This window comes from Papaver somniferum, chromosome 2 (genome assembly GCF_003573695.1).
Source record: "Papaver somniferum cultivar HN1 chromosome 2, ASM357369v1, whole genome shotgun sequence".
Taxonomy (NCBI): domain Eukaryota; kingdom Viridiplantae; phylum Streptophyta; class Magnoliopsida; order Ranunculales; family Papaveraceae; genus Papaver; species Papaver somniferum.
This window is the reverse complement of record NC_039359.1, coordinates 81,952,684-82,024,772: the sequence shown is the minus strand read 5'-3', so window position 1 is coordinate 82,024,772 and position 72,089 is coordinate 81,952,684. Positions and strand designations below refer to the sequence as shown.

The 72,089-nt window shown below is 37.4% G+C and overlaps 2 pseudogenes; both read right to left on the bottom strand.

The window, feature by feature from the left end:
- Window positions 1–16,020: 16,020 nt before the first annotated feature.
- On the bottom strand, window positions 16,021–16,120 carry LOC113354683 (annotated as a pseudogene).
- Window positions 16,121–31,681: 15,561 nt separating this feature from the next.
- On the bottom strand, window positions 31,682–34,439 carry LOC113353633 (annotated as a pseudogene).
- Window positions 34,440–72,089: the final 37,650 nt, after the last annotated feature.

Genomic DNA, 72,089 nt, shown 5'->3' with positions numbered 1-72,089 from the left:
AGAACTTCGCAGGAAGATGATCTCTCCATGGCTCATATTCTTTCCATTCATGTGCAACAGTGTCAGGAGAAGTGGAAAAGTTTTTCGGTTGAATCACAGAATAATGGACCGGTCCCCACAGGTGGAAGTCTATGGCGTATACGTTATCGAGAAAATCAACAAGCCTCAACCCAGGTCTTGGACGTCTTTTTTGCCAACGGAGTATCCTCGAACCGCCGTACAAAATAGAAAACGAAGTTGCAGGGACGGGGGAATAATCTTTAAAATGTTCCCATAAGCACGTCTGGAGGAAAGCAATGTGGATGTACGATTCCACTTTGTTATACCCGTTGGAAGCATGCATGTCTGCTGCCAAAGCATCAAGATGAGAGTACAACGATCCAAGGAATAAGCTGCCTAAGGGAGAACCACTCCTTTCGTCAACTTTATGACAAACATGACAAGATCGTGTCTTATAGTCTTCTTCCCAGATCTGTCATTAAAGATGTCCCTAAAAAGCCACAAAGACAGAAATGCGACTACACTGAGTTCATCATCCAGTGCTAGACCCGGTTTTGGTATTGTAGGGACCACACAGACACCCACCAAGTATAAAAGCATTTATCCTTCTTGTCATACTCTCCTGCCTTCTGAAATATAGCGTCGAGGATGGCGGTTTCGGCGGTGGTCAGCTTATAGGCGAAACTTCCCGCGATAGGAAGATTGAGCAACATGGCTACGCTTTCCAGAGTGATAGTCATTTCTCCCCATATACATATATCCGTGTGTGTGGAAGGGCGCCGTCGAGAAATGAAAGTAATCAAACCAGCAGCGTCTTTCCTGATGTGAAGAGTTACAGACGCCATGATAGATTCAACGATCTGCACCTTGGCCAAGTTATCTCTGATGCGCTCATTACTCAACATATGCCTCATACATCCTTTATAAGAGTTCAGTGGAGTGTGACAAACCTTTAAATCAATAGGAGAAGGCGGATATTCATTTTTCCGAAGACAGAACCTCATCACATGTATTGGAGGAGCGTATGGAGCAGTGTCTTCATTTTCTGAGCCTGTGAGCAGGACCCACTTATGGCCAGGATGAGTTCTAACGTTTGGAAAAGGCACGGTAAACAGCTCATCATCTATATTCGGCATGTCTTTGGAGTTTTTAACACCTCCCGATTTGGCAGCAACATTATCCCCAAGTAACATCTTGACGAGAGATTGTTTGTTCATATTCAAACAACTACAATGAAGCGCAAGTACTAAGGGAGAAATCACGCATGCGATACAATATGGGTGCCAATGGTCGGAGAAGTATAAAAAAAAAGAGGAAAAATTTTATCCGCGGGATATACACCCACGGCTAGTTCGAGCAAAGTTGTTGCATGCTCGATCATATGCCGCATGCTTGGATATCCCGTCAGCCTTGTGAGGAGCATATATAACAGGGCCAGTATATCAGGATCCGTACAAAGGTCGTGCATGGGACGAATGGTCGTGGCCGGTTTAGTGGGACGGACGAGCATGCTTGCCATGGAAATTGTGTCCACCACCAAAACCTAAACTAGGTTTTGCATCATTCTCAACCTAAAGCTAGGTTTTGCATGCAAGGAGGAAAAGGAGCAAAAACAGTATGTCCATGTAAGATTCACTGCTCGTTTTACTATGATCCTAGCAATGTAAACCACTTTGCTATTGATTTTACTGGTGGAGTTAATCATCATATGTTTCGCAAAGAAGTTTTGTCTACAACGGATGGTTTTCCCAAGTTCAAAGAGGTTTACCTAAGAGTTAGGGTTTGCATCCACAAAAAAAATATATGGCAAAACAACATGAAGATAGGGAAGAACGGACGAAGTACCTATCTTGTTGTTGATGAACGTGTGACGGCAGCATCAGCAAAGTCCGGCGACGTCAACGGAAAAGTCTGGCGGCAGCATCAGCAAGGTCCGGCAATGGAAGCAGCAAAAGTCGAGCTACCGAGGGAGGAGCTAAGAGAGCGAAAAAAAAATAATAATAATAAAAAGGAAAGATAAATATAGGGGTCGACACCCTTTTATACAAGAAAAATTAAACAATCCCAGTGGAAGAAGAATTCCTTATTTGGCTCGAACACCTGAAGAGGAAGTCGGTCCCGCCAAGGCTCCATGGTCGCGCACGCTTGCACGGGTGATTAAGGCAGTCGATTGGAGCTTCTCCGGGTAAGTTTCCTTAACCTCGTCCCTCTTACATTGTACATGTCACCATCTAATGCCTACCCCGCAATATTGCAAGCATTACGTGCTAGCCAGGAGACTTAATGTTGTTGGTGGATTTTTGTTCAGGGATAAAATTGTAAAACCAATATTTAATGCGCTGTCATCCTGCAAAGGGAAAAGTCGTTTAAGAAGTGATGAGTGCAGAAAACCTCTTCGCTTTATTTGAAGCAATTCAATATACACATGAATAAACCCAAAATGGTGCGTGCAACGGCAATCCCAAATATTCTGTGAATTTTGTTAGCATTATCAATTAATGCATGATTTGCCTAGTATTTTCCATCCTATATTCTCAGCCTAACTCTCATTATTGACATGACATGACGATTAAGTGTTCACTCTCAGCAGAGTAGCATGAATCTCCCGAAGTACCAATATTGAGATGTGCATGAAATACCCACACAGGCTACACCACTCTCTAATAAAGAGAATCTCGTATCGACGTGCTTTTGGTTAGCTCGATCGAGCATGCTTAATTTCCTTAAGGGAAATCTAGACTGTCCATATCAGTCTCAGAAACGATCACGTCCACACAAGTTGTCCGCGTAATTTAACAAGCCTAGCCAAACCCTGGCAGGAATAGGCAATCATCGTGATGGCACAAGCGGGCCCACTAATGCCCTAACCTTCCGAACATCACCATGCATCTCCCAGCGCTATCAAATCGCTAACCCTAAGTAGGGTAGTCGCACTGATTAAGGAGAAGCTCGAACGAATTTGAACTGTACAAGACAGTCTTACAATCGTCGCAACCGTCCAACTTCGCCATCTTGGTTGGACGGGTTAGATTATCACATGAGCAATTAGGGGAATGCTAACATGCACACCGGAGGCCCCACTTTATCCTCGCTCGAACGACTTTCCCATGGTGGGTCCATTGAGCAATGAAACGCTCTCCCAAACCATGGCAGGCTTGATACTTCCAAGCCCTAAATTGGGTCGCGGAAATACACTAGCGTCTTAAATCGATCACGACCATCCAACTTAGCCAGCCTATTTGGATGGCTTAGATCGTATTATGGACCATCAGAAAGGTGCACATAAGTTCACCGTCAGCCCAACATTGTCCCCACGAGATCGATCTCACCAAAGGAGGTCAACAGCATGCCAAACCGTTTGGTCAAAATCACGTGGACATGGCTGTTTCAAAACCCTAATTAGGGTTTGCGGCAACATGCATCTGTCGTAAATTGATCACGACCATCCATCTTCACCATCTTAAACGCACGCACAAAGGTGGTAGGTCACACGGCCTTTAAACCCTAACTAATACTTTGCGGCAATAAATTTCTGTCGCAAATTGATCACGACCACTCATCTTTGCCGGTAAAATCGAGTGGCCTAGATCGACTCTTTGAGGGACCGAGAGGTGTAGGCATGCACACCAGCGGGCCATCTCCACGCATGCCTGGTTGATCCATTCAAAATTGGCACCAGTGCTTGGATTCAATCATCCAATGAGGGGATGTTTGCGCACCTCTAAAAAACCCTAAATTCCTTCAACGGCAGCAAACATGTGTCGTAAATCATCTCGTCCGTCCAACTTTGCCAGCTTGGTCGGACGGCTTGGATTAAAAATTAGGCGATCAATGAAGTGCCTCAATAATCACCGTCCGCCACTCTTTCACAGGGAGTGATCACCCAGATGATGGCTCGCTCGTGCGGCCTCCAAACGATCACTTGAAGATGGTTGGACGTGTTGCTATTTTAAGACGCTTAATCTGCGACTTACTCAATCAAGCTTTAAAACAGCGATGATTCATGCATATCGATTGTTTTGAGTTGCTTGCTTAAAAGCGATGCATTACATGCATCGAGCATGCACAATATTTCATGAATATCAATAACTTAGTTATTTCACCTAATAGCACCGTATGCTATTTCTCTCGGAAGGTCCCACGACTTGAGCCTCTCATTCGAGACATCAAACATGTCACAAACTGGGGATACTTACTGGGGTATTGGTCTGGCGGTCTACTGCGTGCGGCATGCAACGCGCCTATTTTGAGAACGTTTTAGGAAAGATGGACGGTTAACAATGATGAGGGAAGTAGGAAAAGGTGTGATCGTGTGACAATGACCTACACGACCCCACTACTCCATCACTCAACTTCCTCCACTTCCTACGAGATGAGGATTGCGCTCAAATGACTTGTATAAATAGGTTCCTCGATCTATTTTAACACAACACGAGAAACCAAGTTGTTGTTAACACCGTATTCAGAAAACACCCAGAACTGATAGCTTACATTGTCAAGCCAGTTCAACATTCTAATACAAGTCATAAACAGCCAACACCTTCACAATATCAACACCTTTTTCGCTTCCCTCCCTAAGATCAACCCCATCTCCTTCACTTCGTGACCGAAGCAAGTCTGTAATGCCCATTTCTTGGTTTAGGCCAGAATTGTACAGATTGATCTCTCGAATCTAAAGTACTCTCGTGCAGTGCATTTGTTGATGGTTTAGATTCTTTCTCATCCACACACACCAAAATTTACCAAAAACAGCAGAAACAGTTTTCACCCATAAACACTATGCAAAATTTGTTTTTGGCTGTGAAATTTCTAAAAAAGGTGTGGAATATGTGTGACAGTAGTCTTTCCTCAGTTGTGAGCAATACTAGTTTTGATGTTTGGATTGTGAATACTTTTGCAACTCCTATTAATATTCATGTTCAGTACAATACAATGTTGGAAGGAAAAGCTGGAGTAATTTTATGGCACTTATGGAAAGCTAGATGCAATCTAGTTTTTGAAAATGTGCAGCCTCATGCAGGAAGTATCTTTAACTTAATAAATAGATACTACAATGATTGGAAAACCACTTGTATCCCTCATTCTGTCAGTAATGGAAATGGTATTAGCAGACATCCAATTAGTTGGAAACCTCCATCTCCTGATGTATTAAAAGTTAATTTTGATGCTGCATTTGTTAAGGAATCTGGTTATGCAGGATAGGGTTTAATCATTAGGGATTTTGCAGGTGCACAACATGGACTTAGATCCTGGTTTACAACAACAGTAACACCGGAAGGAGATGAAGCTGCGGCAGCTCTAATGGCAGTAAGATGGGCAAAAGAAAAAGGAATAAGAAGACTACATTTAGAAGGAGATTGTAGCTGTGTGGTAAATGCTATTAATGGTACAAGAAATGCATTCAAGTGGAAAACTAACTCTTGGATTGAAGATATACGAGAAGTTAAGTATCCCACATGGATATCTAATGTCATAGTACCTAAGGGAAGCTCCTATAGCTATGAACAAAAATAAAAATTTGTTGAGACACGTGGATGAACAAACTGCATTCTCCACTATGGGAAACAAGGCAAAGTGAACAAATCTGATATTTTAGGGTCCCACTATTGATTTTATTAACATAAACTAATAAGAGTTGGTTCTCACTAATGATTTTATTTATATAAACTAATAAGAGTTTGGTTCCGCAGATTATTTAACTAATAAAATAAATAGTAAAAAATAAACGTAATTATAATAATCAGGTTTTGGAGAGAGAATATGTGAGGGGAGACATTCCTTCTGACTCCAGCGATATTATCTCCAACTCCAACGATTTTCCCTCCAACTCCAGCGATCTTCCTTCCAACTCCGCGTCTATGGCACGATCGCCCGACTTCACCATAGACGCGCGCTGGATGTCCCGATTCAATGTTCAAAGCAACAGATTTGATGATTTGAACATCCATTTTCATGTTTGTTCATGCCATATTGGGAGCAAAATGAACAAACTCTGAGTTTGTTCATCCCATAGGAACAGCTCTAAGAAGAACGGAGGCGTGCGTATCTTCATCGACTTTAGCAATCTTAACAAAGCATACCCCAAGGATATCTACCCGCGACCCATTATTGAGCAACTGGTCAATGCAACCGAAGGCCACCATAGGCTGTTCTTTATGGATGGTTACTCCGGTTACAACCAAATCGCCCTCGCAAAAGAAGATCAGGAGCATACTGCGTTCTTTACCCCACGAATCTTGTATTGTTATACAAGGATGCCTTTTGGACTAAAGAACGCGGGGGCAATATACCAGCGATTGGTGGACAAAATCTTTAAACCATGGATATGCAAAATACTGGAGGTCTACGTCGACGACATGCTCGTCAAAAGCAAGGAGGCGAAAAATCACTTATCACACCTAAGGGAGATATTCGAAGCCATGAGAAGCTTTCACATGAAAGTAAACTCGGAGAAGTGTGCGTTTGGGGTTACCTCAGGAAAATTCCTAGGGTACTTGGTGACGAAGCGAGGAATATAAGTAGACCCCGAAAGGGTCAGAGCAATAATGGAAATGCCATCTCCACAAACACTAAAAGGAGTACAAAAGCTAAACGGAACCTTAGCCTCCATGGGAAGGTTCATAGCAAGATCATCAGATAAATGCAAAGCATTCTACGACACACTAAGGAAAGGAAACAGGTTCATATGGACCGAGGAATGCGACCGAGATTTTCAAAAAATCAAAGAATACTTGGCTTCAGTACACATCCTACAGAAGTCGGATCCAGGTGAGATACTCACCTTATACTTAGCAGCAACAAGCTACGCTGTGAGCGCAGTATTGGTACGGGACTAGGGACAATGAGAAAAACCCATCTACTACATCAGCAAAACACTCATTGCAGTTGAGCGAAACTACACCAAGGTGGAACAACTTATATATGCCATATTAATTCCAACTCAAAAACTAAGGATATATTTTGACACACACACCATCCGAGTCTTTACGAAGGCTCAGATTGGCCAGATCCTCGATAGCACGGAGAAAATTGGAAGAGTGGCAAAATGGAATGTCATGATTAAATAATTCCATATAATCTTTGAAATAAGGAAAGCTGAGAAATCACAAATCTTGGCAGATTTTCTAGCATTTCTGCCTCTGAGTGACGAAGCATAAATATAGGACATCCCAGGAATGAAGGAAGACAAGCAAGAATCCGAAGACCTGCTGGAACCTCAGAATTCACGAAGGTGGAAAATATTCGTAGATGGATTCTCTAATGGTGAAGGCGCGGGCATATGGATTGTAATAACAACCCCTACGGGAAATCGACTAATATACGCATTCAGGTTAGAATTCGAACGATACCACAACAACATCATAGAATACGAAGCAATTATACATGGTCTACGCTTGGCACGGGAGCTGGGCTTATCCGATGTTCGGTTGACTAGTGACTCTCAGCTAGTCATTAAAAAAATCGATCTCAAATATCAAACTTTGGATCCAGTACTATCTTCGTATCTGAAGATATATCAGGAGCATGCGTCCAAAATCAACAACGTGACATTCAGACACGTCTGCCGGAAAGACAATAGGCACGTGGATGCCCTGGCATTCATATCTTCCATGCTAAGGGATAAAAACACCACAGCGGTACAAATCGGAAGAATATATGAGCCTTCGATAGAGGGACCTACCTCCGGAACCGAGGAGGCTTTGGAGGTCCAAACACGGACCATGAGAGAGCGGAAGAAACACACCAAGAAAAAGAAGAGTCAGTTGAGGAAGCAAAGGAGTCTGACGAACATCAGTCCATGCCAGAAGATGACAGTGGAAACGAAGCAGAAGATGACTGGAGGACTCCAATCCATGATTACCTTGACAAAGGTATATTATCAAATGACGTCAAGGAATCCATGAAGATTGAATCAAAGGAAGCAATGTATAGCCTGCGTGATGGTATACTGTATAGAAGGTCATTTATCAGACCTCTGTTACGGTGCCTCTCACATACCGAAGGAAGGAGGATACTCCATGACATATAAATCGGAGATGCCGGGAACCACGGTGGAAAAACATCCTTGGCAGTTAAAGCCAAAATGCAAGGATACTACTGGCTAAGCATGGACGAAGATGCAGCAAACATGGATAAACGATGCGAAAGGTACCAACGCTTTGCCAAGAAGATCAAGTTGCCAGCAACGGAGCTTAACGCAGTTATCATCCCTTAGCCATTCGCCAAGTGGGGGGGAGGGGGGGTGATATTGTCGGACCTCTGATAGAGGTAACAACAAAAAGGAAATATCTTATCGTGACTATGGATTACTTCACCAAGTGGGTGTAGGACAAGACTTTGGCAAGAATTAGAGACACAGATGTGTCTTCAAATTCTTATTTGAACAAATTATATGCAGGTTCGGAATACCAGCCGCCATAGTCTCTGATAATGACAAACATCTGCAAGGAAAGAATATCGATATGTTGTTCGATACCTTCAACATTCAGAAAAACAAGTCTACTCCTAGATATCCTAAAAAAAATGGACAAGCGGAGGCGACCAACAAAACCATAGAAATGAACTTCAAAAAGAAGCTAGGAGCATACAAAAAGATATGGTGCGAATAGCTACACAATGTCATGTGGGCCTATCGGACCACAAGAAGGTAAGCCACGGGAGAAACTCCGTTCTTACTAACATACAGAGTCGAAGCAGTCATCCCAACAGAGATAATACTTCCAACAACAAAAACAGAAGCATGAGAGAATAACCTAACAACAGACTTGATGTTAGAAAAGCTGGATGATCTCGAAGAAAGACGAGAAGTAGCTTTGCAAAAGATGGTGAACTACCAATGAAGGCTAGCTCGGGAATACAACAAAAAGGTTATTCCTAGAAGCTTTGTGGTCGAGGAATACGTACTGTGTCAGATACCACCATATCAAAGGAAGAAAGAGTGGGTCAAACTAGCTCCTACATGGGACAGACCCTACATCATACACGACATCACAGGAAAAGAGTCTTTTTATCTAAGGACCACGAAGGGTGAAGTGTTACAACACCCTTGGAATGCAATGTACCTAAAAAAGTACTACCCGTAAGAGAATGGTGATTACTTAGGATAAGAAAGGAATGGGTCATAGACCACCATGTTCAATCCCTGATCAAAGGTATTATAAACCTAACTAATCAATGAAAGAAACTCTTTTTCTATAAAATTAAGTTTGATTAGTAAAATTGGGTTAGAATAGACACCCTCTGTCAGGATTGACGATGAGACAAGGAAAGACATAACTGCGCATATGTCAATACTCGGATCCTCGGAGCGATAGCTCCCCTAAAGAGGCAGTAAGAAAAAGTAAGATATCCCCTATAGAGATACCTTGTCGAAGTAAAGCAGTTTCAGCGCTGAACGCGTAGGGTTACAAGAATAGTATTTCCCACGTAGGGTCCTTGTCCACAGCAGTACCTTCTGGCCTAAGGATACTTAGGTAGGAAGATGAATGTTCCATCAAAGGTTAAACATACCTTAGCACCTAGTGATGACTAGAATGTGCAATCGAATATACACAATACGTCTAATAATGAAAAATCCATGCAATAAAAAAGGTAAGCTGATAATATTAGCAAAATATGACTGATATGTCTTAAAAAATCGCATATAAAGAAGGTTAAAACCATCAAGGAGAATTGTTTCAAAGAAAGGAGACATCTCAGCTAAGAAAGACACCTCAGCTGAGGACATAAACAACAAGGAAAAGTTTTTACGAAGGTAAAGCTCGAAACAGATCAAGGATAAGGAAGGAGAGGAAAGGTAACTCCTTCAGCCTGGAGTTCAGCATCAGCAAATGCACTATTAATGTAGTCAATAGTGGAGCGCTCGAACTGCAAATTCATTTGGGAGGACTGAGCTTCCATGTCTGAGACAAATTTACGACGATGCTCCATCAACTGAGAATTAAGTTGATCATTGGCCTGTTGAAGTGACTCAGCCTTGAACTTCGCGGAAGCATCAAATTGACAAGATATCTCCAACGAGGATACTTCGCCCTCAAGATGACTGATCTTAACATTCATACCCACAATCTGTTCTTGGAGACCTGCGCATAAGCAGAGAATAAGCAACAAACAAAGATACATCAAAGGCGCAAAGGAGTTTACGGGAAAAGAAATATCCTAAGCTACCTTTGGCGTGGCTAAGGGATTCTTCTAGACTATACTGAGCCTCAGCAAGATCCACTTCGACAGAATCAAGATCTTCAGCAAGGGAATCCCATTCGGAACGAAGATCCTCAACATCAATCCGGAGCGAAGCATTATCAGAGGATAAGGCTTGGTAAATATTTTCTAACTCTTCGAACCTTTTTACCTTAGCCATGTGAGACATGGAAGATGAAGCGGAGGCATCTTCGTTGAATTTTCTCTTAAGAGAACAAACTTCAGAAGCCAATACGTTGCACTCAGCATTAACCTTAGCTAAGGAAGCACAGGCATCCTCAAAAGCCGTATGGTTTTTTTTACGAATAATCTCTTGGCTGGGAGGCGTTTATCTAACAAAGCCATATCATTCTTTTTTGCTTGGAGATTAGATCCTCTTTCCACTTAAGGGAATCTTCACATTCTTTGCGAAGAAAATCCATCTTCTTCACGAGATCTAAGTTATGATCAAACTCAAGGGAGATTTGGGCCTCATTATGAATGGTTACGTTCATTAATCTATCAGATTTCTTCTGATATACCAAACGTCGGATCTCAGCTTGGATACTTGCTCTCTGCGGTATCTAAGTTCACCGGAGCTACCAACTGGTGGGCGTAGGTTCACCCGGGACTATGCTACCAGATAAAAATGAAGAAACAAAGGTATAAGTGTAAAGGGAAACGAACCTATAACTTTGGAGGCCTCGGCAGCAAGGGCAGAGTCAGCACCTTTACGACCTTCCTCAGCAGTCTTTGCAGCATTATTGGCTCTCTCAAGTGCCAGCAAACAAGCTTCGAGGGACCTTTGTGTTTTCTTTAGATCACCATACAAAAAAAATATCTTGGCAACCAGAGCAACATCACTGGAAGAAGGTTGTTGCGCATGATCCTGGCGAACACGCTCCAGTAAATCACCTAAGCGAGTGCACTTAGCCCTGTAGAACTTGAAGAGGGTACATCCAACATCAACTTGTTTGCAAAGCTGTAAACAAAGGAGCATAAAAATGAACGAAGGTTAGAAACAGGGCGTAAATCAGTAATATAAATGCTTCTTACCCACGATACAGACAAACGAGAGAGGAAATCAACTTAGGTATCCATGAAAGCTTCCATATCCTGGATCCTACCTCTGCGAGTCTCGCTGAAGCCTTGACTGGAACGAAGGTAGTCTGGATCGAAGAATAGATACTTAGTCATTCGGTACTGAGCAGTCAAGTTATCCAACCTTGTAGTAATGTCGAAGAAGCTGGACAGACAATAGTGGTCAACTTCAGAAGAAAAGGATCCTTTCGAATCCCGAAGAATAGCTGCAAGAATGGCATCATCAGAGCTACCAAGGCTCAAATTCTCAGTTGAGACCCCACCAATCGCTTGAGAGCAAGCATGAGGCACAAAGGTTGCCTTCACCATGACGAAGAGAAGACAAGTTGGATAATCTAGGAACCAAAGAAGGATCTTTGCTAGAAGGACCACCCAATTCCATATTACCAGCTGAGGGAAGATTACCCAGCACAGTCCAATCTGGAGATGAAGGCGGAGGTCCAATAGGTTTGATGGCAAGAGCAGTAAAAACAGACTGATCACTCCCCAGCGAAGTGGGGGAAACATTGATAGAAAATATGCTAAGGGAGATCACAATCTTCTTCTTAGTTTGAGAATCCGAACTACCAGCTCTCACAACCGGAGCCACGTCCTTCAAAAATGAACCAATGGAATGAAGCGAAGTGGCAATAGAAGAAGGAAGACTCTTGGAGGACACCACTGAAGCACCAACAGTAGACAAAGCAACATGATGAAAACTAACAGGAGAAGACAACAAAGGTACCTTCTCTTCAGAAACAAGAGTTACATCTTGGATGCTGACTTGACTCACCATCAAAGAGACGCTATCACCTTCCACAGAGTTAGCAGGAGCAGGACTGGGAACATCCTTGGAAAAATCCACCTCCATGTCATCCAAGTGGGGAATAAAGGCAGTATCCTCAATATCTTCCATGCCATCGTCCTCAGGCTCCTCCTCACCAGCTTTGGGGTCCTCATCAGATTCGTCAACATCAATCACAGCTTTCAACTTGCTCTTCTTCCCGTAAGCCTAAGAGAAAAGCACATGCGAAAGCTAAGGATCAGGGGAAAGATACTAAGAAATCTATGAACCCTTAGGTATGAATGTAATCCTTACCTCCGCAGGTGTGATGGCAGAATCAGACGAATCCCTCCTCTTCCTTTTCCTAGCATCAACGGAATTGCTATCAGATCCCGGAGCAGTCCCAGCAGAAGAAGTAGGGGCAGGATGCAAGAAAATTCGCTTAGCAAAAGTCACAAGAAAATGGGAGATAGCAAGACAGAAGCATATGAGTTATACAAAGCTTACCTCGTATTTAGCAGGATTGAAGACCCAAGGTTGATACCCATCATACTTAGCGGGCAAAGACGAAGTTGTGTGAGGAACATTGGGGTCCGCAAAGGTAAATCCGTAAGCCCAAGTACCAGTAATGCGAAGGGGTATACGGGCCCAACGATCATCATGATCCTGTCGAATGCGATTAGTCTTCGGCAACGAAAGCTTGGCAGAGTAAGGAATGACAGTCATCCCAGTCTTGTCTATTTCCTCCAACAAACGAAGGATATTACCCTCCTTAATCTTCTTGGTAGTAGCATGAATACGGCGAGGACCAACATGATAGACACATTTTTATGTCCGATTTGCCTCGATTCTATATATTGTTAGGGCTAATTTTTGTACTTATTATGGTGTTTTATTTATTTGTAGGTATTTTTGGCTAATAAACATTTTTGGAAAAAATTGGCTCGAAAAGTTGTCGGAAAGCACCCGGAGGACATTTGTTATTCGGACTCTCAGTTTGGATAAGGGGTAACCTAATTACAAAGAGGCATCCCATTTCCAGGCAGTTGCTAATCGCACCCCTACTCTGGATAAGGGGCAACCATCTTCAACATTCAAAAACCAGGATTTTGGCGGGAAAAAAGTGCAGTTAAAGGACAGTTTTAGCAATCGTTATTTGGAGGAGATTGAGGTCGACTAAACCTCTGATTTTCATAGGATAGACTCCTTATGGGTCTAGGAATCTGATATGGGTGTTTAAATCGATTAGACTGGGCTCAATCGACGGATTTTTCTCACAACAGAAAATATGGAAAGTCACGTGTGTCACCTGTTTTAGGGAATTTTAGAGAGATTAAAACGATGTAAACTTTCCCAAAGATTTATATCTATCTAAGGAAGAGTTTGAATAAAAAGGAAAGCTCAGAAATGCGTAGAAATCCTAAAACAAGAAATTGCCGCAACTTGGCCGTGAAGAGAAGGAAAGAGATTTTGGAAGATTTGGGAGAGATTTAATCGGTATTTTTGATATAAATAGATGTCTTGGGTCATATAGAAGAGGTGTAGAGAGTTTGGGAACCTAAGGAGAGCCAGAGAAGAAGAAATCAGAGCTTTACCAAACTCTGTTTCTGCTGCTGCTGAAGAAGAAGAACGCGAAGAACATTGACGCTCGGTAAGCAGTCGCATAACAATGTCGTTGTTTAACAGCTGAAGAACATTAAGTTGTTCAGGGCAGTCTTATTTTAGAGTCTTAAAATCAGCGACAAAGCAACAGTTTTTCTGTAACAGTTCCATTGTAACAGTTGTTTTGCAACACCAATACACTGTTGCAAACAGTCTGTGTTATTACTTTTCACTCTTTCAATCATCTTTTGAGCAACAAACACACATTTTGAGATCATGATTAATATGAGGATCTAAACCCCATTGCTGAGGCGATAGAGGAAGCTATTTTTCCAACAAAAAGTGGTATATTCTATTTTATCTTTTTATTTGCAATAATTATATGATTATTTGCCTTGAACTATTATTGAATATGATTTTTATTTGAGTGATTGTGATCTATTTCGATGGAGTATGCTTAGTTTTAAGACTTTTGATGCTTCATACTTGGTATTTACAATTATTACTTTTGAAAATCTACTTGTTACAATATTTTAGAATCAAATTAAACAAGAAAATTGCATAAATATAAGTATTGGTTTAATCACTTTGAACTTGGAAAATAGTGGAATCTTAGCCTCAGTGTTTCTTTTAGTATTGATATCATTTTTGATTGAGTTTGCTATAATTTTTAGTGAATTTTCTATTTTAATATTAGAATTTAAGTTTAATTAATATCCTTCACAAGTCTGAGAATCGAACCACTTTTACCACTATCTAAAAATCACATCAATTTTTGGCGCCGCCGACGCGGACTTGTTTTTAGGATTTTAGATTTATTTTATTTTATTTATTTTATTTTTATTATTTTTGCCCTTTTTTATGTTTTTGGGTATTTATCTTGTGTCTACAAGTTCTGGATCATAAAGAAAATTGAGCCAAGGAGTTTGGTGATTTCATGAAGACTTGGCTAAAGATTAAAGCAAAAAGAACAGAAAAAAAGACAATTTTATTTTAGGGTTTGTTTATTTTATTTAAAAAAAAAAAAACTATATTAGGGTTTATTATTTTTGTAATTTTTCTTTATTTGGACTTTTGGACTTTGGGACATTATTTTTTTTATTACCCTACGGAAGGGTACTTTAAATATAAACTGTTTGCAGAGAAGGAGGACAATTACGATATTTTCTCTGCACCTTGGGTTCGTACACTAGACATCGGAGTCAGTGTACCGAGTCGACTACAACCGATTCATCCCCCGTCTGGAACGGGAGGTAAGATTCTAAACACTCGCGAATCCCCTTTCAGCGAGTTACTGGACTCCTTCGTATGCATATATGTTGAGGACTGAATACAGAAATTTATTTTTCTAGTAAAGGGAAAGGCCTGGCCATACAAGATAAGGGTTCTTATTTCATCACCGTTCTCTTCTTGCCCGCTTTAGGAACACGTAACCTACGCGAACCTAAGCCTAAAATTTTGACTAGAACGAGACCGATAGGGTAACGAGCTTGACAGGAAAGTCATTCGAAAAATATTGGTTACTCTTTTAAGCATACTTCGAAGTTCTTGACGGTTTATGTAAGTTGAATGCGTGACTGCGCCTCCTTGTAATACCGGTGAGGCCTTGGGTATCAAAGATCCACCGAGCTTCCCTCGCCTATATTCAATTTACGTTAACTCGGATTTATTCCAGAGGGGTTTTCTTAAATTGTAACGAATTCCCGTTCGAAGGATTAGAAGCTGGTCTAGAAACAATCTAAGTGGATCCATCATGCTTTTTTTTGCTAGAAATCAATAGGTTTGATTTGGTTGAGTCGTCCTTGATCTGTATTTGCTTACCCTTCCAATTTAGAAAATTCTATTGTATGCCTGAACGTAAAAGAGACGCACGAGGTAGATTTGTTAAAGACAAACCTAGTAGTTCGAAGCGTCTCGATTACCTTAATCTAGAAAGTCCGTCTTTTGAAGAGTCTGTTTTTGAACGTTCTTTGACTGAGGAGAGAATCCCTGTTGCTCTGATAGCGCCAGAAATGACAACTTTGAAAGCTTTGTTGAATACAACTAGGACTATCCGTCCTTCGTGTATTAAGTTAGCTGAAACGGAGGCACCTTATGAACTGAAACCTGGTACCTTACAGATGCTCCCAATCTTTTTAGGGAAAGAAAATGAAAACCCTTATTACCATGTTAGGGATTTTGAGGAAATTTGTAGTACTCTAATAATTAGAGGCTTAGATGATGATGCTTTGAAACTTAGGTTATTCCCATTTTCCATGAAAGATAAGCCAAGTCGTGGCTGTATAGTTTGGACTCCGAGTCAATTGAGACATATGAACAACTTACATCTGCCATTTTCAATAAGTTCTTCCCTAGGCACAAAACATCGTCTATTAGGACGCAAATATGCACATTTTCACAACAAGAGGGAGAATCTTTATATAGGTATTTGGAAAGGTTCAATGATTTATTATCCCAGTGTCCTCATCATGGTTTAGAAAAGGTTAGGCTAGTTCATATCCTTTATGAGGGTTTAGATTATTCCACAACGACCATGGTTGAGTCTCTATGCACTGGTGGATTTGAAAACCAAACTGTTGATGCGGCGATGGAATTTTTTAATGAAATCGCCGAAAAAACCCAGCAATGGGAAAATAGTAGGGCACCCCAGAAAACAATTCTTTTAAGTAGAGGAAACGTTAATAGGGTAGAAGGAGGCTATGAATCAGATGCCAAAATTGTGCTATAGCAAAAAGGTTAGAAGCCTTAGAAGTGGGCCAGACTAGTGGTAGAGTGGAGCCTTTTTGGGAAGGCCAGAATATTGAAGAGCAGGCCAATGCTCTTTATAATAACACTAGATTTGATAACCGTCAAAAGATTGACCCATATTCAGAAACCTATAATCCTGGTTGGAGAAACCATCCGAACCTTTCGTGGTCTAAGGGCCAAAGTCAAGGTCAGTTTAGTAATTCTAATGCTCCCCCAGGTTTTGGCTATACTAAGAATCCTTCAGGACTAGCTCAGTTTCAGAATCAGTCAGATAAGAAAATCCTAAGTTTAGAGGAATCTCTCGCCTTGTTAACTCAGCAAACTGCAAAATTCCAGTTATCCGTAGAACAGAGTCTACAAGCTAGTAACAGGATAGGACAAGAAAATAGTCAGGCTATTTCCGAGTTAAAAACCCAGGTTGGTCTGATAAGTGATTCTTTGAGAGAAAAAGGTAAGTTTCCTAGTCAAACACAACCCAACCCTAGAGGAGTTCATGAATTAGGTGCAAAACCATCGAATCAATTGAATGTGTTAGAACCCTTAAAGTGGTAGAGTTGTAGACAATAAGGTAACCATGCCCGATAGTGAACATACTGTAGTTCACCCCTCAGGATCTCACCTCTCAGGACCAGTAGCTGAAGAGACTGATAAAGTTTCTGATGATGTGAATTCGGTTCCTGAAAGGTCTGATTTTAGGCCTAGAGCCCCATTTCCTCAGCTATTAGTACCAACAAAGAAGGAATCGAACTTTAATGACATAGTGGAGGTTTTTAAGCAAGTTACCATAAACCTTCCCTTATTAGATGCAATTAGGCAAATTCCTGCTTATGCCAAGTTCCTTAAGGATATGTGTACGCGAAAGCGAAAACTTAGCGTCCATAAGAAAGCCTTTTTAGCTAGTCACGTAAGTTCAATCATTCAGAACACCACAACTCCAAAGTACAAAGACCCAGGTTCTCCTACCATTGCTTGCACAATAGGTAACTTCCGGGTAGAAAAAGCTTTACTTGACTTAGGAGCCAGTGTGAACTTACTGCCATTCCATGTATACTTACAGCTAGGACTTGGTGAAATGAAACCTACTCAGATGACACTGCAGTTAGCTGATAGGTCTGTTAAAATCCCTCGAGGTGTTATCGAGGATGTTCTTATTGAGGTCGACAAGTTTATTTATCCAGTGGATTTCGTGGTCCTAGATACCCAACCTGTCCCTGACCCAGAGAACCAGATACCTGTGATTTTAGGTCGCCCATTTTTAGCTACGTCTAATGCGATCATTAACTGTCGAAATGGTGTGATGAGTTTATCTTTTGGTAATATGACTATGGAGATGAACATTTTTAATGTCAGTAAGCAACCTCATGAGCTAGATGACACATGTGTTGAGGAGGTGAACATGATAGAAGCCTTAGTTCAGGAGTCATTACCAAACATCTTGTCTGAAGACCCATTAGAAAGTTGTCTATCCCATTTTGGTTTAGATTTTGACGACGATAGCACTATTGAACAGGTGAATGCTCTATTAGATTCTACCCCTGTGTTAGACACTGATAGATGGAAAGCTAGGTTCGAACCGTTACCAGTTTCTGAGACTACCCTAATTCCTTCTTTAGAAGAGCCCCCAAAGTTGGACCTTAAACCACTACCCGATACTCTAAAGTATGTGTTTTTAGGCCCATCTGAGACTTTACCTGTGATTGTAGCTTCCAATTTGGATAGTGATCAGGAAAGTAGGCTAGTAAATGTACTTCAAGACAATAAGGAAGCTTTAGGGTGGACTATAGCAGACATTAAGGGTATAAGTCCTACTGTGTGTATGCATCAGATTCATTTAGAGGAAGACTCCAAACCTTCTAGGGAGATGCAACGTCGACTGAACCCTAACATGAAAGAGGTAGTTCGAAAAGAGGTGCTTAAGTTGTTAGATGCGGGTATTATTTACCCAATTTCAGACAGTAAGTGGGTCAGCCCTGTTCAGGTTGTCCCCAAGAAATCAGGTATCACTGTAGTCCAGAATGATAATAATGAATTAATCCCAACCCGAGTGACCACGGGATGGGTGTGTGTATTGACTATAGGAAATTGAACAAGGTCACAAGGAAGGATCACTTTCCCCTTCCTTTTATCGACCAAATGCTAGAGCGATTAGCTGGACATAGTCACTATTGCTTCTTAGATGGCTACTCCGGTTATAATCAGATCGTTATTGCCCCAGAAGACCAAGAGAAAACCACTTTTACCTGTCCCTTTGGTACCTTTGCGTATAGACGCATGCCTTTCGGGCTATGTAATGCCCCTGCAACTTTTCAGCGTTGTATGATGAGCATATTTTCTGATATGGTAGAACGGTTCTTAGAGGTCTTTATGGATGATTTTTCAGTGTTTGGTTCATCTTTCGATGAGTGCTTGCATCATTTGACATTAGTGTTGACTAGGTGTAAGGAAAAAAATTTAGTGCTTAATTGGGAAAAATGCCATTTCATGGTTAAATCAGGAATTGTATTAGGGCACATCGTCTCTTCAAAGGGTATAGAGGTAGACAAAGCCAAAGTTGACCTTATTAAGACTTTACAGGTCCCAAAAACCGTAAAAGATATTAGGTCATTCCTAGGGCATGCAGGTTTTTACCGTCGATTCATTAAGGATTTTAGCTTGATTTCTAGACCTCTTTGCAATTTGCTTGCAAAAGATGTTAAGTTTGTCTTTGATGATGCTTGTTTAGAGGCTTTTGAGAAGCTTAAAACTTTACTCACTACTGCCCCGATAGTCCAGGCACCTAACTGGAACCTACCCTTTGAGATTATGTGTGATTCTTCAGATTATGCTATAGGCGTCGTTTTAGGACAACGAGAAAACAAATTACTTCATGTGATTTATTATGCTAGCAAAACTCTGAATGATGCCCAAATGAACTACACAACTACCGAGAAGGAACTTTTAGCCATCGTGTTTGCCTTGGATAAGTTTAGGTCCTACCTATTAGGTTCTAAGATCATAATCTATACAGATCATGCTGCTTTGAAATACCTTTTATCTAAGAAGGATACCAAACCTAGATTGATTAGATGGATCCTATTGTTACAGGAATTTTCCCCAGACATTAGAGACAAAAAGGGTGCAGAAAATGTAGTAGCAGATCACTTGTCTAGGCTAGTTGTTAGTTCCCCTAGTGATTCCCTTCCTATAAGGGATAGCTTTCCTGATGAACAATTGTTCTCTGTTTCCCAATCACCTTGGTATGCAAATATAGTGAATTATCTTGTTACTGGTCGAACCCCTCAACATTGGGGTAAGCAAGATCGTTCTAGGTTTTTAGCCGAGGTTAAGCATTTCTTTTGGGACGATCCTTATCTGTTTAAGTATTGTCCGGACCAGATTATTAGGAGATGTGTATCTGAGAGTGACCAGTCTAGTATTATCTCCTTTTGTCATGAACATGCATGTGGGGGTCATTTTAGTGCTAAGAAGACTGCTGCTAAGATTTTGCAGTGTGGATTTTACTGGCCTTCGTTGTTTAAAGATTCCCATAGTCATTGTGTTTCTTGTGAGCGTTGCCAGAAGTTAGGAACCATTTCCCGTAGAAATATGATGCCTTTGAACCCTATTTTAGTGATTGAGGTCTTTGATGTGTGGGGCATTGATTTTATGGGTCCATTTCCTATTTCGTTTGGTTATCTTTACATACTTGTCGCTGTAGACTATGTGTCTAAGTGGGTTGAGGCGGTTCCGTGTAGAACGAATGACCACAGGGTCGTAGTCCAGTTTTTGAAAGAGAATATACTTACACGTTTTGGTACGCCGCGAGCTATAATTAGTGATGGAGGTTCACACTTTTGTAATAGACCGTTTTCTCTTTTAATGAAACAATACGGTATTACCCATAAAGTAGCAACCCCATATCACCCTCAGACTAGTGGTCAGGTAGAGGTTTCCAATAGGGAAATTAAACGTATTCTAGAGAAAACAGTTAATCCAAATAGGAAAGACTGGTCGTCGAGGCTTACTGATGCCTTATGGGCTTACCGTACTGCGTTTAAGACACCCATTGGAATGTCACCTTATCGTTTAGTGTTTGGCAAGGCATGTCACCTGCCTGTTGAGTTAGAGCATCGAGCCTATTGGGCTATTAAGAACTTAAACTTTTCACTTGACAAGGCAGGAGCTCAAAGAAAGCTCCAGCTCAATGAGTTGGACGAGATTCGTAGAGATGCATACGATAGTGCTAAGGAGTATAAGAACAAAATGAAACTTGTGCATGATAGGAATATTTTACGAAAGTCATTTTCTCCAGGTCAAAAAGTTCTTCTGTATGACACTCGTTTGCATCTATTCCCCGGGAAGTTGCGCTCTCGGTGGACCGGTCCTTTTGTGGTCCGTACTGTTTTTTCCTCATGGCGCTGTTGGAGATTGAGACACCAGATGTTAGTAGTTCTTCGAAGGTTAACGGTCAGCGATTGAAGCCCTTTTTAGAGCCTTTTCCTACAGGTGATGTTGAGGAGGTCCCTCTGGAGGACCCTGTTTACCTTGATTGACCATCGAGGCGATTTTGTATGTTGTATAATATTTTTGTAGGTTTTTGGTTACACTTCACCCAGGTACTATCTTTCCGACTTCTCTCTTTACTATTTCCTCATGTTACTTATATTTTTGGTACTGTTTGATTAGAAACATTGAGGACAATGTTAGATTTAAGTTTGGGGGTGGGGTAGAACTTTTTGTTACCTTTTCGTTGCAATAAATAAACTCCAGAGCCTAGAAATTTATCCCTATTAAGGATGGCACTAACCAATCTAAGTGGATGGAAGCATTTTGGTTGTAGGAGTTGAGGAACCAATCTGACTAGATGGCAACATCTAAAGAGTCTATTCATAAAAGCACAGAGCTCAGGTGTTAGAAATAACATGATAGTTTCACCATATCTCGTTGAGTCCTTTTCACTTCTTTTTTTTTTTTTTGTTTTTAAACTATGTTTCTCTAAGTGATTAGGTGGGGCTCACGATTCAAGTTGTTACCAATGCTAGGGTGAATTAGAGTGATTGAGATACAAAAAAAAAAGAGACCAGACCATCAGACCAACTGGAATAAATTCAATAAAGTCGACCACTGGAACCCTTGTATATGCCAGTTGTGTTGACCTAGAGTTAGGATTATCAATCACTGGTTCCCTTGTATATGCCAGTGTGTTGATATTAGTCAGACTAGTATCTCAGTCCATTAGGATAGGTTCATTTTGGCGGAGGCCTTCAGACAGATATGAGAAACACCGTTCACCTAGTAAACATCAAAACCATCTATGTTTTTCTATATCCATCTTCTTGATCTATCCATGTGATTAGTTTTGACTCCGGATATTGATGTCCATAGTGCGACTATCTGAGTAGAGCTCTGTCACTTCATATGAATTTTAGTATGCTTGAGTGCAAACTCGTGTACAACAATTGGAATTTCGCATCAGGGTACTTCCTCCTGTAGTCAATAAGTATGCCAACCAAGGAGATTCTTTAGTGCCTTCCAAGGTTCTGTGTAGTAGGGGTCTGGAGTATAAAGGTTTTGTGGGTATACCTCTGGTAAGCCCTCCGGAGACAACACTCCGCCACTAGGGACACCTAGGGGTTTAAAGGCTTATTGCATACGCTAAATGCAATCGACGATGCCTGCGACAGTGAGTTAGGATTTTATTTCTTTTTATTTTTGCTCGAGGACTAGCAAATAATAGGTTTGGGGGTATTTGATAGACACATTTTTGTGTCCGATTTGTCTCGATTCTATATATTGTTAGGGCTCATTTTTGTACTTATTATGGTGTTTTATTTATTTGTAGGTATTTTTGGCTAATAAACATTTTTGGAAAAAATTGGCTCGAAAAGTTGTCGGAAAGCACCCGGAGGACATTTGCTATTCGGACTCTCACTTTGGATAAGGGGTAACCTAATTACTAAGGGGCATCCCATTTCCAGGCAGTTGCTAATCGCACCCCTACTCTGGATAAGGGGCAACCATCTTCAACATTCAAAAACCAGGTTTTGGCGGGAAAAAGTGCAGTAAAGAACAGTTTTGGCAATCGTGATTTGAGGAGTTTGAGGTCGATTAAACCTCTGATTTTCATAGGATAGACTCCTTATGGGTCTAGGAATCTGATATGGGTGTTTAAATCGATTAGACTGGGCTCAATCGACGGATTTTTCTCACAACAGAAAATATGGAAAGTCACGTGTGTGACCTGTTTTAGGGAATTTTAGAGAGATTAAACGGTGTAAACCTTCCCAAAGATTTGTATCTATCTAAGGAAGAGTTTAGAATAAAAAGGAAAGCTCAGAAACGCGTAGAAATCCTAAAACAAGAAATTGCCGCAACTTGGCCGTGAAGAGAAGGAAAGAGATTTTGGAAGATTTGGGAGAGATTTAATCGGTATTTTTGATATAAATAGATGTCTTGGGTCATATAGAAGAGGTGTCGAGAGTTTGGGAACCTAAGGAGAGCCAGAGAAGAAGAAATCAGAGCTTTACCAAACTCTGTTTCTGCTGCTGCTGCTGCTGAAGAAGAAGAACGCGAAGAACATTGACGCTCGGTAACAGTCGCAGAACAGTGTCGTTGTTTAACAGCTGAAGAACATTAAGCTGTTCAGGGCAGTCTATTCTAGGGTCTTAAAATCAGCGACAAAGCAACAGTTTTTCTGTAACAGTTCCATTGTAACAGTTGTTTTGCAACACCAATACACTGTTGCAAACAGTCTGTGTTATTACTTTTCACTCTTTTGATTATCTTTTGAGCAACAAACACACATTTTGAGATCATGATTAATATGAGGAGCTAAACCCCATTGCTGAGGCGATAGAGGAAGATATTTTTCCAACAAAAAGTGGTATATTCTATTTTAGCTTTTTATTTGCAATAATTATATGATTATTTGCCTTGAACTATTATTGAATATGATTTTTATTTGAGTGATTGTGATCTATTTTGATGGAGTATGCTTAGTTTTAAGACTTTTGATGCTTCATACTTGGTATTTACAATTATTATTTTTGAAAATCTACTTGTTGCAATATTTTAGAATCAAATTAAACAAGAAAATTGCATAAATATAAGTATTGGTTTAATCACTTTGAACTTGGAAAATAGTGGAATCTTAGCCTCAGTGTTTCTTTTAGTATTGATATCATCTTTGATTGAGTTTGCTATAATTTTTAGTGAGTTTTCTATTTTAATATTAGAATTTAAGTCTAATTAATATCCTTTACAAGTCTGAGAATCGAACCACTTTTACCACTATCTACAAATTAAATCACAACACTCCAAAGAAGAAGACTGCTTCTCTGAATGGCATCAGAATAGGTGGCATTGAAATTGGCAGGGGTACAATCCTTCTCAGGAGGAGGAGAATGCGTAGCATCAGGATGATCCATACGTGGAGGAGGCTCAGCATACGATCTAGAACTCGTGTCCTTACGCGTAGGTTTCTTCGGGAGCCTCATAATTCCTAACACCAGCAGGAAGAACATCCTTCAACAATGGCGGACCAAAAATTGCAGAGAAAGTATAAATGCAGTTGGGGAAAAAACTAAAGTACTTTGGGCATGGGTTTCACCAAACCAACCAAAGGAAACAGTTAGAACCAATCACAAAGTATAATGAAGCGCGATCTCACATCATCACCAAAATCATGAAACTAAAACAATCATGAAGGAAGATCGAGATATGAAGCAATTGAAATAATACCCAGTTCCACAAATGGCAAGAAGAATACATTGAAGGCCACAAACAATACATGCAAAGATTCAAGAACATCAAGGATACTCGGAACAAGGAAGTTAAGGCGAAAACAAGACTAACCCAAGTTAAACACACGAAGAATCAAGGAAAAAACGAAGATTACTAACCTGTGAGTAATGATTAAGCAATGGAAAGGCAAAGCTCCAGAAAAATCGAATGAAGAATCACAATCGGGGCAAAGAAAAACTCCTGAGAAGAAGATGGAGAGCGACAGTTCACACAAAAACAAAGGAAGTTAATGAGATTTCTAGGATTATTCTCTTATAGGCGGCTGGAGAATCCAAAAATTTGGAGGGCCTGAAATTCAAGGGGAAGTTATTGCATGAAAGGACATGTAGGGACCATCCAATCGGTACGTGCGAAAATGGCGGCCTTACAAAAATGTTTTTCTTCAATCCTACCGAATGGTAGAATACGAAAGAAAAGGGGCAAACTGTGAATACCAATAATCCGTGGAGCACGTGTCACGATCTTGGCGGTCGCATACAAGATAACAGTATAGCCCTCGCTATACAGAGGAACCTGAGCAACGGAGGATACCTTCGTAGATCTACTTTATCTTCCTCCAAGAATAAATGTCTCGATGGTCAAGATGGATAAAGTAAATCCTAGCCTAGGGGGAGGCAGCTGGCGAAGGGACAGAGTTAGATAACATATCTAATCAGAATTAAATGCAAAAATCTCTTATCTACACGCATAATCCAAGCACGTGGAGAGAGATGACGTGGCGGGACCCGGTAGGAGAAAGCTAGCAGCGAGCGAAGGTACAATTTGTACTGAGGCTGCGAAGTTCCCGAAGGAACGTGGGTCAAATGAGGTGGCATAGTTAGACTGGAGGAAACAAGCGGTAAACGAAGGTACCATTTGTACGGAAGGTATATCAGGAAACGATGGACTCCAAGACAACAAAGATATACCTGGAGTCGAAGGGGCTATAAATACCAAGCCTCACCAACAAATTAAGGCATATTCAATTCTTAGGAGAAGAAGATCTAGTCTTAAGCTTATACCTCTTTAATGTTTATAACTTAAGTAGTTATAACAACTTGAGTTCTCTATATTACTTTGGGAAGCATTTAAGATCTCTTGTAACCACCTAAACGTAATACAAACAATCACTCATTTCCCCGTGGACATAGACTAAATAGTCGAACCACGTAATCTCTCATGTCATATGATAACTTAGCTATATTTATCTTGCTTATTGTTCTTTGTTATCGTTTTGATCTTGATTACCATTTATTTACTTAGCATTACCCGTTTAACAGAGGCATCCATATTACTTAGTATGCGATTCTCTGAGTTGTACATATTACGTAGACTATAGAAAAATTAGTAGTCACACTGAGCTCTCATGAAGTTTCTAAACCTATGGTGGAGATTTCAGACAAGGTACAACCTTTATTATCTTCTATTAGTGACTTATTTCCTGTTGAGTTACCCAATGCCTTACCTCTACTGAGAGATTTAAAACATCAGATAGACTTTATACCTGGAATATATATTCCTAATCAACCTAATTATAGGTTAAGTCCTAAAGAGCATGAGATACTACAAGGATAGGTTGATGATTTGTTACGAAAGGGTTTGATTAGGTTAAGCAAAAGTCCTTGTACTAGCCCAGCCTTTTTAGTAGACAAGAAAGATGGTGGACATCATATGTGTATAGACTGTAGAGCTTTAAGTAGAGTTACTAACCCATATAGGTTTCCTATACAAAGAATTGATGACATGATTGATATGATTTCTTGTGCTAAAGTTTTTACAAAGTTGATTTGCGTAGTGGATATCATCAATTACGTATTCATGAGGGTGACGAGTGGAAGACATCATTCAAGACAAAAGAAGGTTTATATGAATGGTTAGTAATGCCTTTTGGTTTATCTAATGCTCCTAGCACTTTTATGCGTCTCATGAACCAAAATCTGCAACCTTTTCTTGGGAAATTTTTCATTGTCTATTTTGATGACATATTAATTTTTAGAAACAATGAAGAGGAACATCTTACACATTTATTTCAAGTTTTTAAATCACTCTAAGACAATGTTTTGTATATGAACTTAAAGAAGTGCACATTCTTTACAAACAGAGTCACTTTTATGGGTTATGTTGTGTCAGATACTGGTATTTCATTATATGATTCTAAGATTAAGCAATCGTTGATTGGCCTCCTCCAACATCTATACGTGAAGTACGCAGTTATCATGGATTGGCCTCTTTCTATAGAAGATTTGTGAGGAATTTTAGTACCATTGCAGCTGGTTTAACAGATTGTTTGAAGCGTGATACTTTTTAATGGACTTAAGAAGCAGATAAAATCTTTAATCTGCTCAAGGAAAAGCTATGTACGATTTTGTTATTTCCATACCAAATTTTGATAAACCTTTGATATCTGCTGTGATGGTTCTATTATTGGCATAGGTGTTTTCTATTCTCAAGAAGGTCATCCAGTTGCTTACTATAGTGAAAAGAATTCAGATACAAGGAAGAAGCGGTCTACTTAAGAGTTAGAATTGATCACACTTGTTCAAGCTCTTAAGAACCGGCATCCTTATCTTATTCACAGTGAGTTTGTAGTCAATACTGATAATCAGGCTCTTAAGTTTTTGAAAACATCAGGAAAGGTCAATCGAATGCATGATAGGTGGTTATGTACTATAAATCAGTATACATTTTCTATTAAAGATCAGAGTGAAAAACTTAATCAGGTAGTTGATGCTTTGAGTAGAAGATCTCATCTTCTTGTCACTCTCAAACATGAGAGTTTGGCTTTCGATTTTTTAAAAGACCTTTAAAGTACAGATAAATATTTTCAGAAAATCTGGGATAAGTGTGGTTTTTCAACAGATAGTGTTGATGATTATCTTATTCAAGATGGTTTTCTTTTTAAAGGAAATTGTTTATGTATCCCACAATGTTCTTTACGTCTTCATTTGATCCAAGAATTGCATGGCAGTGGCCTTGGAGGATATTTGGGACATGATAAAACAATTTCTTTGGTTGAGGAACGTTATTTATGTCCTACACTTAAACGATATATTCATAAGTACGTAGAAAAATGCATGGTTTTCCAGCAATCTAAAGGAACTATTCAAAACACAGGCTTGTATCCTCCACTTCCAATTACAGATGCTCCATGGGTGGATATTAGCATGGATTTTATGCTTGGATTTCCATGTACTTCCAAGGGAAATGATTCTATTATGGTGGTTGTAGATCGTTATTCTAAGATGGCTCACTTCATAGCCTGCAAGAAACAAACATATGCTTCCAATATTGCTTACTTATTTTTCAAAGAGGTGGTACGTTTGCATGGAAATCCCAAGACAATTATTTCTGATAGAGATACTAAATTTTTGAGCTATTTCTGGAAATCTTTGTGGATGCGATTGGGAACTAAACTTTAGTATAGTATAACTGCTCATTCCCAAACAGATGTACAAAGAAGTATTTAATCGTTCTTTAGGTAATCTGACTAGAGCAAATATTATTGGAGGAAAGGAGAAGAAATGGGACAATGTCCTTCCAAATATGGAATTCTTTTTTAACACTTCAGTTAATCAATCTACATGTAAAACACCTTTTGAGATTGTTTAATCTAAAGTTCCTAACCATATTTTGGATTTGGTAGTGCTTCCAAAACTGCGATAATCAAATGCTAAAGCAGATAACTTTCTTGAGAAAGCTTCAGTAATTCATCAGGAAGTAAAAGCAAAGCTTACAGAATCTGACAATGATGCAGTTTCACAAGTGATAAGTATGGGATTCAATTCTCGGACTATTATGAAGATTTGGTTTAAAATTAACTAAGAAAATGCTAAGAAAAAATAATTAAATTTGATTTTTGGTTTATCAAGGAAAGGTGATTCTAGGGTTTTGGATTCCACTACTTCCAATATTTATGAACTCAATAATTAACAATTTCTTTGACAAAATACTCCTACTTTACTCAGAACAATTTCGAATCCAATCTTATGTTTTTGAAGGTATAACGTTACAAGCTCTTTTTTTATGACTCTCTTCATTATTCTAAGGGCTAATTTTCCTTCGCTTATAAAAGATCGGTAGCTTAACTACCCAAAACAATTCTTACGAAGCATACAAAGAAGAGAAAACTTTTAGACAAATTAAAAGCACAAAAATTGGAGAAATTATGTCAAAGAAAATAATTACTAAAATTCACTCATCGAAAATAGCTTTTTCCAAAACCCTAGAAAATTAATTTAGCTTCTCATGGATCGAAAAATGGATAAAACTTGATTAATCATTGTACTGAAAAAGTATAAATATGCTTACAACGATTTTTGATCGCTAAAGGTGTTTAGCGACAGAAACAACTCAGTTACAGAAGATTAATTCACTATGGGTCGAGATGCAAAAGGTCTTTCGCGATACTCAGCTGTTGTGGTTGTATAACGATTGTTTCTGCAACTGTCTCTGGCAGGTGTATGTTCTTCGTGTTCTTGGTTTGGAAGGTAAGCTTTCTGAAGCTTTTATAATCTTCGATTCTAAGCGTATACTTTATTCCCAGTCTCTCCTTCCCCTTTTTCTGGTATCTCAGCAACCTTTTTATACAAACAGGGTCTTAAAATGTCCATAATATCTCGCCTTCGATTCATTATTCTTCACGAGAATATTCTTTCTTTTTATTACAGAGTCCTGCAACTTTCTTTCCTTCTATGTCTTCTCCACGCATCTGATGTACAAATAATTGATCCAACATGTTGGAAACACCTCCCAAGTCGTGTTTAATTCCTCCAGCCACGCGTAATCTTCCCAAGTTTATAAAATCATACCCGATAAATCTCTTCTTCCCTGTTTTGCTTTGTCTCGATGATTCGACCCTTTTTTCTTGAATCTGAAAGGCTTACCATCTCTGTGTTAATGTAACAGACCGGTACGTATTTATTGGAGTGATTGAGTCTCACCCAAACTCTTCACAGGTCCAAACAAAATTTCCCGGAGAAGAAAGAAACCCGAGACCACTATTTTCTTCAAGTTCATGATTCCAGCCAAATTAACCAAAACAAAACCCATTACCAGCCCTATTAGACCAAAAGGAAGATACCCATTTGATTTTAGCCCTTTAGTCTCATTATAGCTCGCCCAAATCACAAACTCTAATCTGCTGCCATTGAAAACCAATTTTCTCGCCAAAAACAGAATTCAAATTGCGGAAGAAAGTTACCCCTTAACCAGTGTGCTAGGGTTGGCGAAAGCAATTGGGGTTCCCTTTAGTAATTTTGGGTTTCTTTTAGCAAATTCCTTGGGCGGTTTTTACAAGATTTATGGAGTGTTTTTAACACAATTTTGAGGGTTCCCTTAGCTAAATTTGGGGTGCCTTTAACACTCTTCTGGACCAAATTCTCCACAAAAGCTTATTTCTCCAAAAATACCTACAAAGACATAAAATACCAAAATAAGTACAAAATTGGAACTAACAACATAGAAAATCGAGATTAAAATAGACACATAAATGCGTCAATCAACCAACAAGTACAAGGAAGATGCAAATCAACATGGAAGACTTAATACTTTTACTGAAGGAGAATTAGTTATGATCCATCTCAGGAAAAAAGATTTCCTACTGGTACTTATAACAAGACCAAGATGAAGAAATATAGACCATTCAAGATTTTGAAGAAAATTAATGATAATGCATATGTTATAGATCTTCCTTCAAATTGGAACATCTCAAATATATTCAATGTGCAAGAAATTTTTACATTTCATGGAGAGAATGAAGTTCTTTCTATTCATTAACTCGAGGACGAGTTTCTTTCAAGAAGGGGGGACTGATCTAGTACATCTTTCTCAACTTCAACTCTTCATGTTGATTCATTGTTTAAGTATCAACAATGTTTGTTGATCCATTCAGTACGTATCAACTATAACAGTTGATCCCATGCGTTTGTTTAGTTTACTTGCCTTGCAAGTCTTTTCTTTCCTAGTTTACTTAGATTTCCTTTTGTTTTCTGTTTAGTCGGTTCCAGTGAACCTATTTAAAGGCTACGTCTTCTTGTTTGGAGACATATCTTATTATCAATATAATTTTATCAAGTTACAACTCTAAAATCTTGATCCTAGAATCAGACTTTATTAAGTTTCTGATGAAACTTAGGCTCTCTTGTCATCCCCAACAATTAGTTTGCTTTCATCCTTATCTGTGCTACACTAGTCACGGTCATAGGATGAAGAACAGGGAGAAACTAAATTTAAAGGCCAGTTTATTATTATGCCCATTGTTTTTGTCGTATTTACAATGATTAAATGAAGACCGGTAATTTGAGAAAGGACACCTTCATACTTTCTGGGTGTCCGGACTAAATTTTGGGTCATACCAAAAAAAAAGGTTTTTTCTTTATATTAGTATATAAAGATAAAGATTAGTAAAGATGGTGAAAAACATAACTGATGAATAAATAAATGATAATAACATATCTATGTGTAGTTTTAGGCTAACCCCTATGGGCTAGATTGAACTGCTAGATTGGCCAAAAAGTGTTGCAAATCATGAAAAAAGCGTGGAAAAATATTAACACTAGCATTGGATAGTTCTCTCTCCTAGCAAGTGCTCGCAGTTCAACTAGCAGCGAGATTGAAACGCTGAATGGTTCAGTGCTCAAAAAGTGTTTTTAACGCTGAACGGTTCAGCGCTGGGAGATAAATTTTATGATCTAACGGCTGAGATTTAAAACGCTGAACCAAACAGCGTTCTACAGTGGTCCCAGATGACGTGGATGACCAATCTAGCTGCTAGATATCTATACCATATGACTTAGGAGGTTGCCTTATCTGACGTGGATGACCAATCTAGCTGTTAGGTATCTAGCCTATAGGGGTTAGGGAAACTCATCTGGTCTCACACTTAACTTATGCATCTTGCAAAAGTATTCAATTGCCTTCTCGCTGTATTTTGTGCAAGGCCAGATATAATACCCGCCCAGGATACAATATTAGGTCTAGCTACAGGCTGGAAAGACTTCAATGCACACTATCCATAAACCCACACTTCGAATAAAAAATTACAATAGGTCTAGCATTTTCGCATTAAGACATTTCTGCATCTGTCACTATGGACTGCGTTTTTCAGCTTCCAGTTTCAACCTGTCAAAGGACTGTGTTTTTCTGACGACTTCCTATTTATGCGAAACAAAAAAAAGTTGGGTAATCACTCTGTGGTAAAATAAAAATATCATATGAAATACTTTTGCAGTCTTGTAGTGATGATTTTACTACTTCTACATTTTGTAAATTATGGCCAATACCAGGTATATAAGTAGTGATTTCAAATCCAGAGGTTAATCGTACTCTGGCAACTTTACGTAAGGCAGAGTAAATTTCCGAATTTGTAAAATCCTGCACTTGCATGTTACCAGGCTTAGCCTTGTTGGCGTAGGTATACATGCAGCGAATAGCTTGTTTGATCAACTTAGTGGGACCGTTAGCAGAGGTTTGAGATCACTATTGGCCCTTCATCCACAAAACCCAAAATCCTTTGTGTTTGCCTATTTATTCAATAAAAGCAGTCAGTCTTCCTCTTTAATAGATGAAGGGATGCTAATGGGAGGTGCCAATTTGCTTGGGGGTGTACCAACCCAAAGGCAAATGGTTGTTTTGTCTTATATGTACACCCCCAAGTAATTTGCTACCCTTATTAGCAATCTTGGATAAGAAGTCATCCACAAAATTTGTACATGATCTGAGAAACAATCACTCCTCATTTGACAATCCTCATTCTCATTCCAAACCAGAAACGCCATGACACAAATGAAAGGACTATAAGGATGTTGTGTTGACTTCTTTAGCATCTACTCTAACAACAAATCTGGGTGTCTCATCTCCAGCCTCAATCCAGCTGCAACCAGACTCCTCAACGCCCATCTTACTCATTAAATCTCTTATTCTTGTAACCTCATCCCATAACTGCTTTGATGCATAGATATTGCATAAAATAACATAACTCGTGGAGTCTTGGGGCTCTAACCTCAAGCACTCCTTGGCAGCTCGGACTCCTACCTCTATGTTCTTTTGAACTCCACAAGCAGCAAGGAGTGACCGCCAAAGACCAGAATCTGACGAAAATGGGGAACTTCGAAGAAAATTTTCAGCTTCGTGAAGATACCCTGCACGTCCAAGTAGATCAACCAAGCACGTACAGTGTTCCACTGAAGGTGATATTCCGTAGTAAGAAACCATTGTTTCATAAAAATTTATACCTTCTTCAACTAAACCCGCATGACCACAAGCAAACAGCACAGCACTGAAGGTAATGCTTGTTGGGATGAAACCGGATTTTATCATTTCTTGAAACAAAAATAACGATTTACTAGTTAACCCATGGTGAGCAAAACCCATTATGATGGAGTTCCAAGAGACTACATTTTTCTCAGGCATCTCGTTAAAGAATCTAAAAGAATCTTCCACCATCCCACATTTTGAATACACATCAACAAGTGCACTTCCGACGAGTATATTAGATTCCAATCCGATCTTCATAGCAAAGGCGTGCATATGTCTCCCATGCTTCGCTGAAGCAGAATTAGCCACTGCTTTGAGTGCACTACTGAAGGAAAACTCATCTGGTCTCACACTTAACTTGTGCATTTTGCAAAAGTATTCAATTGCCTTCTCGCTGTCCCCATTTTGTGCAAGGCCAGATACAATACCCGCCCAGGATACGGTATTAGGTCTAGTTACAGGCTCGAAAGACTTCAATGCACTATCCATAAACCCACACTTTGAATAAAAAGTTACAATAGAGTTTCCAACTGTTATATCTGCATCCAGGCCAAACTTTAAACAATGGGCATGCACTTGAGTACCTTCTTGAAAATTGCTTGATTGAGAAACTGCGGAGAAAAGGCCAGTGAATGTGAAACAATCTGGTCTAAGGTTCTGCGCTAGCAAGTTCACATAAATTCCCAACGCCTCCTCATATTTCCCAGTCAAACTGTAACCAGTAATAAGCGCGTTAAAAGACACCAAATTTCTTTCTGTTATATCCTGAAAAGCTCCCTCCGCACCTACCATATCAAAATATTTCGAGTACATATCAACAAGCGCAGTCCCAACAAACACATCCCACAGAAAACCAAACTTCAACACTTTAGCATGGAAATATCTTCCTGCAGAACAATCTAACATACAAGTGGAGGCTTTCAGAATAGAAGAATAGGTTGTACCGTTAGGGACAAATCCTTCCAACTGCAATTGATAAAATAATTTAATTGCTTCTTCTCCAAAATAATTTAGTGAATACCCGGTAATCATTCCATTCCAAGCTACAAGATCTCGGTTTTCCATCCGGTCAAAAACACGTCGAGCTTCATCTATACTGCCACATTTAGAATACATATCGATCATCGAGCCTGAAACAAAACAATCTGAATCAACACTTAACTGTATCACACAACTATGTACAGCTTTGCCAATTCTAATCCAACCAAGACCAGCACAAGCCTTAAATATACTGGCAAAGGTAAACTTATTCACCAAAAGTTTCCAGTCAGCAGCATTCTTCAACATAAGCAACAAAACAGTCAATGCTTCTGAATACAAACCCTTTTGCGAGTAAGCAGAGATCATTGTATTCCAAGAAACAGCATCTTTATCAACCATTTCGTTGAAAACACTACGCGCTTATCCAACACAATCACACTTAGAATACATTGTAATCAACCCACTTGAAACAAATAATTGTCTTAAAAATCCTTTCTTCAGAACTAAACAATGTAAACTTATACCAGTATCAATGCTCCTCATTTGAGAACAAACCCCAACCATAACTGAAAATGTCGTCTCATTTGGTTCAACCCCGACTCTTCTCATATCTGAAAAGTAACTTAATGCTTTAGTATAGAACCCAGCTTTTGCATTTTTAGATATCAGTTTAGTCCATGTAATGACATTTGGGTGAGGCATTTCATCAAACAATTGACGGGTTTCAGAAAATTCATTTAAATTTATGGGATTTTGAATCCAATTTCTTCTTTTATGATCAGTAAACGACATAGTTGTACATATTTGACGATTAAGAACTTGTTTTGAGACAATATTTGACCGAACCATCTGTACGTCGCTTAATAGCATGACTCCCCTCCTAATTCTCATTGTGCGGTTTGGGAGAGCGGATTAGCTCGTATGGGGAGAGTTGGGATCCTGTTCCAACATGGTTGACTGGTAGTTGTTTTATTCAGGCGGAGAGGCTTCGTGAGAATGGTTGTTGTATGATGGTGGCACGACCAAGTCCTTGACACTTTGGTCCCAGAGCAATGGCTACGGCCTATGGCAAGTATACTGCATTTATTCATTGATAAACACATGAAATACCTTTATAAGGAATTTACCTCCCTGTATCACTATAATTATTTTCTTCAATAATGGTTTTTCTCACCTCAAGAAATTTACCTTCATATGTCAGTAATCAATAATATATCGAAGAAATATAGATTTATTCCATGCACTATTTACCACTCTAAGAGCGGTTCTTATGGAATGAAGAAACTCGGAGTTTGTTCATTTTGCTCCCATAATGAATCCAATAAATATGGAAAATGGATGTTCAACTCAACAGATTTGTTGATTTGAATATTGAGTTGGACTATCCATCCCGCGCTTGAGGGAAGGACGCGCGAGCCTAGGTAATCCGTGTGTGCCAAGAAAACACGCGGGCGTTTCTACCACAACCGCGGTCGTTCCTACCACAAACTCCGGCGTTTCTACCACAAACGCCCACTGCAAATTCTGTTACTTTACTAATATTTATCTCATTTTATCCTATTTTATCTCACTTCATCCTATTTTATCTCACCAAAATATAATATTTTATATTTTAACTTTATCTTACAAAGCATTTTATATTAAAAAGAAATATTAGTGGGGCCCTAGAAAACCAAATCTGTTCATTTTGCCCTGCTTTACCATAGTGGTGAAACCCGTTTGACCATCCACGTGGCTCAACAAAATTTTGAGTTTAAACATTACCATAGGAGTTGCCCTAATCACATCTCAAGATGACGTGTCGCAAAAGCTGTAATAAAAATGTGGGAGAGAGAAAAGTACTCGGTCAAGTTATTGTCTACAGATTTTTTTTTTCTTGTGCTGAAAATTGGGAGGAAAATTTTCAATTCGGGAACTCTGAAATTAGAGTTGAAATGTGTTTTAAACAAAATTTTGGTAAACTTTTTCACCACAACAAAATTAATGGAGTCAAACCTAATATACTACCTTCTCTTGGTGTGGGGTTTGAGTTTATAGATGATGCATGGGAGTTTTACAAGACATTCGGGAAAGTGAATGGATTTCCTGTAGTGAAAAGCACATCTGTCAAGAATGGTGCGGGGAGCATAAGAAGCCACAAGTTTACTTGTGCTCGAGTAGGTAAGTGTATTTCCATCTCTAAAAATCATTAAGGCCTCAAGCGACAATAAAATGTAGTTGTCAAGCCAAGATACTGTTACGGTTAGATTACATAGTTGGTTATGTAATCTATCAGTTTAATTTGGAGCATAATCATGAACTGAAACCGGAACACGCCAGACATTTTCATTGTAACCGTTTCATTAATTCTCGGGTGAAGAATCAAATTGATCTTCTTGATCAATCTGGGATAAGGTTGTGTAAAAGTTATGATGTTTGTGTAAATGAAGCCGGCGGACATAAGAATATGACGTGTTCTGAAAAAGATTGTAGAAATTTAATTGATAAATTGCGAAGTTCACGGTTAGGAGAAGGAGATGCAGTTTCCATTTTAAAGTATTTTACAAAGATGGGTTCGCAAGGTTTGATATTTTATTCGAGTGTCGACGTAGATGACACTGGCCATTTGAGAAGCCTATTTTGGGTTGTTGGTAGGTCAAGGGAAGAATAAAAAGAGTTTGATGAGGTTATTTCTTTTGACACCACATACTTGGTGAACCGGCATGATATGTCGTTTGTTCCATTTTTTGGGATAAATCACCATGGAGAATCAATATTTTTAGGATGTGGGTTGGTAGTACATGGAGATATGGATTCTTTTGTACGTTATTTACAAAGTTGATTGATTGTATGTCCGGATGTGCTCATCATGCAGTAATTACAGACCGAGCCAAGACTATGCAAAATGCCATAGAAATTGTCTTCCCTAACAGTAGACATAGGTGGTGCATATGGCATGTGATGAAAAAATTGTCGGAGAAGTTTAAAAGTTATAATAATTATTCGCGCATTACGTATACAATGAAAAACGTTGTCTATAATTCTCAATATCCATCAGAGTTTGAAACAAAATGGATGGAGATGTTCCAGAAGTATGAATATTGTGTGACAATGAACGGCTTAGAGACGTATACGAAGACGGACATCGATAGCTTGTTTTTTAAATGACTTCTTTTCGGATAGAATGCAATCTACACAAAGAAGCAAGAGTATGAACTCATTTTTCGATGGTTACCTTGGTCCAAAGACAACTTTGAAACAATTTGTAGAGTAATTTGAACGTGCAACGAGGTATAACACGGGGAAATAGACTGTAGCTGATGTAGAATCGTGTCCAAATTAATTCCTACTGCAATATTTTTTGAAATGGAAAAAAAGATGCATGGGTTGTATACTTTTTTCGAAGTTTAAATACTTTCAAAATGAACTGACCGCGAAAATGTATTGCGAACTTATTAAACAAGAAGACGATCCTCTCAGAAAATTTAAATATGTTACTCCTGCAAGTGTATGGATCGAAGAGATTAATGAGAAAAAGATTAAAAACAAATAATCAACTTCGATCTGATCTTTTAATCAAATAGCTGCGAGATGTCTTGTAGTTTCCGGATGTTTAAGTTTGAAGAAATACTATGTATACATGCTCTTAATGTATTAATCAGGCATCGAATCTAGTTATTGCCAGATAAATACATAAAAAAAATATGGAGGAACATGTGACGAGGTCTCACACAAGTATGAAAGTTGATAATGTGTTTTGGCAAAACATTATTGAGCGTGATCGTTATAATAACTTAAGTATTCTTTTCAGTGAGGTTGCAGACATCGTAGTAAAATCAAAACCTGGTTTCAATGATCTTAGGCTACAATTAGATTTACTAAAAAAATGTAATTTATGAGATTTAAACAAAGAGTACCGCCTCTAAAGAGTAGTGTATAGGAGTGCAAGAAATAGATTCACCGGGAGAAGATGTTTTGGATACCGTAACAGTGGATGTTGATGATTTGGTTTTCGTGGATGTGCTTAATCCCGAGGAAAAAACTAAAATACCTGGCAGACCACGAGCTAATACACATAAAACTACATGGAAACTGAAAAAGAAAAATCCTATAACTAGCAATAGTGGGAATACATGTAATGAAGAAGATGGTATGGTATCTGTTGATGTACCTGTTCCAAAGACTAAAAAACGAGGCAAACCACCAGTGTGAGAGCATTGTTTGGTTGAACCCACCAAGCGTTGGTATATCAAGTTTTGTTGTCATATTTTAGTGAATCAAAACTCATGTTAAGAGTCGCTTGATTATGTATTAGAGTTAAACTTCGTATAGGTTAGATTGAAAGTATTAGGATATGAGACATTACAAGTATTGAGAAGTCTTGAAGATGTGAAGAATCAAGGAGCTACAACGACAACAATCATCCTTCCTCTTGAGGTTAGTGATATTTGACTTAAATTGTTTCATTCCCTAACGTATCTTTCAAGTCGTGCATATTGAAAACATAACTGCGAAGCATGTTTTAACTCTAGATAGACATAGTATTAAGGAATTCAATACGAGGTTTATTTCTTAACCATTAAACTTTATAGATAAGATATCGGCATAATCATTTGAATGCTATTGTGGTTATGTATGGGTATAAGGTGAGGATTTCATCCTAGGGAACAATGTTTACATGTGTTCTAAGGAAGTAAGTTCATAAACTTGTTTGTGGACCGAAAAGGAAATTGCCGGGAGTTATTGATTTTGTTATTCATTGCATATCTTATGAACAACGAATATGTGTGATAGAGTATAACCGCTCACAACTTGTTGTGTTCTTGGTAGAACTATTCACAAAGTCCTGACTTTTGTATTGGTATAACTTTTATTAGTAAAACCAATCTTAAGTAATCACCTGGTATGATCGGATTGTGTGTGCCTTGGGGAAAGGGAACCGATCATAGTTGGGGAAAGGGAAACGATCCTTGTTGGGGGTAGGGTGAGGTAAAGGGAACCGAATCTAAGGGGTGCAGTGCAATAGGGAACCGAGACTTGTATGGGGTGCAGCAAGGTTTATAACATAAAGTAGAACCGATCCTATGGACATGTGCAACACATATGAGTTTAATACCATATATATGTGGGGAACCGATCTTAGTACCTAGTAAACCGAATATTTGGGAAGCTAGTGTGACTATGCGTAGTACTCACATGGAGGTAGAACCGAAACTTGTTTTGGTAGAACCGTAAACCCATGATTGTGATTGAATGTTGGTTTGATTAATCACATAGTTCTTGAAAGTCAGATGAACCAATTATAAACTTGTTTGGAAGTGTGGCAAATCGGTTTCAAAGTTGTAAGTGTGAAAGAGAACTTACAAAGTAAAGATATCGACAAACTTTGAACACGTGCTGTGAATTTTATTTCTATAATTGTTCAAAGATATTCCTTAAAGGCTAATGGAAGAGAATCCAATGATCGAAACATAAGTAAGTTAAGAATCTTTTAACTAAGGTTATTAATTTAACTTTGTAGGGAAATTATAGAATTAGTAATGTGCATTTACTAATTAGATTTTCCGAGAGATTTCGATTGTATTTTTGGACAGAGCATTTCCAGAAATTATGAAAACCGAATCTGTGCATTTATGAATATCTTGAGAATATTTTCGGTTTTGGAAATTCCTTGGTGTCCAAACTTCCTTGTCTATAAATACACGAAGTTTTCCTTTCTAGCAAACTAATCCTTCAAAACAAAAGACTTCCTATTTTGTCTTTCTTACTGGTATATCCGCCTATGGGAGAGGAGAGTAATCTAATTAGGTGAAATCTCTTATGGCCGCTCGTTTTAGTGTCTTCTTAGGGATTGAGAAGCTCTAGCACGACCCGTTGGTGGGAAACTAGATAATTGCAGTTTATCTTTGTTTTCGATTGATTTGATTGACTAACGGTGGTTGAAATATGATTGCACCTAGTTTGTTTATTCTTGAAAATCTTCTCTTCTGATATAAGATTCACTCAAACTAGTTCAGATTTTCGACAGGGATCTTTAGACTGTTGTTAGTTCTAAAGATGATCTTGTGATAATCCATTGTTAATAGACTTCGTTCTATGCGTGATTGATCACAAGATATTCAAGTGATTGTGTGCAGGTGTTTATTGAAGATTTAATAAGATTTAAAGACAAAGAAGATATTGAAGATCTGACTTGGGTTTTATAATCTTTGGTGTGCACAATATTTGTTTGGCAAAAGAGGATCCAATTAATAATCGGTTTATCCTTGTAGTGATTGGATTGATTAATTGAGTAGATCGGCATCAACACGATTCTTCATATTAAAGGTGTTGTTGTCTTAATCTTAACTGATTACCTTTGAGTGATTGAACATAAGATAGATCTAGACCCGACGAAGGAGTTTATGTTGAGATAAAAGGAAGAGCCTCTGTATGACTCATAGCACTTGGTTGAATAGAGTTGATACTAAACAGATTTCTTGTTCTTTTACTGTTTGGAATATGAACTAAAGGGATTGTTCCAAGTACGTGACTTATTCACAAGTCGGGGGCGTGGGAATACATACGGAACTAGGTATACTATAGAGTTAGATACTTGGTCTCAACTATACGAAGTTAGGTGTAATTTTGTGTAGCGGCTTAATCCTGAAAGTATTCAATTCTGGACTAGGTCCCGAGGTTTTTCTGCATTTGCGGTTTCCTCGTTAACAAAATCTTGTTGTGTCATTTACTTTTATTTTCCGCATTATAATTGTTTTATTATAATTAAAGTAAATTACACAAACGTTAATTCCTATTTACATGATTAGCAATCCTATTGTGTTTGGTTAAGTCCGAACCTTTGCATCAAGTAAACATACTTCGTTGTTGTATTGTCTTTATCTCGTATCCATAGATGATCACACGAAGTGTGAACCGATTAGTTGTACTGTCTCGACTCAGTCCATAGACAATCACTTTCGGAGAAAGGACTTATAGGTAGGAAAAGTTTTAGCTTGAGGTATATTTGGGTACCCTCGCCTTTTCAATGGTATCAGAGCATGAAAACATGAAAAGATCTAACAATCTGTGTTTGGTGCGATCCAACCTATAAGAATTGAATATATGTCCGATTCAGTTAACGTTCCACCAAGATTTAATGGGACTAATTATCCATTACGGAAAATGGCTATGAAAGCTTTTCTTCGTTCCCGAGATTTTAATACATGGTTATTAATCGAAGACGGATACCATCATCCGATAGATTAGTCGGAGTCATAGTTCAAATGATTAGAATCCTATACTCTTGAAGAAAGGATTCTTGTAAAACAGAATTCTGATGGTTTAAACGCCATTATACACGCTGTTAGTGATGATCTTCTTCATCATGTGATGTCCTGCTGAACTTCGAAATATGCATGGGATATTCTTGAGACTGTATTCAAAGGAGGTGAATCTGAAAAAGAAGCTAGACTTCTCCTTCTTTCAATTGAATACGAACATCTCCATATGGATGATAACGACACCTTCGAGGAGTTTAATTCTAAACTTTCTGAGATTGTTAATGCATCTTTTCTTCTTGGAAAAGCTATACCTGAAAAGGAAATAATATGCAAAATTCTCAGATCGTTACCATCCAAATACGAGTCTAAAAAACATGCCATAATAGAAGGAAAGGATTTTTCTACACTTTCTCGAAGCTCTCTTGTGGGAAAGATAAAGATCTTTGATAAAGAATTTCTGATGAAGAATCAAACTGAAAATCGTAGCCAAAAGGTAATGGCACCTGTTGAAAAGAAGCTTGACTCAACTATTGTGCTTCTTCGCAACGAATTAAGAACTTCTTGTCATATGATGAACATGTTCCTAATATATTGTCAGTTTGCCATAAAAAGGGTAGTAATGAAGATCAATGCTTCAAGTGTCGTAAATTTGGACATATGGAAAAACACTGTCCCAGCAAAAAAAATAGAAAGTGCAATAGAGCATATGTCTCCACTCTTGATGATATACCGTAGGAAGAATCCAATGAAGAAATATATAATTGCAATGCACTTCTTGCCAACTCAGACAGTGTTGTTTCAAGAATGTCTAATCAACTTCTAGAAAAACTTGAGTTGGAAATTAAGAAAAGTGAAAGGTTAATCCTAGATCTTGAAAAATGTTTGAAATCCATTTCGGATCAATCTTGTATGATAGATTCTGAACTCGAGAATTTAGGTAAAATACCAAGAGAATCAGAAACCAGATTTTCTGATGATACAATAAGTTCTTCATGTGAAGAGAATTATGTCGATACATCTTGTTAAATCAAACTTGTTCGGGCTCTTCAAAAAGGGATAAGGAAGAGCGGTAAAATTCTTGGCTTACACAAATTGATTGAAAACTCTTTCCATGACAAGAGAAAGGAAAAGCCTAAGGAAACACAGTCAACTGTGTTAATAAATCATTCTAAGGATGTTCCGTACAAGAATGGTGAGGATTATTCTCACCTCGACACTCACTGATGTGTTGAGATTTGCATCCTCACTTGTTGCCCAAAATTCTGATTGTGAGGAAGCATAAATCTGGGCAAGCTATTCATATTTGTTTCTTTTGTAAAAAATATTGAATATTTCTTATTTTTGGGAAAGAATAATTTCGGTTTCCTTAAACCAAAATTTCTTATATATTTTCCTTGTTTTTCTCCCATCTTCTTCATGTCCGAGAGAAAACTGTCATATTTCAATGGAGAAATCGGAAAAAGAGAAATCGTCTCTTGGTGAACTAGCACTTTGTGCGTCAGTTTCGACTGAACCTCATGATGTTCCTCTTCATGATAACTCTCAAGACTCTCTAAGAAAATAGATTCAATCTGTTAAAGGTTGTATAAGGTATCATGAACTGATGGTAAAGGATTCAAAGGAAGTACTAGCAAATCTTCATTCTCAACTGCTGGAGATGAACATATCCACTAAAAGAGAAAGTACTCAGAGGAATTTGAATCAATTATTTGAATGGAATCTTCATAAGAAATGAGAGAATAAAGTAGACATCAATTTTTGATTATTTTTATTGATTGTATTGGTCTATTATGAATAAGACTATTATGAATAAAATTATTTGATTTGAGTAATTTTTCTTGTGATAGTTTTCGGTTTACATAGCCTGTGCTTAATTGCTTTTATCTTATTGCTATGTATGATTACGAGATGTATGTTTTCGGTTTTATTACCTTAATGTTCGATCTCATATATTGTGAACCCTTATGGTTTGGGTGATTTTTTGATTTAGCGGGACTAAGTTCTAGCCCTAGTAGGTAGGCTTTATCAAAGGATTATGAGGGGTTCTAATGGAAACAGTATGTGAAAAAGTCACAATATGTTGAATCGGTTTTGGTTTTTCATAAAAGCATATGTGTTTCAACGGTTTTCAACTTTTATTTGCAATAGTTAAAACCGGTTTTCAACCTTTCTCTGGTAAAGGTTGAGGTATGTTGTTATTCTTTTGTTTACGCATAAGGATGAAAACGTGGAGATATTTCGATATCAGTTCTACCTGGACGAAGATGCTATCATATTGGAGAAGTGGATGCGAAATTTGAGGTAACAATCTTGTTAGTTAATTGTTTTCTTGTTTAAGAAAAGCCTGAGTTTATATTATATATATTTGTTGCTTTTGCTTAACGAAATTTAGGTTCAATTGATATTTATTCCATGATGTGTGGATGTGTGTTTCAATTGGTTCCTGTTAAGAAAAACTATTGTTATCTTGCTTTATTTTGTGGTATCAATCGTTTAGGCTTACAAAACTTCGGTAAAATTGATGTGTGTGTGTGATTCAATTGGTTCCGGTTAAGAAAAACTATTGTTAGCTTGCTTTTGTATAGTTTCAATGGTTTAGGCTTACAAAATTTCGGTACAATTGATGTGTGTGATTCAATTGGCTCCGGTTAAGAAAAACCTTTGGTATTTTGCTTTGGTATAGTATCAATGGTTTAGGCTTAAAAAATTACGGTGCAATTGCGGTGCTTTTAATGTTTATGTTGATTCAATTGCTTCCGGTTGAGGTGAATAATTTTCCAAGTTGGTTTATATTGGTTTGTATGAATTATTTATGGCTTAACGAAATAATATGTGTACGGGATGAGTTGTTTAGTCCAATTCGATTTAGGATAAGAAACTAAGTTAATTATGATCTTAGTTTGTCTTATCAAAGTGAGGTTTCGGTTATTCAAGTCTAATCGAATGCCTAAACAAAGAAATGCTAGTTAACTAACCTAGTATTTGGTTTGTTTAAAATTGAAAGGTCTAAGTTTATGGATAATTAGAACCTGATGAGAAAAATGGAGTTTATTTTTATTTTGGTCTTATCGAATTAAGAGGTTATTATTGAACAATCGGTTTAGCAAACAGACTAATGTGATTAGTTGTTTTTGGTTTGCTAAACTAAATGGGAAAAATTGTTTCAGGCATTTTTTTTCTTGGTAACATATCAAAATAAGACTACTTGTAGTTTCGGTTTTGATATTGGTTATCAGAACGTGATGTGTGGAACCCACGTGCCTAACTCTACAGGTTTGCAAGTCTATTCTGAGATTTGTAAGATTCTTTTCATGTTGTCCTTTATTTTTTTTCGTTTCTTTGTCATTTTTGTGACAAAAAGAGGGAGAAATATATGGATTAAACAAATGATACTGACATTGATTTTATACTAATTGGTATCGCTAAGGAAAAGAACATTGGTGCTTGAATGTTATATCTAACGAAAGAGTGAAAGCACAGATTAAGGGGGATTAACATGTCATATTGATTGGTATAACAAAGACGTGCGGATTGAATATCTACCTATCTTCCTTAGGGGGGGTAATAGCTTTGTTATTAGAATGTCAACAACGACATTTTCAAGGATTGAATGTAAGTAGTTTTACTGTGCTATTGAATCGGGAATCAAGAGGAGTGTAATGAATTCTTGTAATTTTTTTATGCATATGATGTAAGAGTTTTGTCACTAAAATTGACAAAGGGGGAGATTGTTAAAGCATTGCTCGGTTGAACCCACCAAGCATTCGTATGTCAAGTTTGGTTGTCATATTTTAGTGAATCAAAACTCATATTAAGAGTCGCTTGGTTATGTACTAGAGTTAAACTTCGTATAGGTTAGCTTGAAAGTATTAGGATATGAGACATTAAAAGTATTGCGAAGTCAGATGTGAAGAAGCAAGGAGATACAACGACAACAATCATCCTTCCACTTGAGGTTAGTGATATTTGACTTGAATTGTTTCATTACCTAACGTATCTTTCAAGTCGTGCATATTGAAAACATAACTGCGAAGCATGTTTGAACTCTAGATAGACATAATATTAAGGAATACAATACGAAGTTTATTGCTTAACCATTAAACTTTGTATATAAGACATCGACATAATCATTTGAATGCTATTGTGATTATGTATGGGTATAAGGTGAGGATTTCATCCTAGGGAACAATGTTTACATGTGTTCTAAGGAAGTAAGTTCATAAACTTGTTTGTGGACCGAAAAGGAAATTGCCGGGAGTTATTGGTTTTGTTATTCATTGCATATCTTATGAACAACGAATATGTGTGATAGAGTATAACCGCTCACAATTTGTTGTGTTCTTGGTAGAACTATTCAAAAAGTCCTGACTTTTGTATTGGTATAACTTTTATTAGTAAAACCAATCTTAAGTAACCACCTGGTATGATCGGATTGTATGTGCCTTGGGTAAAGGGAACCGATCCTTGTTGGGGATAGGGAACCGATCCTAGTGAGGGAAAGAGAACCGAACCTAAGGGGTGCAGTGCAATAGGGAACCGATCCTTGTATGGGGTGCAACAAGGTTTATAGCATAAAGGGGAACCGATCCTATGGACATGTGCAACACATCTGAGTTTAATACCATATGTATGTGGGGAACCGATCCTAGTACCTAGTCAACCGAATCTTTGGGAAGCTAGTGTGACTATCCATAGTACTCACATGGAGGTAGAACCGAAACTTTTTTTGGTAGAACCGTAAACCCGTGATTGTGATTGAATGTTGGTTTGATCAATCACATAGTTATTGAAAGTCAGATGAACCAATTCTAAACTTTTTTGGAAGAGTGGAAAATCGTTTTCAAGGTTGTAAGTGTGAAAGAGAACTTACAAAGTAAAGATGTCGGCAAACTTTGAACACGTGCTGTGAATGTTTATTTCTATAATTGTTCAAATATATTCCTTAAAAGCTAATGGAAGAGAATCCACAGATCGAAACATAAGTAAGTTAAGAATCTTTTAATTAAGGTTATTAATTTAACTTTGTAGGGAAATTATGGAATTAGTAATGTGCATTTACTAATTAGATTTTCGGAGAGATTTCGATTGTATTTTTGGACAGAGCATTTACAGGAATTATGGAAACCGAATATGTGCATTTATGAATATCTTGAGAATATTTTCGGTTTTGGAAATTCCTTAGTGTCCAAACTTCCTTGTCTATAAATACACGAAGTTTGCCTTTCTAGCAAACTAATCCTTCGTAACAACAGACTTCCTCTTTTTTCTTTGTTACTGGTGTAGTCGCCTATCGAAGAGGAAAGTAATCTAATTAGGTGAAATATATTAAGGCCGCTCGTTTTAAAGTCTTCTTTGGGATTGAGAAGCTCTAGCACGACCCGTTAGTGGGAAACTAGATAATTGCGGTTTATCTTTGTTTTTGATTGATTTGATTGACTAACGGTGGTTGAAATATGATTGCACCTAGTTTGTTTATTCTTGAGAATATTCTCTTCTGATATAAGATTCACTCAAACTAGTTCAGAGTTTCGACAGGGATCTTTAGACTGTTGTTAGTTCTAAAGACGATCTTGTGATAATCCATTGTTAACAGACTCCGTTCTGTGCGTGATTGATCACAAGAGATTCAAGTGATTGTGTGCAGGTATTTATTGAAGATTTAAGAATATTTGAAGACAAAGAAGATATTGAAGATCTGACTTGGGTTTTATAATCTTTGGTGTGCACAATACTTGTTTGGGGAAATAGGATCCAATTAATAATCAGTTTATCCTAATGGTAGATTCGATTGATTAATTGAGTAGATCGGCATCAACATGATTCTTCGGATTAAAGGTGTTGTTGGCTTAATCTTAACCGATTACCTTTGGGTGATTGAACATAAGATAGATCTGGACCCGACGAATGAGTTTATGTTGAGATAAACGGAAGAGCCTTTGTATGACTCATATCACTTGGTTGAATAGAGTTGATACCAAACAGATTTCTTGTTCCTTTACTGTTTGGAATACGAACCAAAGGGATTGTTCCAAGTACGTGACTTATTCACAAGTCGGAGGCGTGGGAATATACTATAGAGTTAGGTAATTGGTCTCAACTATACGAAGTTAGGTGTAATTTTGTGTAGCGGCTTAATCCTGAGAGTATTCAATTCAGGACTAGGTCCCGGGGTTTTTCTGCATTTGCGGTTTCCTCGTTAACAAAATCTTGCGGTGTCATTTAATTTTATTTTCCGCATTATAATTGTTTTATTATAATTAAAGTAAATTACACAAACGTTAATTCCTATTTACTTGATAAGCAATCCTATTGTGTTTGGTTAAGTCCGAACCTTTGTATCAAGTAAACATATTTCGTTGTTGTATTGTCCCGATCTCGTATCCATAGACGATCACACGAAGGGTGAACCGATTAGTTGTATTGTCTCGACTCAGTCCATAGACAATCACTTTCGGAGAAAGGACTTATAGGTAGGAAAAGTTTTGGCTTGAGGTATATTTGGGTTCCCTCACCTTTTCAACCAGGAAGGAAAATTAAGAATGCTAAAACTACCAATTCAGATGGAAATGGAAATGTGCAGGTAACTTATTTTGATCATTATGTGTTGTTAAATATTTTTTTCTCGCACTGTAATGACTAATACAATGGCATTTTACATAGGTTGTGCCACAACAAGAACGTAACGGAATAGCAAATCTTAATTATATATGTCAAGCAGATGGATTATTACCCCAAGTACCTATGTGTCGATATAATGGAGTAACATGACAAACTCATCAGTATCAAGCAAACAGATTATTACCACAAGTGCCTCAACCTTGGGGATTCTATCAGCATACACCTCCTCATTACGTAGGACTACTAATGGTAAGGTATATGACAGAGTCTGCATCAATGTCGGTATGTTACTGATTTGTCTCGATGAAGCTCTGTAAAAAAAAATTTGCGACTTGTTTCCACTAGATCTATATTTTTCTTATGACTTTTTTTTTATGGAGATATGTTGCTGATTTGTCGTTGTTATTATTGTAGGAATTCAATGGAGCGAATTCTTTCCATATGCAAGAGTCTGCATCAGTGTTTCCGCCTAATGATCCTAATTTGCAGATTATAATTCAATTTGGCAGCAAAACTACCAAACTACATCTTCTTTTGGACTAATTGTGAATTGAATGCTCAAAATTTTCTATATTTTTGGAAGACCTGCAGCCTGTTCTTTTTGGTAAATATGCAACTTGTTTAGTAAGACTTGCAGCTTGTTCTCTATTGGTAAATATGTGACTTTTTTTGTTCTGTACTTTGTCGGTGTAATTATGTATAATACTATATATAATTCACTTCTGTTTGATGTAATTTCACTTCTATTTTTTGAAAGTTGTCCATGTAATTAGAAGTAACTTCAACAAGTTCTGTTATACCAGTGCAGAAAGAAAACATGAGAAAGAACTATAGAAAAACTCTGAACTTGAATTAAAAATAATTAATCAAAGTCTACAATCATGATTATATGAAAATATGATGCAAAGTTTACAATTTAGATTCAAAATTACAATAGAGGAACTTGATTGTTAATCAAAAATTTTAACATATTTTTTATCAAATGTAAGTTTCTCATATCCAGCTGCTTGGACCACTAATGCGTTGAAGCTTTTGTGGATTCTGATTCATGTTACCTTATTAAATTTCACTCCAACTTTCTGACATTATGTAACTTCAGTAACTTCTGATTTTTGTTCTTTGTTGTTAATGATATTCAAAATCTCAACATCTTGACATTCAGTAATTTTGCACGCATCTACGTCCATATCTGCATATTATCATGAAAGAATTCAAATACAGGTGACATCTCTCATAATTGTTGACAAAACATGAAATCCTTGCACTAAATCAGAACACTCAACATGACAAAGAATTAAGAAATAATTGAAACGCAAAGATTCTATAAAATTAAAATGCCAAAGCAGAGAGATCAAAATCAAGTAGACATGAGACTTAAAATAGTTCAGAGAGCACCCTTTACACCTACCGTATCAATATATATCAATAATTGCGGTCCTAAGAAGCACATCCAGCAGAAAACCAAACTTCAACACTTAGCATGGAAATATCTTGCTGGAGAACTATGTGACCAAGCGGGGGTCTAACAACACCACCCAATATTTTACTTAGCAATATGTATGGACTAACTCCGAAATACTTTCTAGAGAATCAACTAGACAGTCAGACTCAATCTAGATAAAAGTATCTCAAGGATTTAATATCTCTATCTTGTTTTGATTTACTCAAGCAAGAACTGCGAGTTCTAATCAAATACAAGGAATAACTTGGACGGTACCAAAGTCCAATATCCAAGGATCAATCAACAACCAAAGGTCGGATTTCCAATTGATTGATTGAAACGCACAACCTGTATTATTTCAATTATATAAACAAATATAATGCGGAAATAGAAAAAACACAGACACCAGAAATTTTGTTGACGAGGAAACCACAAATGCAGAAAAACCCCGGGACCTAGTCCATATTGAACACACACTGTATTAAGCCGCTACAGACACTAGCCTACTCCAAGCTAACTTCGGACTGGACAGTAGTTGAACCCCAATCAGTCTCCCACTGATCCAAGGTACAGTTGTACTCCCTAATCCTATGATCCCAGCAGGATACTTCGCACTTGATTTCCTTAGATGATCTTATCCACAACTAAGAGTTGCTATGACCCAAAATCGTAGGCTTTGACAATAAACAAATCTGTCTCACACAGACAAGTCTATCAAAGGATCAATCTGTCTCTCACTGATATACCCTAAAAGTTTTTGTTCCGTCTTTTGATAATAATCAAGGTGAACATGAACCAATTGATAATCCGGTCTTATATTCCCTAAGAACAGCCTAGAGTTATCAATCACCTCACAACAATCTTAATCGTACGGTAGCGAAACAAGATGTTGCAGAATCACAAACAATGAGACGAAGATGTTTGCGATTACTTTTTATATCTTGCCTATCGGAGATGTCAATCTCAAGCCAATCAATCTGATTGTACTCGTACGATAGAAGATGCAAGATCAAATCACACAACTATGATAAAAGTAGTATCGGTTTGGCTTCACAATCCCAATGAAGTCTTTAAGTAGTTAACCTGGTTTTAGAAGAAGAAAACCAAAGGTTAAAGGAGAATCGACTCTAGCACGCAAACTAGTATCAAACGTGAGGTGTGGGGATTATTTTTACATAGATATTAGAGTTCCCCTTATATAGTCTTTCAAATCAGGGTTTTCAATTAAGTTACCTTGGTAACAAAGCAATCAATATCAACCGTTAGATGAAAACCTGGTTTAGATTCAAGATAATATTTCTCAATCGTTATATCGAAAACTTAGCTTGTTATACACACTTGACAATGCATGCTTCTAAGTTTGTTACCGTACCCAAACGTATGCACTTGTTGGTTCAACAATATTTGACCAAATGGTTAGCCATATGAGCATTTCATATCAACCACGTTCTTCTTCACCATAACTAGTTCAAATGAATTCAAATGAACTAGTTAGAAAGTTGTTCAATTGCAAGGAAATCTCATGTACCACACAAGACACAATTGAAGCAAAGATGATTTGATTTACTCGAATTGGTTCATGAACTTTTATAGCCACGGTTTGTAAACTGCAAATCCTTAGTCTTTTTGAGTTTAAGTTCAGAAATCATCTTCAGATATATAACATTCTCAAATTCGCAGACTAAGTTCGCGGACTTAAGTTACCGGGAAGAGTTTACAAACTCCAGCAGAAATTCTTGGGTATGGGAACTTCGCCGGTTCGCGGACTGGGTTCGCGGACTGAGTTCGCGGACTGAGTTTCACGCAAGTAGTTTTTCAACTCCAGCAGAAATTCTCGGGTTTGAGAACTTCAGCAGTTCGCGGACTGATTTCGTGGACTTGGCTCATCCCATTCTTCCGTTACTCTTGATCAACAAAGTTCGCAAACTTTGGTTCAAGGAATACGACTTATACATAAATGTGTTTCCATAAAAATGTTTATGTCCACCATTGGTTATGTAATCTAAACTCTCATTTCAATCATTGAAACATTCTTAGAGGATGTTATATAGTTGTCACACCATTTCTCGTCAAAGCAATTTTCAAGATGATTGAAACATATCATGACTTTCATCGCATGGTAAAGATAAACTTGGTTAAAGCGAAAAGCTTACCAACTCATATTTTGAGATATAGATAGGTGATGTATACTCGTCTCGAAATACCAAATATGTATAATCAAAGTCTATATATATAGAATACGACTTCTTGTCTCAAAGAGTAGGAGATAGAGTAGATATACTTTTGAGTGATAGATAACTTAAAGTCTTCACATACCTTTTTGTCGAGAAGTTCCACCGGTTCCTTGAGTAGTTCTTCTACTTGTATGATGAATCTCCATGAAGCCCTTGAGCTCAACTACATTTTCTATCCTAGTCCGAGACTTAACTATAATAGACTAGAAATCAAGACTTATAGCTTTGATCACTAACATTGATAAACATGCTTGAGATAGCAACGCATGCTAGTTCGACCGAGCAATGCTCTAACAATTTCCCCCTTTGTCAATTTTAGTGACAAAACCATCAATACATATGTAATACAAAAAAGATAAAGAAACTTTAGTATCTCCTATTCCACATGTCTAATCTTCAACATTCCTCGAAATCTTCGTCACTTCCAAGTATTCCTATGATCCCAAAGGTTGTAAGTTTAGCATCACCGTTGTTGAAGATCCGTAGCTATAACAATCAGAAAAAATAGTTCTCGATCATTGTTATACAGTGTCATAGTATTATTACACAGCGTCAAAGTTCAATTGTATCACAACTTCAATAATAATACTATGGTGATATGTATCACTCCCCTTTAGTCAATACTCCATCTCACATGGAAACCACTCCCCCTTACACAATGATCCGAAAAACATATGTATTTGTAGCATGAACTACATATTAATTCTCCCCCTTTTTGTCAATAAGATTGGCAAAGGTACAAGAACGGGATCATAATGAAATTTCCGAGAGAGACATTTCATGACAAAAGGAAAAATACATACTAACTAGTTTAGATGCAATCATAAAGTCGAAGCTAAATGCATTCATCAATGAGTTTAAAGATACAATATAATCCCTCTAAAATTCCACATCCGCACACCCCTCAAGATATGACCATTTAGCACAAGTTCAAAAGAACTCTCCCCCATTTGATGTCATTACCGAAAGAACAACAAGAGCGACCTTAATTTCAAAAGAAAAGAAAGATTTTTATTAGACACCAAAACCATAGGAATGATTTTTATATCCAAAAAACTCAATCAAATTAATCACAAGTAAACCCATGATTAATTTAATCGGAATATGCAATCAAATTAAACACAAAAAGTGATCAATTCAATTGATTATGCTCAACACAAGAGAACTTATGGAGACACGAAAATACTCAACTAAATTAATTACAAGAGAACCCATAATTAATCTAATTGGAATACACAACCAAACTAATCACAAAAGTAATCAATTTGATTGTCATTTGTTTTGCTCGACCTAAGAAAACTTACGGAGCATAACTAAATAACCAAACAAGATGATTAATTTAGTTCAATAAGCTCGACATAACATATATCATGGAACACCAACTAAGATAAAAAAATCAACTTGGTTGTATAGTGCTCAACATAGGATACATTACGGAGCCTCACAGTAATGCATAAAATATGGATCACGGATGATCAATACTGCGGAATACACAAGGATTCATTCTATTTTCCATCACTATTTGCATAACGATATTAATAGAAATAATCCTTTAAAACAAAAGATTTTAACCTATCTTCCATTAAATATTTGATAATATAGGCTTAAATTTTGTATTTGTCAAAAGTCCTTCTTTCTTTTATCAATATGTGAATACCGATCACGAACGACTTTACTTTTAACAAAGTATCGGATGAACATAGTTCACGGTAGTAAACCCAAATATCCCATAACAAATTGCAATATAACAAATCATAACAATTAATACTGCAAAACATCATCCTCCAAAGTTTTTAGAATTTAACCAATAAACCTAAAAAAGAACAAGAAGATGAAAAATAATATCTATGTGTAGTCGTAATCATTGCTATCCCAAGCACTAGTTATTCTTCCGACTAAATCAAAAATAAGACATACTAGCAACAATATCTTTGAGAAATTCCTTATCATTCCCGAACTCCTTGTCGTCAACAGCCATTGGAATATAAGGTTCATGGAGGAAGGAGTCAATACCAACAAACCGTCTTGGCTGATGATGTCGAACCAGGGCATCTTGAATTTCCAAAGATCTTAACACGCAAGCCTTTATTTCACAAATCTCCTTTCTTGCTTCCTTCAACTCATCAAGAACATCAGAAAACTTCTGAGAGTTAGAAGGAACAACTCTTGGCTTTCTTGCATTCCTCCTTTTTATTTTCAAGGAAGGAGTTACGGGAGATTTCTCTTTTTCCTTGATTGATGGCTTAACAATCATATTGACATCTTTTCCATCCAAAGACATGATGCTTGGAGAACAGTTATAAACAACTGTTTTTTTGTGAGTGGAATTCACAATATCAACAAGCAGTCTTAAGATATAAAGGATATCAGAGAGGAAAAAGGAATGTAGGGTTCGCAACCTTTAAACGGGTTCGTGGACGTCCAATTCTAAACCCTATAAAGAGTAGAATTGTCGATAATAACCCTTTATTTGATAGACAGGAAAAACAAACCTAAGAAAAAAAAACTTTTCCTAAAGCCTCAGCGGTACACAATCTTATCTCTTTTGATCAGGCACATGAGACAAGATTTACCAAACAACACAATTAATTTGTGCTGTGGTGAACGACAATTTTTCCGCCATTTTACTCTTGAGAGGAATCCTCTGACTTCTGTCTATCAAAGCGATTTGACCATACCTTCTTCTCTAATGGTCTTATTTTGTCTTTGGAAACCAACTTCTTAGACGAAGATAAAATCCTACATACCTCAGCGGTCTTCTGAGCAAGTTTAAGCTTCCTTGCCAATCGATTTGCTCTTCGTTGAAGTTTGTTGGCGTGCCTCATTTGATGTTTGTACTTGTAACATCTTGATAGTTCATGACCCGAGCACGTCAAACTTGGATAATATTCAGGCATCTGTGGTGTGAAAGCAGCCAGACACATAGTAGATCCTGAAACATTACAAACAGAGTTTCAAAAGGATGGGTCAATTGATTCTTCCAGCTTGATTGGATTCTCTTCTTCACTGAAACCATCAAGGTTGATATATGTATTGCTACAATTATCAAAATCAATTTTTTCACGTAGAAGACCAACACTTGATTTCCTATCTTCATCAGAATCATAGATCTCAGAAATCTCATCAAGTGTTACAGCAAGACCTTTGTTCCCAGTGTATTTTCTACGATTTGGGAACTCTTTTGCAAAATGACGAAAAACCTTACACTTAAAGCACTGTGGCATATCCTCGTCATCAGCCTCGTCATCATCCCTGTTTTTAGGAGGCATGCGATAGTGAGGTTTATCTGACGACCTAGGTTTGTCTCTTGAAAACCGTTTACTTCTATTCAATAGAAGATCCCTAAACTGTCTTGTGATCAAGGAGACTGATTTGTCAAGATCTTCATCCGAAAAATCACCCTCAGACTGATCATCCTCAGAGACATAAACACTTTTACTTTTATCAAGTAATTTAGTGTTCTTCTGTGCTTTAAAGGAAACATCCTTTTCGATTTTGGATGTATGCTCATGATCAAAGATCTTTAGATTTACAACCAATGTATTTCTGGAAAGATTATCAAGGTTATTTCCCTCGACGATGGCATGCTTTTTAGACTCGTATCTAGATGGAAGCGATCTGAGAATTTTCATCACAATGTCCTTTTAAGGAATAGTCTTACCCAATGCAAGAGATGCATTAACACTTTCAGACACTCTGTGATTAAACTCATCAAATGTATCTTCATCTTCCATACGAAGGTTCTCCCAATCGGAATTAAGGTTTTGAATCTTAACTTCCTTTTCACTAGAGTTACCTTCAAATACGGTCTCTAAGATATCCCAAGCATCTTTAGACCTAGTGCAATTTGATACATGGTGCTGAAGATTTGGGGTAATGGCATGTTGATGGCATTCAAACCGTAGGAATTTTTCTTTACAGCAAGTATCTCGGCAGGACTGTATTCACCAATATTCTTGGGAACGTTTACATCTCCAACTGCCACAACGGGAGCATCATAGCCATTAACAACACATACCCATGATTGAAAGCACTCGCTTGAAGAAAATCTCGCATAGCAATTTTCCACCATAAATAATTAGATCCATTGAAGACTGGTGGTACATTAATAGAGATAACACCTATGTCCGTAGAGTTAGATTGCTACAAACACAGACTTGTAAGGTCATAAACGTGTTTGCCTGCTCTGATACCAATTGAACAAGTGGGGTTCTAACAACACCACCTAATATTTCACTTAACAATCTGTATGGATTAACTCCGAAATACTTTCTAGAGAATCAACTAGACAGTCAGACTCAATCTAGATAAAAGTATCTCAAGGAGTTAATATCTCTCTTTTTTTTTTGATTTACTCAAGCAAGAACTGCGAGTTCTAATCAAAGACAAGGAATAACTTGTATGGTACCAAAGACCAATATCCAAGGATCAATCAATATCAATCAACAACCAAAGGTCGGATTTCCAATTGATTGATTGAAACGCACAACCTGTATTATTTCAATTATATAAACAAATATAATGCGGAAATAGAAATAACACAGACACCAGAAATTTTGTTGACGAGGAAACCGCAAATGAAGAAAAACCCCGGGACCTAGTACAGATTGAACACACACTATATTAAGACGCTACAGACACTAGCCTGCTCCAAGCTAACTTCGGACTGGACTGCAGTTGAACCCCAATATGTCTCCCACTGATGAAAGGTACAATTGTACTCCATACGCCTATGATCCCAGCAGGATACTGCGCACTTGATTCCCTTAGCTGATCTCACCCACAACTAAGAGTTGCTACGACCCAAAATCGTAGGCTTTGACAATAAATAAATCTGTCTCACAGAGACAAGTCTATCAAAGGATCAATCTGTCTCCCACAGATAAACCCTAAAAGGTTTTGTTCCGTCTTTTGATAATAATCAAGGTGAACAGGAACCAATTGATAATCCGGTCTTATATTCCCGAAGAACAGCCTAGAGTTATCAATCACCTCACAACAATATTAACCGTATGGTAGCGAAACAAGATGTTACTGAATCACAAACAATGAGACGAAAAGGTTTGTGATTACTTTTTATATCTTGCCTATCGGAGATATCAATCTCAATCCAATCAATCTAATTGTAATCGTACGAAAGAAGATGCAAGATCATATCACACAACTACGATGAAAGCAGTATCGGTCTGGCTTCACAATCCCAATGAAGTCTTTAAGTCGTTAACCTGGTTTTAGAAGAAGAAAACCAAAGGTTAAAGGAGACCCGACTCTAGCACGCAAACTAGTATCACACGTGAGGTGTGGGGATTAGTTTTGCATAGATACTAGAGTTCCCCTTATATAGTCTTTCAAATCAGGGTTTGCAACTAAGTTACCTTGGTAACAAAGCAATCAATATCCACCATTAGATGAAAAACTGATTTAGATTCAAGCTAATATTTCTCAACCGTTAGATTGAAAACTTAGATTGTTATACACACTTGACAATACACGCTTCTAGGTTTGTTACCGTACCCAAACGTATGCACTTGTTGGTTCAACAATAGTTAACCAAATGGTTAGCCATTTGAGCATTTCATATCAACCACATTCTTCTTCACCATAACTAGTTCAAATGAACTATTTAGAGAGTTGTTCAATTGCAAGGAAATCTCATGTACTACACAAGAGAAAATTGAAGCAAAGATGATTTGACCTTCTTAAGTTCGCAGACTAGGTTCGCGGACTTAAGTTACCGGGCAGAGTTTACATACTCTAGAAGAAATTCTCGGGTATGAGAACTTCGCTGGTTCGCGGACTGAGTTCGCGGACTTCGTTTCACGCAAGTAGTTTTTCAACTCCAGTAGAAATTCTCGGGTTTGAGAACTTCAGCAGTTCGCGGACTGAGTTCGTGGACTTGGCTCACGCCATTCTTCCGGTTCTCTTGATCAACAAAGTTCGCAAACTTTGGTTCAAGGATTAGGAATTATACATAAATGTGTTTCCACAACAATGCTTATGTCCACCATTGGTTATGTAATCTAAACTCTCATTTCAATCATTGAAACATTCTTAGAGGACGTTATATAGTTGTTACACTATTTCTCGTCAAAGCAATTTTCAAGATGATTGAAACATATCATGACTTTAGTCACATGGTAAAGATAAACTTGGTTAAATAGAAAAGCTTACCAACTCATATTTCGAGATATAGACAGGCGAGGTATACTCGGCTCGAAATACCAAATGTGTATACTCAAAGTCTATATATATAGCATACGACTTCTTGTCTCAAAGAGTAGGAGATAGAGTAGATATACTTTTGAGTGATAGATAAGTTCAAGTCTTCACATACCTTTTTGTCGAGAAGTTCCACCGGTTCCTTGAGTAGTTCTTCTACTTATATGATGAATCGCCATGAAGTCCTTGAGCTCAACTACACTTTTTATCCTAGTCCGAGACTTAGCTATAATAGACTAGAAATCAATACTTATAGTTTTGATCACTAACATTGACAAACATGCTTGAGATAGCAACGCATGCGAGTTCGACCGAGCAATGCTCTAACACTATGTAATATCCAATTAAGTCATTTTTACAATTATCAGTAAAAGCATACTATCACTAAAACAAACTAAAATTCTTTCTTGACAACAGATTATCGAACACTTCATGTGCACTTACAAAGAAATATAGAATTGATTCAATTGAATATTTAGTTTCAAATTATCACTACAAATCAGAACTACAATAAACCCATCACTTTATAAAATCAAACTCATATAAAAAAACACCGGACCATGTCATAGAAATCCAAGTAGAAAAGGGTATAAATAAACAGAGAACTGAATAACATTACGCTATCAGATTAACCCTTAAGAGTTTGAGAAACCCAACTCTTCTTTTTCAAAATCCATGATGAAAAAATTAACAAACAAAACCTATATTACATATATGGACTACACAATACAAATTATGATTTTAAATCAAACACAAGATATGAATCTAAGAATATCGGTAATGGTAGAATCACTTGTTGATTTCAATTATTTTTCAACAAATAAAGAGAAAAATTCTTCAGAAGTTTACTCATTTCTCTTATTTTATCTCTTTTAGCTCAGATCTAGGATTTGTTCTGTCGACTAATGTTTAATTTTATCTCTTGAATAGGTGTAATAAATAAAGAGAGAAAACTTTGGCCGCGTATAATTTGTCTCTCCTACGTTTTATTACAGCTGTTGTGACACGTCATCCGAGTTGTGAGTAGTGTGGTGAATAGTGTGGGGAATAACATTTCCGAAATTTTACCATTCATATAAAAAAAATTCTTAGCATTAAATGACATATTGATTTGTTGGGAATAAACTAATTGATGATTTATCTTCTATTATACCCAATAATATTTATAATTGTAGAAAACATCAAAAAATTCCTTAATAGTGTAACAAATTCCTAGATACATACATATAATTGGGTAAGAACTGAAAAAGCGGGGGTTTAACAACCACACCCAATATTTCGTTCGGCAATCTGAATAGACAAACTCCGAAATACTTTTAAGAGACAACTAGACATTTAGACTCAATTTAAGAAAAGTATATCAAGGAGTCAATATCTTTATCTCTTCAATTCAATCCGCAATCATCAAATAGGATTTGCGAGCCCGATTAAATATAAGAGATATAACTTGAATGGTACGAAAGACCAATGTTCAAGGATCAATCAATCTCAATAAACAACCAAAGGTTGGATTACCTAATTAATCGATTCAACGCACAACCTGGGATATTACAATTATATAACAAAATATAATGCGGAAAAGAAATAACACAGACACCAGAAGTTTTGTTAATGAGGAAACCGCAAATCCAGAAAAACCCTGGGACCTAGTCCGAATTTGAACACCACACTGTATTAAGATGCTACAGACACTAGCCTACTACCAATGAACTTCAGACTGGACTGTCGTTGAACCCTAATCAATCTCACATTGGTTCAAGGTACAGTTGCACTCATTACGTCTCTGATCCCAGCAGGATACTACGCATTTGATTCCCTTGGCTGATCTCACCCACAACCAAGAGTTGTTATGACCCAAAGTCGAAGACTTGATAAACAAATTTGTCTCACACAGAAAAGTCTATAGATTGAATAAATATGTCTTTCACAGAAATACCCAAGAGTTTTTGTTCCATCTTTTGATAAATCAAGGTGAACATGAACCAATTGATAACCCGGACTTATATTCCCGAAGAACAGCCTAGTATTATCAATCACCTCACAATAATATTAATCATATGGAAGCGAAACAAGATATTGTGGAATCACAAACGATCAGTCGAAGATGTTTGTGATTACTTTTTATCTTTCCTATCGGAGAATAAATCTCGAGCAAATTTTAGAAAAGATAGTTGTTGATGGTGGTGTTTAGCTTATGGCCAATTCTTGGCCACGACACACTCTGATGGGTCGGATAACCGACTTTGTTTTACCGCAAGTGCACGGTGTCGAATTGTAGAAACTAGCAAGTACGGTTCTCTCCCACGAGGAGTGGTGGAAATACTGTAATCAATATCTCTAATAAAACAAAACAGAAATAATATTTTTTTTTTGGTTTTTAGAAATTGAAAACGAAACAATAATAATAAAATAGAATCAATGGGAAAGTCGTAACCAGGAATAGGAAGATGTTAGGGTTCCAGGAATCCGTTACATGCAAATTACTCGCATTCAATCACAAAGGGTCTCAATTTTACTCATGTGTAATAGCAAACCTAGCTACTCATACATGGAAGATATTTCGTTAAAGAATGATTGACAAGAATTATCAAAACGGTTGTTTGTTCTCACCTTAAAGTAGAATTTAAAAGCACTAATCATACATGGTATGAAGAGTCAAGAAATATTCATAAATAAATTATCGCTAAGGTTCAATGAGTTCTTCTACTAATCTAACTATGGACTATACATGGCATAGAACATAAAAAATATAGCTAGAAGATAAAACATTGATAGAGAGACAAAACATTAGCATTAAGTTTCATTGGTAGAAAACCCTTATTCAAAATACATATAATTCGACCTAAAAGTTCATCCTTTCACCCTAACATGGATTAGATCGACATGGATTTCTCAAAAACCATTAATAAATCTCAAATAAAATCAATAGCTAATTGAAAACGAAATAGGAATAATGAAACTTCAAACCCTAATCTCCCAAACGGCAGTGTAGCCGCAGCTTCCCAAACTGGAACTCCAAAACCGGCCTCCCCTTTTTACTTTCTGTTCGTTTCCCTCATATAGATGCTGCCTCCAGTCGAACACAACACCTAGCAACATATGGCAAGGCCCAGTACATTCGGGTCCATTACCAGCTCCGATTGCCATATCCAAACACAGAACCACAACCAACTTCTTAAGCTTCTGAGCCATGTCACCACTCGTTGTACAAGCACCGGCAAGCCCTCTCAGATCAAATCATCCAACATATTTCGCACCCAACACCACGAATATTCATCGCTCAGCAGCAAAACTCAACTTCGCTGAGTCCATCTTCACTTACATCTCAAGACTGCTCGACTGCAAACAAGCAGCACCTTCCAAACTCCAGTCAACACACATCTCCAGCATTCTGACCCTATTATCACCTTCCTCCACCAGTTCGACCAATTAACCCAAGCCACATACTCATAATTCTCACATACACTTCAGTGAGATCCAATTCTAGCTTCTACTGTCAATCGCAGTTCAATCAAAACCATACTCATTACAGAAAGCACCACCAGCACACTCGACTTTCATTACCGTCATTAACATTTCTGCCATCTAGTTCTGTTCACACCATCTCAGACATAACCCATTCGAGGTATAGGAAGCATCACCATTACTTCAATCAGCTCGAGCCATCTCAAATCAACCATCGGTTCATCACCTGCTTGATATATCCATCGTTAACTCTGGAGATATTCCACCATCCAACCAAAACCAGCACCGTATACCACCAGTTTGATTCAGTGCTCGTGTTTCTTCCATGCCCTTCCATCACAGCTCTTCTTTGCACAGGAACAGCATCACCGTACCACCATCCAACTAAGAGCATCTCAAGCAAACCCTGAACTTCGATCAAAGACAAATTCCCTCAGTGAGATCCCTTTAACCCGTGCTAACTCTCATCATCGTCCCTGACTTTGTTTACTCGAGCTTGTCTACAACACAAGCAGCTAGACCATCCCCGAGATCAACCACCACCATTAATGGCAGCAGCCAAGACTCCATCTTCTCTAAGCTCAGTTATAGACTATATACCGACAATCATAATCACTGCCCAAGTTACCTGCTCCACCACCATCGCCTTTATCTACCTGATCTGCAAATGCAAATGCCAGCAATCATCCATCCCGAGCTTCCTCGTTTTCGATATTCAAGACACCAAGCCACTAGATAAATCCACCACCAAAAACTCCAGTGACTGCCAACAACGACAGCGGCATTAAACTCTTCATCTCGGCACAAGACCCCCACGGCCATTAGAGTTAAGCGAGACCACCACCACTGTGTATGCTGCCACTCGAACAATACTGTCAAACTCAACCACTGTTCATGGTCGACTGCCCAGATTCCATCTCCTCATACTCGATCGATGTTGCTGTTACGTTCATCTCTTGACGTCGACCACAACAAACCAGTTCAGCTCTTAACCCTTCTAGTTTTCGTCCATGGCAACAAAACCAGCTCCTTGTATGACTGAAATATCACACATACAATATCAATCCTCTCCTGGTCATGGAAGCTTTCTCCACCAGTAGCATAAGTCATAAAACGATAGTGCTCATAACCCTCTCTTGACAAGAAATGAAGTTGGTGCTTCTGGAGAAATAACTTGTTAACTGCTCGACCAAATAAACAAAGATAATTCCCTGTTTCCGTTAGTATCGTTCTCTGGATGGGAGATGACTTACATGTTGCTGATATATGAAGATACCAGGCCAGCCATATTTTGTGATTTTCGCCGCAAAGGCCATTTAAGCTTTAACTTAAGCGTTTATTTCTCGGAGTGAACTGGTTTCCATGTACTTTCTATAAAAGAATTAAAATAGTATCGTTAGCCAAAATATCGAGTCCTAACTAATATAAATATGGGTATAAAATATATCATTTACGTGCTTATCACATTCTTGGCTACGATGCCAATTCTTTGGTCACGACACCAAACCCTAATTGGCCACGAGCATGCACAAGCCATGCCGCGGCCACTCCGCTGGCTGCCAACAGATGGTAGCCATGATCAACGGCTACCCTTCCTCTTGAGATACAAATCTCGGCCGTCGAAGGTCGCCACCGAATCGGCAAACCTCTCAATCTTAACTTGCCATACGCTAGAAACATGCTACAAGTTTTCCGTGAAAACACTCGAGACATCAAAACATGTCACAAATTGGGGGATGCTCATCAGGGTATTGGTCTGGAGGTTTACACCATGCGGCGTGCAATACGCCCATTACAAGAAAGTTTCATAAAGGTGATGCGGTTAGTAATGGAAAGAAATAAGTGGTGAAACGTATCCTCATTATGGAAACATCAATTCCAGGCGTTACCCGTTACCACTTTCTTCCACCACTCAATCGCTTCCACTTCATACGAAGACAGGGTACATTTATTACGACTTTTATAAATAGGTTTCACCTATTTCCACCAAACAACACGTTTTGTTCAGGAGAATACAACACTCAGAAATCACCTGTTAGCTTTCCACATTGCTAGCGTTTCACCTTCTGATACGAGTCGTAATACAACCACTCTTCTAGAATCAACTATTCTGGATTCAACACTTTCTTCGCTTCCCTCCCTAAGACCAACCCTTCTCCTTCACTTTGTGACCGAAGAAAGTCTGGAACGACCATTTCTTGGTTTAGGACGGATTTGTACAGATTGATCTCTCGAATCAAAGTACTCCCGTGCAGTATATTGTTTAGGATTTAGACTCGTTTCTCACCCACACACACGAAATTACCGAAATCAGCAGAAACCATTTTCACCCTCAAACAATAGTACTCAACACGATAGAATCTGCAAGATCAGAACACACAGCAACAAAGAAAATAGTTGGGTCTGGCTTCACAATCCCAATAAAGTCTTCAAGTCGTTAACCTACAGGGTTTGGTGAAAAACCTAAGGTTAAAGGAGAATCGACTCTAGCTTATGCAACTAGTAACACATAAATGGTGTGGGGTTTAGGTTCAGTTTCTAGAGTTCTCCTTTATATAGTTTTCAAATCAGGGTTTGGAATCAATGTTATCTTAGTAACAAAGCATTCAATATTCACCGTTAGATGAAAACCTGATTATATTCAAGCTAATATGTTTCAACCGTAAGATCGACTTAGCTTGTCACACACAAATGAAATGTACTTTTCATTTAGGTTTGAGTAACCGTACCCAAATATGTACACTCGGTTGGCTTACCAATAGTTAACCGTCGTTAGCTATATGAACACCTTCATATCAACCTTATTTATCTTAATCACCATAACTAGTTCAAAAGAATTCAAGTGAACTAGTTGGAGAGTTGTTAAATTGCTTAGATCTTTTCAAAACATAATTGAAACAAAATCAATTTGATTCATGAACATTATTAGACATGGTTTGCAAATATTGCATTCCTTATTTTCTAAATGTTTAAGTTCATGAACCAACGATTGTAGTGATATAACCATCTAAAGTATGCGAACGGGTACGCGTAATTTAGACACCGGATTGAGTTTGTTTTGGTTTTTAAACTCAGCAGAAATTCACGGACGTGAACTTCTTCGCCAATGTGCGTACGCATACTTAGGTAATCGGATATGAGTTGGTTTTGTAAGCCAATCTCAGCAGAAATTCACGGACGTGAATCTCTCTCCAATATGCGTACGGGTACGCATACTTACCCGGTCTCCATCAACCATTTTGTATACATACCAGTATGCACACATTAGGTTCTCGGTTTTGGACTTATACACAAATATGCGAACATACTATGTTTATATCCAAGTATGGTTAAACATACTCAACTCTCATTTCAATAATTGAAACTTTCTTAGAGGATGTTATAATAGTTGTTATTCACAAACTATCATCATCAAAGCGATTCCAAGCTTATTGTTACTCTAATAGTTGAAATAACTATAACGAAACATTCCAAGCTTATATCATGATTGTCTCACACAAATCATGTAAGATGTTACTCGAAAATTTTCACGTGATCAAGATGAACTTGATTGAAGCGAAAGCTTACCAACACATATTTCGGGAAATATATAAGCGAGTTAAACTCATCTAGAAGTCTCAAATGTGTATGAATGAAAACTGTCGTAAAAAACGACTTATGTCTCAAATGTAGGAGATATAATAGAAATAGACTTTCCAAGTGATAGACGAGTTTCAGTCTCCACATACCTTTTTTTTTATGAAGCTCCACAAGATATCCTTAGTAGTTCTTCGTCTTCAACGATGAACCGCGAAGTCTAAATCTCAACTACACAAAAACTATCCTAGTCCGAGACATGTATAAGTAGACTAGAAATCAACACTTATAGTGTTGTTGATCACTAACATTGACAAACATGCTTGAGATAGAAACTCATGAGAGTTCGATCGAGAAGTGCTCTAGCAATCTCCCACTTTGTTAATTTTAGTGACAAAACTATCAATACATATGGATTAAAAAATAAATAAGACTTTTTAGCTTCTCATCCAAATGCTTGATCTCCTTGGATTCTTTAATAATACTCGAAATCTTCGTCATTTCCAAGTACTCACATGATACCATAGATGTTCAATTCAGCATCATAGTTGTTGAAGATCCGTAGCAATAATAATGAGAAAACTATTACTCTCAATCATTGTTATACAGTGTCATAGTATTATTATACAACATCAAAGCTCAATTGTATCATAATTTTGACAAAAATACTATGGTGATATGTATCACTACCCCTTAGTCAATACTTTCATCTCACATGAAAACCACTCCCCCTTATATAATGATCCGTAAACCATATGTATTTGTAGTATGAACTACATATTAATTCTCCCCCTTTTTGTCAATAAAATTGGCAAAGGTACGAAAACTAGTGGGATCCTAATGAAATTTCCATGAATATTCTTCATGACCAAAAGAGAATAACGTATCAAATTTTTTAGATGCAATCATAAATCCGAAGCTAAATGCATTCATCAAGGAGTTTATAAATATACAAGAAAACTCCTATAATATTCCACAGCCGCACTCCCCACAAAGATTTTCCAATTACGCACAAGTTCAAATAAGAACTTTCTCTCATAAAATGTCATTCCTGAAAGAACAACAAAAGGGACCTTACTTTTACAAGCAAATAAGGATTTCTTTGGATATTAAACAATCAATATGCAATCATAAGATTGAAATCCAAAGCATCAATTGAGTTAACCATATGGAAATGATTAACACAATTGTCCATATGATTAACACAATTGGGCATGCTCAACATTAGAAAACTTACAGAGCAACACAGTATTTTACACAAGATGTGGATCAGGGAAGATCGATACTGCGGAATAATCAAAGATCCATTCTATTTTTCATCATTATTTGCACAACGACAAACCATAGAATTAATCTTTGCAAACAAAGTCCATCCTATTCTCATCAATATTTGCATAGAGACACAATAGGCGTTACTTTTGTTGTCAAAAGATCATTCCATCTTTTATCAATACTTTCATATCGACATATAATAGAGATAACTTTTGAAAAAGTATGGGACAGTCAAGGATCACGGACGTAAACAACATATCCCATAACAATTTGTAATATATGAAACCATAAAGATTAATACTGCAAAAATCATCTTCCAAAAAGCTTAGAATTTAAATAAATAAATCTAAATATAATGAGAATGAAAATGTTGGACATAACTATGCGTATTCACAATAATGGCTATTCCAAACCCTAGTTATTCTTCTTAAAACAAAACAAGAATAAAATTCTCATAAGAAGATTTCCTAGACAAAATCAAAGCTCTTTGAGAACCTCGTACCTTTCAATGAATCCATCATAGAAGGTATCAGTGATTTTCTTGATTTTCTTGACCGTAGATACTCCATGTTCGTGAGTTAGAACACAAACTTTACGATCAACAACCCGAGCAAGTTGTCTAGCCTTGACACAGTCCACGATGAGCTTCTTCTGATTCCGTATTAGAATATTTTGATTAGCAAGGATTCTGGCCTGACCATCTAAGAGTTGGTTTGATTTTCAAACTCGACCTTTGAATCATCCTGAAAATGAGTTAAATCCTTGACAGATTCATCAATCCAGGATTTGTGCCCTTTCCTTGCAAGTATCTTTTTCAGAACCAGCTCTTGAACCGAATTGCATCCTTGAGTGTCTTCCTCCATATTAAGATGCACAATTTCTTGAGATTTTGTAGAGTTCTCCATATAATTTTTATTAGGGATGAATTAGTACAATATAAAACATATATATGTAGTTGAGAATAAGAGAAGAAACTTCTCATTAAGGAAACCCTATGAACTCACAAGAGAGAGAGACGGACGTTCGTGGACGGTCACAAAAGAAGTGGATTACAAACAGATTTCCAATAAGAGGAAATACATTGTTTGTTAACATAGCTCAATAATCACTTTGAATTAGAGCCTGGGAAATGGCAGGATTACAACACTCAGTTTGATTAACAAGAAAACGCTAAAAAAAACATACAAATAATATTGAGACCCCCATAATCATCATCCTTGCACCTCTCAAGATTGATTTAAGGATGAGATTACCTAAAATCAGGTAAAGGAGTGAGAGGTGATCTCACTTCAAATCATGGGAGAAGAGTTGTACAAGTTTTTTGAGCGTTTCAACTGTGTATTTCCTTCTTTCCGTCAATTATAAATTATTCCATAAGAATTTGTTATAAACCCTTTCAAAAATCCATCAGAAGGATTTCTCTGAGGACTGAGTCTAGGACCTCTAGAAATTGGTTCCAGAAGAGAGGAGTTGAAGGATTTCCATCTTCTTGGTGTAGAATTACCAGACTTGTTCTTATAAACATAGGGAAAGTGTTCATCAGTAGTACAAGAGCTTATACCATAACGGGGAACATGCAACCTGTGATGATTTCTAAAAGAGAGATCATTTTTTATAAGAGTTCTGGTTTACTGCAGGAATGAAATTCATTGTCGGCGTCGTCATACGATTTACTATGTTGATAGTAGAAAGAAGCAAATTATGGAGATTAGAAATCCGTTTCTTCCTGGAAAAACAATGAAGAGCATAGTGATTCTTTTTCCCACAGAAGGAATAGCATCGTGGAACTGAGACATGATTTCCTTGACCCGTAGCTTCTTCTCACACATGAAAAATTTTCAAGAGATTCATAATAGGTAATTCATTGGAGGAAATTTTCTTCACGCCAGATAAAGCCTTGTGAGTATCAGAAGAAGGTGTAGAAGATGACTTATTCATCAAAGCGGTGTTTTCCTTTTTCAAGGTGTTACACTGTTCTCGGGCATATCGAAGAGATGCAACAAGTTTCTCTTTTTCAACACGATAACTTTTTATTTCTGATGAATAAGCCTTGACTAAAAGTTCTTCTCTAATTAAGTCCTCTCTAACAGTACCTTCAAGCATACTAATTTTTTCACGCTGAGGAGTAGTTTCCTGAACCAAATTTTCTATATTGTTAAAAAGAGATTCAATGAAGCAGTAGAGTGTTCGTTCCCTTTCAAGAGTTTTCTCAAATTCATCAATAAGATGATCATTCTTATCTTCAAGAGTCTTGATTTTAGATCCTTGAAAGTCAATGATATCATCAGATTTTTTTAATGATCCGGTGATTTCCATTTCAGATTCTGACATGATGTCAATTTTCTTGTTTTTCCCTTGGGATCTAGAAGAATCGAATAAGGAGTTATCCTTCGAAAGAAACTCAAGATTTTTGATACAATCAGGAACTTTGGAAGACATCCTTGTGTACGTATTTTAAGAGATATTATTTTTGTCCATAGAAATCAGATTGCTACAAACACAGACTTATGAGGTCTTAAACGTGTTTTCCTACTCTAGTACCAATTGAAAAAGCGGGGGTCTAACAACCACAACCAATATTTTGTTCGTCAATCTGAATAGACAAACTACGAAATACTTTTAAGAGAATCAACTAGACAGTTAGACTCAATCTAAGAAAAAGTATATCAAGGAGTCAATATCTCTATATCTTCAATTCAATACGCAATCAGAAAATAGGATTCGCGATCCCGATTGAATATAAGAGATATAACTTGAAAGGTACCAAAGACCAATGTTCAAGGATAAATCAATCTCAATCAACAACCAAAGGTTAGATTTCCTAATTGATCAATTCAACGCACAACCTGTGATATTAACAAAATATAATGCGGAAAGAAATAACATAGAAACTAGAAGTTTTGTTAACGAGGAAACCGCAAATGCAGAAAACCCCCGGGACCTAGTCCATATTTGACATCACACTGTATTAAGCCGCTACAGACACTATACTACTACCAATGAACTTCAAAATGGACTGTAGTTGAACCCTAATCAATCTTACACTGATTCAAGGTACAGTTGCGCTCCTTACGTCTCTAATCCCAGCAGGATACTACGCACTTGATTACCTTAGCTGATCTCACCCACAACCAAGAGTTTCTACGACCAAAGTCGAAGACTTGATAAACAAATCTGTCTCACACAGAAAAGTCTATAAATTGAATAAATCTGTCTCTCACAGAAATACCCAAGAGTTTTTGTTTCATATTTTGATAAACCAAGGTTTACAGGAACCAATTGATAACCCGAACTTATAATACCGAAGAACAACCTAGTATTATCAATCACCTCACAATAATCTTAATCGTATGGAAGCGAAACAAGATATTGTGGAATCACAAACGATGTGACGAAGATGTTTGTGATTACTTTTTATCTTGCCTATCCGAGAATAAATATCGAGCAAATCTTAGAGAAGATAGTACTCAACACGATAGAATCTGCAAGATCAGAACACACTACAAATAAAATAATCGGGTTTGGCTTCACAATCCCAATGAAGTCTTCAAGTCGTTAACCTACAGGGTTTCGTGAAAAACCTAAGGTTAAAGTAGAATCGGCTCTAGCTTATGTAACTAATAACACACATGAGGTATGGGGATTAGGTTTCCCAGTTGCTAGAGTTCTCCTTTATATATTTTTCAAATCAGGGTTTGCAATCAATGTTATCTTAGCAACAAAGCATTCAATATTAACCGTTAGATGAAAACCTGATTAGATTCAAGATAATATCTTTCAACTGTTAGATCGAACTTATCTTGTCACACACAAATGAAATGTACTATTCATTTAGGTTTGAGTAACCGTATCCAAATATGTACACTCAGTTGGCTCACTAATAGTTAACCGTGGTTAGCTATATGAACACCTTCATATCAACCTTATACAGCTTAATCACCATAACTAGTTCAAATGACTTCAAGTGAACTAGTTGGAGAGTTGTTTAATTGCTTATCTCTTTTCAAGACACAATTAAACAAAATCGATTTGATTCATGAACATTGTTAGCCATGGTTTGCAAAGATTGCATTCCTTTTCTTATAAATTTTTAAGTTCATGAACCAACGACTGTAGTGATATAACCATCTAAAATATACGAACAGGTATGCGTACTTTTGTCACCGGATTGAGTTTGTTTTAGTTTCCAAACTCAGCAGAAATTAACAGACGTGATCTTCTTCTCCAGTATGCATATGTAACCGGATATGAGTTGGTTTTGTAAGCCAATCTCAGCAGAAATTCACGGACGTGAATCTCTCGCCAGTTTGTGTACGGGTACGCATACTTACATAGTCTCCATCAACCATTTTTTATACATACAAGTATGCACACATCGAGTTCCCGGTTTTGGACTTGTACACAAATGTAAGAACACACTATGTTTATATCCAAGTATGGTTACACATACTCAACTCTCATTTCAATCATTGAAACTTTCATAGAGGATGTTATAATAGTTGTTATTCACAAACTATCGTCATCAAAGCGATTTTCAAGATATTGAAATAACCATAACGAAACATTCCAAGCCTACATCAAATGACACACAAATTATTTAAGACGTTACTCGGAAATTTTCACGTGATCAAGATGAAATTTATTGAAGTGAAAGGTTACTAACACATATTTTGAGAAATATATAAGTGAGATAAACTTAGCTCGAAGTCTCAAATGTGTATGAATGAAAACTATCGTAAAAACGACTTATGTCTCAAAGATAGGAGATAGAATAGAAATAGACTTTACAAGTGATAGATGAGTTTCAGTCTCCACATTCCTTTTTGTTGATGAAGCTCCACAAGATTTTCTTAGTAGTTCTTCGTCTTCAATGATTAACCGTGAAGTCTAAAGCTCAACTACACAAAAACTATCCTTGTACGAGACATCTATAAGTAGACTAGAAATCAAGACTTACAGTGTTGATCACTAACATTGACAAACATGCTTGAGATAGCAACGCATGCGAGTTCGACTAAGCAATGCTCTAACATGAACAACATAAATGTATTTATGTCTTCTAATACAACAAAAAATACATCGAACATATACAGTGTTATAGCATTGCACGTTCGAACTTGGAAGCGTTTCTATCTCAAGCTTGTTGTCAAATTTAGTTGATCAAAACTATATCTTGATTTCTAGTCTACTTATAGCCATGTCTCGTATTAGGATAGAAGCGTGTAGTTGAACATTACACCTCACAGACGTTCACCATTTGAAGAAGAAGATATAATGAACACTTTGTAGGAACTTCGACGACTAAAGGTATGTGGAGACTAAAACTTATCTATCACTCAGAAGTCTATTCAGTTATATCTTCTAATGAGACTAAGTCGTATAACTATATATACTTTATAATATACATGTTGAAATTTCGAGCCGAGTTTATCTCGTTAATATATTTCTTGAAATATGAGTTTAAAGCTTAGAATGCTTGATTAGTTACTTTACTATTTTATTTATGAACAATTCATTTGTTGAAAATTAAATATTAAGGAAGAAGTTGATCATGTTAAGATTACCTTGAACATCTTACATGATTTGTATGTGACAGTCATTTGATGTGAACTCGAAATATTTTGTATTGATAAAATGATCATTTGAAAATTACTTGAAGCTAATGGTATGTGAAATATTACCGTTGTTTTTATTCTAAGGATGTTTCAAATCGACTATCGATTGTTTTAGAATTACTATTGAAATATGGATATGGCACAATATGCGTATCTTGTATGCGAACTTTGAAATACTAGTTGGGTATGGAACTCGTGTTTGCGAACGAGTTTTGTCTGTTTAGGTCCTGAACTATTGTTTGCGAACAATTTTTTCTGTTGGGTCCGGAACTACAATTCGTGAATTGTGTTTGTGAACGACAATGACAAGGCTAAGTCCGGAACTGTAGTTTGTGAACTCAGTTGATAGGTTCTAATATCGGCAAGTAAGACAAGTTGTTCACATACTTTGTATGTAAACTATTTGTTTACACTCACCAACTCAAGGTTTGTTTGCGAAACTGTTTCGCAGACTGTGGAATTAGGTTCATGAATTGGTTCTTGTATAAAGTACTTGTACACATACAAAACCGATCTGACTATGTTTCAAATGCTTATAGATATTTCTATGAGATATTGAACATTTGAACAACTCTCTTAAAACACATTTAGATACATTTAATCATCTATCATATTGGTTTATTATCAGATTGAGTATAGAAATGTTTGATGAAAATAGCTGAGCCAAAATTGTTCATATGGATAACTTCAGTTAACTATTATTGATCCAACTCAATATACACGTTTAGGTACGGTTCATCCATATCTGAATATAAATATATTTCATTTGTGTATATAAAACTAAACCATCTAATGGTGGAGATTGAATGCTTACTTTCTAAGTAGACTTTGCATGAATCCTAGGTCAGGATTTCATCTAACTATGAATACTGATTGCTTGTTAAAAAGATATCTTAAGCAACGCTGATTTAAAAAATATATAAGAAGGAACTCTAGCAGATGGAAATCCTAATCCTGACACTTCCGTGTGTCCTAGTTCAAAACTAGAGTCGATTCTCGATTAACCTGGGTTTTCAGTTC